The sequence below is a fragment of the Glycine soja genome, chromosome 8 (genome assembly GCF_004193775.1).
Source record: "Glycine soja cultivar W05 chromosome 8, ASM419377v2, whole genome shotgun sequence".
Lineage (NCBI taxonomy): Eukaryota > Viridiplantae > Streptophyta > Magnoliopsida > Fabales > Fabaceae > Glycine > Glycine soja.
The window spans coordinates 10,615,433-10,678,675 of NC_041009.1; the positions used below are offsets into that span (position 1 = coordinate 10,615,433).

A 63,243-nucleotide genomic window follows, 5' to 3' on the forward strand; every position below is an offset into this window, starting at 1 on the left:
TAATTTTCTTAAATTTTTTTTCCTATTTCTGATTGACTGTGTACGTGGGTGTTTATTTCACTGTATAATTTTATATTCCTAGGAATGTTAGTATCATTAATATGTTTGGTTGGTTTTAGTGATGGCAAAAAAAGTAAAATTTATTTGATTAAAAAAAATAAAAAAGAAATTTAGTAGAAGTATGCAGTTACTTACTGTAGTTAAAAAAAACTTCCTTGTTTCCATTGGAATATGACATACTCATCCCTACTCATGAGAATGACGAAATTGACATGAACCATAAGCATCTAACTTTTCTCGGAATACAATATACAAATACGAGTATCTGTATTCTCAGTCTCATGTTTTGGGAATAGGGCGAACATGAGGTGAAACAAACACCTCACTAAATTATAGTTTTACAATATTGATTAGTTATAGAAATTAAACTCAGCTATTAAAATAAAAGTTATTAGTTGAAGTGATATTTGATTTAATTTCTCAAGTTTGAATAAATAAAAAAATGTAATTAAAAAATACTAAAAATAATGAATCAGATTTTTCAATAGAAATTAATCATTTATAAAATCATTTCATAGTACACATCAATAATATAATAAAAAATTATAAAAAAAAAAAAAACCATTGAATTGTTTATTTATATAAACTAACAAATAATTTATCACAGTATGCATAATTTTATAGCAGAAGAGCGAAAACTCGCGAGAATAGTATTGGTCTGCATTATTCTCGATCACATCCAGCGGCCGTCTGCCATTGGTTACATTAGCACATGATCTGATCATGAATATATATATAAAATGAGTGTATGAAGAATAAATTAAAGAACTAGGAAAGGAACAACGCGTGCCGTGAATCAAGAAAGAAAGCGTTTCACTGTGGCCTTTCCACTTTGGCAACGTCCCAACGAGTATGTAGCAGCCTCCATGCATGCTTAAATTACTCACTGATATTGAAAGTGCATATCACTTGTGTCGTCTTATTTAATTTGGCCTCACTGAAATTAATTTTAGTTTTTATATGAGATCATGAATATCTTTTAAAGGAGTAATTATGTTTATGTTAGTTTTTTTTTAAAGAATGTTTATATTAGTTAAGATAGTTATATACTAGGTTTTATACTTAAGAACATTAATTAAGTTAAAATAATTCTATATATTTTCTTAGTTGATATATCAACTTGTTTGGTGATTAAAATTATTTTTAGTAGGTATAAATTTTAAGATTTTAATTGGTTTGCATTATATATCATTGTAAAGTTTTTATATTGTTAATCAATTATAATTATTTTTTTATATTACTTTTAAGGTATTTATTTATTATAAAACTCAATAAACATTTACACTGATTAATGCATATTTTATTTATTCAAAATATTTAAATGAATTTAAAATATATTTTCAGTATTAATTCAACCCTTTTCAAATTCTTGATAAAAAAAATTCAAGTCCTATTTTATATTGTCTAACCAGTTTTAGTATCTTATATTTTTAATAACAATTTATCGGAAATTATTCTATATTATACACTCATATACATTGATTCTCTTAAAATACGATAATATATAAATTAATTTACAATTTAGTTATTATATATAATGTTAAAATTAATATATTATAACAATAAATCAAATTAGTTTCATCTTATCTCATATATTATCTCGAGTCTTAAGCACATCGAGTTTGAATCCAAATTCTTTGCTCATTTATTAAAGAAAAAGATGAAACTGTTCCATGGCACTTCTTTCCTTTGTTAGTTTTATACTTTTATTCTTACACCCTTCGAAATTCGTAGTTTTGTTCTGTCATCACCATTGCGTATCATCAGTCAAAATCAAAATTGCGAGAAAGAGAGAGAATATGGTTAAATAATAGAAGACGATTCGTTCTCAAGTTGTTGGTTCCGTTCTCTTTACCTGGTCTTGAAATTACTTCCATGTAATGGGATGGTACAATTGCTATATATCAGATCGTCAAAGCAAATGAATATTACAATTTATTATTTAAATATTAAAAAATTTGCTACATGAAATATGGTATAAAAAATTCTTTATTATATACATATGCATCTTAAAAATATATTAAAAATTAAACGGGATAACTTTTATTGCCGTTTTTTTTTTCACAAAGCATTTTCTTTTTCAGTTTGCATATATATCTCTCTCCTTCCTTTGAGCTGGTGTCTGAAAAAGGAAATTTCAAAACGTTGAGGACACTACGCAGATCGCATGCATAGTTAAATTAAACAAAGTAGCTATATATAATTGACAGGAAGTAGCTATATATAGTTAATAATGAGAAAAGCAGAGGAATTGTTGACCAATGCTGGTTCCTTGCGTGTCAAGTTTCTGAACGCAAATGTTTCTTAATTAACTAAGACGCGTGCGTAGTTTATTAGTAGTTTAATTATACAACCTAGCTAGATAGCTATATACTAGTTATTACGAGAAATGTCAAGGAATTTGTTGACAAATGCTGTTTCCTTGCATGCCAAGATGCTGAGAGCAAATATTTCTAATTAATTAACTAAAATAAAAACTGATACGGAGTTCTTAGTATAATCAACTTTTAATTTTGAATGTCCGGTGCCTCTGTTAATTTATTTACGTGCTGAACGACCTAACTAAAAGCACGAGATTCGATCCATTTCTAGTTAATTACTAGATACATCATACATAGTCGTCCGGTTCATACTATTTCGCATGGGTGCGTAGGATTCTACTTTCTTAATTCTCTCTGGTCTTTCAAAACTTTATATCTTTGCATATGCTTTTTGCGGTATCTTTGAAAAACCTTTTTCTTAAAATTTACGTCCACGTGTAGGGGTCTCAAATTCCCCATCTCCATTTCTTATCCCTGTCACACTCTCTCTAATTGGAAAATAATTGTTCAGCAAAAAGAAAATTAAACTACTATGAGAAAAAGTGTTATTTTATTATACTTTTAAATCAAAGACACATATGAGGAGACAAGAAACGAAGACGAGAGAATTGAAGAAGTGTGGAGCTCTATTCCCTTAAAAACCAAAAATAAAAATAAAAAGTCTATTAGTCAAAACTGGGAAGTGAGCATACCACTAGATTCGTAAAAAAATGATATAGTAAAAGAATAAAATCATTGGTTTTCTTCCTTACCTTTTTTTATCCTGTTTCTATATATATGTGTGTGTAATAAAAAAGTATTAATTAAAGCGCGCTATTTAGATTTTTGTTCTATTTATTCAGGTTGGTGTTCTTCGATTAATGGCGAATTCCATCGGACAAGCTTGTTATATTAAAAATATAGGTTTATACACTAATATTGGTAGTTGGAGATTTAAAATACTAGCATTATCTTATCAAAATTAAATATCCATCGTTTAATGTTTTTTTAACTGCACGTTTATGTTTTTATAAGAACTTAAAAATTATTAAGCATTTTCAATTTTAAAAGATATAATTATATTTGACAAGATCATTTTATATATCACTAATATTTCGCCTCGTTTTACTTAATAGAAATAGAAATACAAAGAAACAAAAATAAGTTCTTAAAAAACAATTAATGTCTTCTTAATTTAAAAAATGACAGATAAAATAAAAATTATTTCCTCTTAAAAAATTGATATTTTGAATCAATCAGTTAATAAATGTACATTTTATGAATAATTTAGTCCTCTAACTTAATAATACATTAACTCAAGTAGAACTTGACACTCAGTCGAACTCAAGCCAAACTATATCATAATTCTAAAATAATACCATCCTTTCCCATCAAGTCTTTCTGTACTACATCTTGATCTCAAGTGGTAGAGGTTGGTTTCTGGAAATTAACATAGAATCACCCACATCCTCATTTTATGAATAATGCCTCCTTAATTTGTAAACAATGAAAATTATATTTTCTTTATCGATTAATATTAGTTTATTATTTTTTTAAAATATCAATAAAAAATTTGAATTCACAATCTTCCTCCTTCATCCCTCACCCTTAGGGACAGACCCAAAGTCATTTTAGAGTGGCCAGTTGCACTACCTCACTTTCATAAATTACAACTAATTAAATATATTAAGTTTTTACCTTTTGCATCCCTTGAATTTATATATTGAACCCACTGTCACGTGACAAACCCATATATATTTTATGATCTATGTCTTCACTGGCCAAGGATTTTGAATTCGTCATTATTCACTCTTAACTCCACTCATAACCACTAAATCACTAAATCAATCTTACTTGATCTTATTTTCTATATATATATATATATATATATATATATATATATATATATATCCCTTCATACATAATTTATATTATTAAGCTATTCAATTTCATACATGTATAGTTTTGATGTTGATGAGCTTCATTAAACTAACATCACTACTAAAAATTAATGAACTTCGGACCAAATTTGTAATGGAAAATTATTCTTCTCTAACTAATTTTGGGTCTCTAAATTTATATATATTTTTTAAATTACATATACGCTGAATGAATAAATAGGGAGACCTTGGGATTCCCTTGCCACAAATGACAAACCTATATATGTTTGAGAAAAACTATCAAGCTTTTCATTATCCCATTTAATAGTGTTGATTCATTTATGTAGTTCATAATCAAATTAATAAGCAACAAATGGGATCCAAACTCAATGAGAGTAAGATGTAGGAACCTCCAATCAATCTATTCATACTTAACCTTTTTCAAAATCAATTTTAAAAAGGAAAAAGCTTGTTTCCCTGTGTTCTTAATTATATGCATGTGATGTGCAGTTTCTTGCTAATAAGGGCATAGTTAGTCATGTCACAATTTGTAATGAAGTTGCTTTGTAAAGGCTCAATAAGAGAGAGCCCAAGTGGGGTCTTATGTGATCAATTAAAACTTTAGAAATGATCTTGCATTGTACATTGTACATATTGATAAATCTAAAATCTCATAGGCTAGTGAGATGATCCACCTTAGGATGGGAACAATGAGACTTTAAAAAGAGTAAGATTAAAGACTAATGTCATGAAATTAATAAAAAGAAACGAACTCACAAACATCCTTAGCCACAACATCTTAATATGTACAAGCAGAAAAAAAATGTTCAAAAAAACTATCAGGATTAGGAGACTTAAAAGGGTTCATAGTAAACACGACTTCATTAACTTCCTCCATGGGCACACGGTGAAGGAAAGAGTGATGTAGCACCCTATCATATTTGGGGAATTTTTTTAGAAAGGGTTAGATGACTAGAAGAGATCGACTTTTTAGAAAGGCTTAGGCTTTTATGAGCATGACTACCTTTTCTTTTACTATGAGTACATTTAATCGAGATGAAATTGTATGAGTACTTTTTCATCCTCTATTGTGATGCTTTTACTTGTCATTTTGTTTAAAAAGTATAAGTATTTTGTGTTTTTACTTTTCCCTTTTTTTCCCTCCTATAGAATAGAAGAACAAAAAACTACTTATTGTATTTTTAATTCTCATATTTTAACATATATGTGATTTTGGTCCTTTAGTTCAATTTTTTTAGTTCTAATTGTTTTCATCTGATGACCGTTATAGTTTTTAATTGTTATTTAAGTTTCTCACCCCCTAACTTCATCTAATAACTTTTAGGTAAGATGACATTAATTTGTTTAAAATGGTAAAGGAGAAAAAACATGAAATATTTCAATAAAAACAAAATGTTTAAAAAAGTTCACCGTTAATTTTTGAACGAAATTTGGGGTCAAAAACTTAGTTTTAACAAATGAAAAACTATGAAGTACAAATGTGAGCAATTGAAATAAGGGAAATCAAAATACATAAACTAATATAAAAGGACTATACATATAATTAAGCCAAAGCCGTACTTTCCCCATTTTTCTTCTTGCCTTTTTCGTCTTTTTTTTCTTCTTTTTATTCAAACAATGGGTAAGTGTTGGGAATTTTATTTTCCAAATTCAATGATAAGCGCTAGTTTAACATTTTCAAAAGTTTGATGTGACTTGAAAATCTAATTCCTAACTTATTTAATAGTAAGGCTTTCTTAAAGGCTTAAAAAAACTTATAAATAGACTAACAGAGCTAATTATCTGTAAGCCAGTGAATTATGTTTTTAAATTTCTAAATTGACTAGCAAACAAATAAGTTGAAAATATTTAATTATAAAGTTAATAAATTAATAATATTTATTATATTAATAAAATATAATTAGATTCTGCTGTCAACCATTATTGTAGTACTTTTACAGTCTTTTACTTTTAGCACCAAAATAATATTATTTTTTTCTGTGTTCCACCTTTTATTTAGACTTGAAAGCAAGTAACATATCCAATATAATGTCTAGATACAACTCGAATCTGATGAATTTTCTCTTTGTTCATTTCTTGTTACCGCTTCTGTGTACAGTATACGATATTTTAATTTCATTTAGGCAGTATAGGCACCTACAAAAGTAGAGCAAAGACTTTTGTGTCTTTTTCTGTGTGTTCTAATGTAGAAAGACAGTGAAGGGTTTTGAGGCTTAAACCCAACAACAACAACAAGAAACATCCACAGTTCGATCCCTAAGTCAATGTGAATTGAGAAACCAACGTTCCGTCAACGTGTCTCTTTGTCAAAGAGCCCTAGGCCTGACCAATTAGGGGTACTTAACTTGGCAAAGGACAAGACAAGACCCACTCACATTGCTATAATGAATCCCAGACCAGACACTACACGTGTGTTTTGTTAGGGCATGACTTTTGATTCGTTCTCCTTTCTTTCTTTTTTCCCCTCTCTGCGTAGGTAATTATCAAACACGTAGCCAAAGAAGAAAACAAATGTTGACAGGGCATATGAATGAATGAATGGTATTCAGAGGAGGAAGAGCCACTGCCCACAGCACATGTGCCAAGTTGATGAAATGATTGATCGTTCGTTTTTCAGAACAAAAACTATGTGGTGGTCGGTTGATTCTGATTCTGAGACTCATCAAGGTGAACATAAACCAAAAATCACATGATGTGTAACGTGTACTTTGAGTTCACTATAATTGGACACCATCAAATGCCGCGAGACAGAGATTAATTAGTCGTATCATGTTCCATTTGTATATGTCTAGTTTGGTACGTACGTAGCATTATAGCATTAGCATTAGTAGCGTACAAATGAACTATATTTCATGCAGTTCGAGGCCAATTGAGATGGATATCAGATTCGTATCTATACATTCAGTTTGATTAGAGTTTTTAATTAGCGGTTAGTATTATTATTTTGTTTTGTTGGCTGGGTTATTTGAATATCATATGATGATATGGCATTTGATTTGAACTTTTTTTAATTAATTATAATTAGCACATGGCTCCCGAATGGTCGAACTTGCATGACCTGAATTGTCAACACCAGAAAACAAAAGACATCGTCTTTTACTTTATATATGGGTCAACATACCAAACTGACTAGCTTTTCTCTTTTTTTTTTTATTACTTTCATGAATGAGTGGTAAACTAAAGCACGCAGCCAATAAATTAGGTTTTAATTGATTTGTTGACACAGATTCCAGTCACCTGCTTGTACCGACTTTCTCAGAGTGATGCGACATTTTTTCATCTAAGGAAACCAAAGCCTTTAACTATTCAATAAGGAAAAAAAAAAAAATCAACCTACAAGGTTACACCCCAAAATAGAACGTACGAAGGAAAAGAAGAGAGACGGCAATAAATAAAAGAAGATAGGCAAAATAATAAAGATGATAAATAATCTGATAAAAATAAAATAAAAAAAATAAGGAAATTAAAAACTTGAATAAAAGTGAGATAAAACAAAAATAAATGTATCAATATACCAATTAACAAGTCATTCAATCACTTCTGGAGCACATTCAATTAAGAAAAGCGTTCATTCGAGAACTACCTAGATCTGATGTGTTGGCTACCTAACTCATTTAATAGGAGGCATCATGTTCCATAGAACTATGGGGAAGCAGAACCTAAACATTAGAAAGAAAAAAAAACAACTAATAATTCATATGCCCATTTTAGGGTTATTTTCACATTTAATTGTTAAGCTGAATTCATTAACCATTAAAATGAAATTGAATTGTTTTAAACTTAAATTTCATATACTTCTGACACAATTTTTAAAACAAAGAAAAAGTCATTTCAAATTTTTCTTTTGAAGTTATAAAAATAAAGCACTTTGTGTGTTTGGGAATTTATTTAATGTAGCTTAATCCTAATGCAACCCATTTTCCTTTATATATTGAAATGTGTAAAACTTTCATTCAAAGCCAATTAAACGAGTTTTTATATTTGTATATCTTTGGTATTCTTTGAAAGAATCAATTAATCATTGTTGTTATCAACACTACAACCATAATCATCTTTAATATTGTCACCAATATATTGGTGATGCTATTTCTACTCCTCAGAAGTGAGTTCAATCTAATTAAGATTAGCCCATATTGACTCATATTGTGAAAAAAAATTGACTCTTCAACGACATTAATTGACTTTATTTTCTTATTTTATATTTGTCTCACATAAAATGTGGTTAAACTCATTGGTCTACAAATCACAAGAATTAATAAAAATATTATAAAGATATAAAATTAACTAAAAGGTAGAAAAACAACTAAAAGTATAAAAAAAAATCTGAATTGTGTTTTTTTTATTGCTATTTGTTTGAGAATTAATTAAATTTTATAATACAATAAACATACCACTAGTAAAACACATCAAATAACTAATATTAAGTCTCAACCAAATACTATATATTGTTATTGTACCTAATTATCATCATTGACAATATTATTATTGTTATCAGTTACTCTTCCACCACCAATAATTAATTATTGGAATTATCATATCATTAATCAATTTCTAATGTAACTATTTTCATCTCTTCCATTTACCAGTATCACTACTGATATCATATTCATCGTCACCATACCTACCATCCATTATAAATTGACACCATAAGCACTAGATGTTGCAAGTGTCGCTAGTGCCACAATGACAATCGTAAATCTCGGTCACCTTAGGCATGTTTGAATAAGTAAATAATAACAAATGATTTGTCTAGTTTAAATTTAAATTTAGTGTTAAGATGTAAATTAAAAAAAACATATTAAATTACAAATAAAGTTATAGAATTGAAAACTAATTGTTTAAAATTTTCAAAACTTTAAATTCACATGCACTTGATCTGCATGTATAGGCCTAAACTTTCTTATTTTCCTTTTTGAAAAGGAAAAGTGTAAGATTTCGGTATGAAAATTAGACGCAGGGATTGTACCCAACAAATTTGTTTATTACAGGTTGGAATAATATTTGCCAAGTACGTTCATATATGACGTAAAACTTGAAACGTAATGGACTTACTTTGCTTGTGTTACACATGGATTCCTGTTTGCCCGTGACCACTGAAGTCGATAATGTATATTTTTCGCGTGCTAATTAATTAACGTGAGATATTTGGTTGGAAATAGTATTATAGTTAGAAAGCGCTATATTTATTTATTTTACTTAGATTTGAATCTTTTAGCCCAGTTTCCCTTTTCATATTCTTATATATATATATATATATATATATATATATATATATATATATATATATATATATATATATATATCACAGGTATTCTTCGTTGAAAATCTCACGTTCAATTCGTTTATTAGTTTGAACATTTAATTTTTACATTCTCTTCTATGCCCAAGAATTACATTTCTGCTCATTTAAATACTCAAACCTTAGTTTACAAATTGATATATCTCTCTCTAAGTGTGGATTGTGATAGTGATTTCTTATACTTAATTAGTTTACATGATGTGTTAGATTGTTTAATTGTAGGGTGGATGATAGGGTGAAAAACAGAGATTGGTGATCTCCATTTAGACTACACCACACCAAGCAAAAAACAGTGCAAATTATATATGCCTTCCAAATGCTTAAAGTTGAATCAGCAATTTTTTACTGGAAATAATTGAATTTTTTAATAAAAAAATTAATATTAATAACATAAATTTTCTCTTCTGTCACCATTGAATCAATTGGCACAGAGTTATTTTAATTTAATCAGTAATATTGAATCAACAAGCGCAGAGATGAAGTCCCAAATAAAAAACCCTCTTCTACCAGTTTTGTACATTATTTTCTTTCTCTCTTTTTCATCATATTGGCCACTTTTTATTTCAATTTTTTCTAATACTGTATTCTCTTTACTTACAGTCTCAAATGTGATGCACATGTTTATCATAACTCTACAAATCGTAGAATTCAACAAAGATTGAGTGAAGTGTAGTAGTGGGTGGGGTCGGTGTATAAATTTGGTTCCAACTGGACTTGGAATATAAACTTGGTGTGGGAGCTAGCGACAGCACTTTGCAGCGTCGGCCCACTTGGAGGCTGAGATAGGAGAACAACTCGCCTTGATCATGACATGAACTCGACTCCAAAATTTTGTTTACCGGCCAAAGCAAAAGACAGAAACAAAATGCATACCTAAAGTATCAAAACTCACAATCAAAAGTTTTAAGAGAAACACCAAACTGATGACCCATCAAGAAGTATTGGCTGACAACCAATTGACATGACCAGCTTTATTATTCATCAAATTTATTTTACTAGCTAGTTTTTGTCCGTTTATAGTTGGGAATATATATATATATATATATATATATATATATATATATATATATATATATATATATATATATATATATATATCGTATTGGATTTGGTCGTAGACCACTCGTAAACAAGGAAGATTGATTATAACAACCCTGAAAATCTGTGACACTCTTCTCTTCCACCGGAGGTACCGTGTTGTAATCATCCAGCAAATATATGCTTTATGTTGTATTTGGAGAAGATTAATTAGAGATCTCATCAAGAGAAATGGAAGAATGAGTTTTATTGAAATACTAAAGGATTTAGATCAGAGAATAGTTTTTATATCATTTATATTAGAATGGTTATTTAATTTCATAATCTTTAGTCCATATGCACATGGTTTTTAATTTTTGATTTTGGTATATTAATGTGACAATTTGGGAATGGTGGCTGTATCACCAGGTTCGGGTTTATTCAAAATAATTGGATTTTAATTTTGAATTTAATTTAAAAATACTGATAGGGTACAAAAAAATATAGACATTTAATTATATATTTTACTTATGGTAGAATTGTCGAATTTTATATAATTAATTTAAAATTATACCCAAAGCGGTTGCTAATTGATTAAGAATATAAAAATTACACTAATAATACATAAAAATTAAATTCTGTAATAAACTTTTGTTCTAACTTGTGCGGAAAAAATAGTTTACCCTTGACAAAATTTATTTATGATTTTTTTATCACTCATGATAAATTATAATGTAGCAGTTATATATTTGTTCCTAAATTTTATGTGAAGCTTGTGTATCCATATATTATGATAAATAAACAGGCATTAGTTGATTTAACTAGAAATAAGGTAAAATGGCTGGCTATTAACTTTTAACATCAATTCCTAATTATTACAAAACGTAAAAAATGATAAATTTCTTCTACTAACAACCAGAATTACTACAACCTGTACGCATGCTTTACTGCTGTCTTAAAAATTGAATCAGTTATTAATCCGATCAAGGTTCTGAAACAATATGGAAATTAGTTTAACTAGTGAGTTAATAATTGAATGGCATGAATTGAACGGCAATGAACAAAGAGTATCTTTAGAAAAAGTTATTCATTTTCACTTTTTATTTTTTTAATCTCAAATTACTGAAAGAATAAAGTTAAAAAAATTGCTTTTCATCTTTACCTTATTTTTTTTATTTACTGGTTCTAATGAATAACTCATTTTTAATCGTTATATTGAAAAAAATGAAGGGAGAATAGTATATATATATTATACTCGTGGAATTAGCAATGGAGGAAATAAACACAATAGCTTTCGATTCCGGGGGACATCAATTGATATCCACAAATATTCTAATTTGATGCAGTGGAAATGGCATCAGAATTTTAAACCATAATAACGACCACAAACCAGATCAGGTATCAGTTGCACTTTCGGTTAAAGGCTAAAGGTACGTGGACCAACTGAATTATCCCATCTTTTGAATCCAATAATTTCTTATAAATTGCGATCCACATCAACGGTTCCATTTTTTACACTCATTGTATGTGGTTAAGTATTCACACGTGTAACACTAATATCTTTTAGAAAATGTTTGATACTCGCATATTTAAAGATCACATCTTCTGATATATAAAGTAAAAAATAAAAATAGAATTAAAATTGTAACTGTCCAGAAAATGAAGACGAGATTAATATAAAAATGTAATTTATACAAAATGATTAATGATTCTATATATTGCATGCATGGCAAAGAGCCACCGACTAAAGAAAATTGAGTCCCATTTTTAAGTTAATGAAAAGTATGAAATTTGACTTAACTGCATTAAAGCATGTTAAGTTTAGCTTTTAATAGTTCTCTAAATTAATTATTGTCAACTTAGAACTATGTATTATTACTTTTATAAGTTTTCTACTTTATTTTATGATGAATAGAAAAGACAGTGATATGCAGAGAAATAAATTTACTTTTATATTATAAATTAGAATATACAATTTACAGAGTCAGATTCTCACCCTCTTCATTCTCTTTATCCTTTTAAAGACATGTTGAATTTTTTTTCTCCTAGGTGCATTTCATTTATTATTCATATAACTTAGAAAAAATATCTCTCAAATTACCTTCTTTTATTTTTATCAATAGACTTATTTTCTTAACGACTATTTTTCTCAATCCACTCTATCTTTTATCTATATTTCCAATTTAATTTTAATTAATAACTTTTTCCCAATCAAGCTTTATAAACTCAACATTCGTGAATAGTTTGAATGTGTATATCATATCATGTCTTGTACACATATTTTTAATTACAAAATCTATTTACAAATTATAATTTAATATTTATTTGTTATTAAATTGATACAATTGAAAATACTTAAAGGAATTTTTTCATAAAATAAATAATTAAGTCATAAATTGACTCAATACTTAAAGGAATTTTTTCAACTAAACATGAAAAGTTTAAGCTTTCTTTTTTTATTAACAAGTCAAATTCAAGATTTTAATTGACTCAATATTAAATAAATGAGTCGAGCCCAAACAACTCAATTTTTTTCATAAGTTTAGACTTTAAGTATTATATTTGGCTCGACTGTTTTACAGCAGTGCTTACATCCTTTGTAACATATGTCCACAAGTTACTTAATTGAAACTTAATATATAATGTTAAAACTTAGGACTTTATATGAAAATTACTAATCCATCATTTTTGTGTGCAGTAAAAAAATAAGGTTAAAATTTAGGACTTTATATATGCAAATTACTCTAATCCTTCCGCTTGGCCAATCTTAATAAGTTATACTAATCTGTAATTAAATTACTAAGTTAGCAACCGAGATCAGCTGCTATGGTCGCGAGTGTCTAAAATTTTCTTAATAGCCTTTTTGTTCGTTTCTCGAGTAGCCACTGAATCCTCGCTTGTTTAAGAGTTGATTGATTTGATTTATAATTAACCTTTTTCTTCTCGTGATTGTAAGCCTACAATAATAGTATGTATGATACATTATACGTACATTAATATTTGATGCATTGATAACACATATCAATATTCTGTACTAACGAAATTGTTTCTCAGTATATATAATACTTAGTATATTATAAGCTTACAATTAATGCCTATATTTACAGCTAAATTTTCGTTAGATAAAAACTATATTAACAAGTACTAACCCAATGTATTTTTTTTAGAGAAGTACTAACCCAACGTTTTTTTTTTACTGGAAGCACTAACCCCATGTTAAACAGTCAGGAAATAATGGTATTTTTTTTTATACTGCGTGAATAGTGGTCAATAATCAATAGTGTGATTTAAAGTTAATTTATAATAATGCATATATGAAATATCCACCAAGCTTATGCATTGAAATAGATGTGCGTTGCATGTGAATTTTGTGGATTCTAAGTGCCACATTATGAATGGAAAAAATTGTTAAACCAACTATGTACACAACATGCATATTCTGCAGCTACAAAATATTACACACACACAATGATAAGAAAAAATTACATTAGAGTTTGGTGAAGTCTATTTTAATTTTTATATTTTAGTTGAATAATTAATAATGATGATATTTTGGAAAGTATCAAAAAATGAGAGAAGATGACTACTACTCTAGGTGGGAAAGAAAAGTATGCATATGATCTTATTTCGCGTGTGGGATCATCATATAGGTTGATAGTGTACTATGTAAATTATAGTCTAGGTTTGTTTGGATATTGCAAAATAAATGTATATAGCTAGCTTGTGCTGAAATTGAATGTAATCTTTTGTTGAATAACATAATTTTTTTACTTGCGGCCCCTCGATATCGGCATTAAAGACAAAGCATAAGCGATTAAAATGATTTGTTAATTAAGTTGGAAAAAAAGAAAGAAATAAAAGAAAAGAGAGTGACAAAGAGGATAAAGAAAAGGGGATATTTCCTTACCCCGAATCCTTTTCCTTTGAAAGGAATGGCATATAATTGAATCCCCAAGATATTACTAAAAAAGAGTGGTTTTGGTTTCGGTATCAAATGGATATGGCATTTCTTCTTCTTTTTTTTAACATTGTGACCCGTAGATTAGGAATCTTTATAAATAAATAATCAATAATGTCAAAACACAAGTTGAATGGATTGTGAATCCACCGTCGATGCATAGTTCGCACTTTCTAGCCAAAGGGATATATATCGTCTGCACTTCATTCCTTTAAGTGTAACATGAATTTATCCTCTCAATTCTTATCCCGATGCATGCATGCAGTGTTCAATTTGTTATCTTACAATTGATTCACAACCACCGGTAAGACCTAATTCATCCCGATCTAATTATAAATAAATTTATATGAATTAAAGAATTTAATTAATAATATTTAATATAATTTTTTTAAATACCCTTTAATAATGGTATTTATAAAATATGAATAAATAATTCACGAAAAATAAAATTTTATTAAATAAAAAATATATTAAAAATATTATCATTACATAAGATAGATCTAAAATTATTTTTATTGTTATTTATATTTAACTCCGGAGTAATCATAATTAATTTTGCCTTATCCCAAACCACCATTAAAGGTAAAGTCGGCAAATCCTCCAATTTTGTCGCACATTGAGCATCATCATTCAGTACTGTTGAGATTGAGGAACTTGGTTCTTATGCGCACATTGTTATCTCTAGATGTTTCGCCCCTTCCTTTTCATCTTCAACTGGGTTTGGAGTGATCAAGAGGATGTATTTGTGCTTAATAAAATATTGTTGCCGATTGATGATGGTGAATAAGAGATAATTAAAGACCACCTTATTTAATTTCCTTCGATCCCATTTATCTTAGTTTTGGCTTATATGGTTCTTTGCCCAAATTTTCAACCTTCTTTAATTTAACTGAAAACAGTTGGAGATGTGACAAAATGAGAGCTTTCCTACTAAGGTCCAGGTCGGAATGATGGACTTGTCAACATTAAAATATATAACCACGTGTTAAACTTTGTCTTAAGCGATCACTGTGCCTTGATGTAAATGGAATGAGGGAAACAACCTATATTACGAGGAAACAAGTTGTAATAAGAATATATAATATAGTCTTAAAAGGAATAAGTTTGACAAACAAGAAGAATAGGGAGAGTTACTATTAGAAAGTATTCATCATATAATTAAAATAATGACTTGAAATATTACCATAAGTATATATGTGAAGAACCTTCTTTTGTCGTGATTTTATTTCATACTTTGAATAGTCTATGTTAACAACAAAATAATTAGCAATATTTTGAAAGTAGTTATATTCCTTAAAACAGCTTTTGGAATAATAATGAGAAAAAATAACTTCGAAATTTTAGAAAGAAATATCTTAATTATTTTTTATTAATTGTATAGATTTGTCAAAGAGCAGTACTATATCCACTTAAAATTTATATTATTTATTATTACTATTACTGGTATTGCCTTTTATTATCTCCATACTAAATAAATTAAAGAGTATTAAAGAAATAAAAATACAGTTAGTATTTTAAAATAAAAAAGTAATAATAAGTTTCCATTAGATAAAAAAATATTCTTCTCAATTAAATACATGCTTCATATGTGAATAACAAAAAATAATGAATCAAATAGTACGTGCTTCATACCAAATTAATTTTTCGTAAATATCATTGAATCCCGTTAAATTTGTTCCAAAGTGATTGCATTTGTTTTATATTGATGTGTACTTGTATGGAATGGAAAGTTAGTATTTTTATACGACAATTGATTTCTTGTCTGAACTCGTCCTTGTTCATAAGAAAGAAAATCTATTTCTGTGGGCTAAAAGGCTATAAAAGCATATTTTCTTGAGTTTTTTTTTTTCCAGCGGGGATGGAATATTACGACCAATCGATCTAAGTCCCCAAAATTAGGCCCAATATGATTTACCCTTTCACACATTTTCAAAGAAAATTTATTTTCAAAATTAATAATGTTTAATAACACTATCGATAGAAATTTATGGATCAATGATGAAAAATTCCAATGCTATTCTAGTGTTTTTGTTTTTTCGTTTTGGACCTCTCAAACGAACGTTTAAGCCGAACCTAGCAATTCTTGCTACTCAAAATGGTGCTTTGAAACGTAAACTAATTGAGTCAACATGTATACAAACATGTTCATTATCGCTGACTCTTGTTGCTAAGTTTTTTAGGAAAAAACCTATTAAGGACGCAACAAGTGTGTATCGGTCTAATAAATATGAGTAGGGTATGTATATTTAATTGTTTGAAGAAGTAGAAAGAGGGAGAAAAAGGTGGACAACTATTATATATATCCAGATGTATGTGAACACTAGAACACATTGATATATCTGCCTGACATTTGAATGAGCTTCCATTATAGCGTGAACTACAACTAATGCAAAAAAGTTATATTTTATGTAACATCAATGAAAGTTAATTCAAAAATCAGATACATAAATTGTAAGTTAGCGACAACTTGATTAAAATATGATCATACTCTTTGCATTGACCATAGTCGAATGTTACAATGCAAGCTAATTTAAACATTGGGTGCATTTTTTTCTGAAAGCAAAAGTTATTTTTGTAACTAGAAGTTATGAGACTAACATTCTCTCTATCAGTAAAGGTCACAAAAATAAATTTTATTCATTCAAATAAAATATTTTTCATACATGTATCCAAGTAAAAATTATAAAATGTAAACCTTTGTCTCTATATAATGTCATTTTAGTGGACACAAAATGAATAGTACTATTTCAATTATTTGTTGTGATGATAGTTTTAAAATCTTAACAAATATTCTTTTAGAACGTTTTCTTTAAGTCAAACTAGCTAGGAATATATGATCTATAGAAATATTGCTTAGTTAACAGTCTAGGTAATGTTGAAATGTAACCAAACAAGGGTCGGGTAATTTCTTAAGAACAAGAACTCTTAGATCGAATACCATCTCTAAGAGCGTGATTCTCATGAATGAAAAAAACAACTCTTGAACCAATACCCCTTATGTAACCAACATGAAATAACTAATAAGTGATCCTCTTTTTAACGTGAGTTTCAACTTTTTAAAAAGTAGAATCATACCCGTTCATGAAATATAATGGTGGTCGTTTGGTCATAACTTGATGTTCTTTAAGTGTGAATTTTACTAACCAAAATAAAATGTAGGAGTTATATTCAAGGTGCCAAACTGCCATTCCACTGCAAAAGACTAATACAAATGACAATTTGATATCTCAATATTTTCAAATTACGTCTGCTTTAGGCTTCAACAACGTCTACTATAATGTGGAACTGTCTTAGTCAAGAATCTGCATAAAGAAGGTTTAGGGTTGACAAGAAGACTTCCCTTTCGCTCTCACTATTTCGTCTTGCCCTCGAATAGAACTTCACCATATTAATTGCACACAATGTTTTGAAAGCTATGTGTGATTCTTTTGGAAGGTTATGATTTCCTTCTTCACCCGTATCACTAGTACTACTCGATGTTTTAGTTCAATGTTCAATGTTCAAAACGAGACCATTTCATTGACTAAATGTATGAAAAGAGCTTTCTCGTGCATTAATTGAATCCTATTTGAACAAGTTGGCATGCTTCATCAAATAGAGAGGCATTATGACATGAGACTGAAAGAACTAAGTAGAGACCCCCACGTGCGTGTTGAGTAGCCTAAGCAAATTCATGGTGGCAACATATGCGCGCGCATGCATCTTGGGCACCTTATTAACTTTTTGGTCAACACATCTTATACCGAGCTTGTATTTTTTGGGTCAACGCATCTTGGACACTCAAGCTTGTGCTTCTTTTTTTCCTCTCTTCCGAATCTCTTTCTATTCCACCACACGAAACATATACTTCCACTATCTGCTGCTACGAGAAAGTTTTATAAATAACGCAACTTTGTTAAATATCTTATACCAATAATTTCCAATAGGCGTGGCAAAAAAAATTGACTAAGATTCATTATTCCCACGCTTTGATAATGTAAAATTGATTAAATATTTAAGGAGTATATAGTTAATATGATACACAATATGCAATCTAATAGCTTAGTTTAATCCACGTCGAGTTCTAATGGACATTATTAATAAATTTGTTATGTCAATGTAGACATGAAAGCAAACGATATGCGGCACCAAAATCAATTTGAATCGTTATATATTATTCTGCTTGATAAGATGTTCTTTTTATTTTATAATTAGAGGAAATCTTAATACTTGAGGGCAAAAAATCCAATGGATGTAACAGGTCGAAGTGCATTGTGCGCATCCTACAGATTCTACTCTGGGTGTGTAATGAATGATACTTATAAGTTTTGATGATAATTATTGTAACAATTGGTTGATAGTGATATTGTTTATTTGTTTTAATGTATTGTTCAACAGGAAGGAACACATGTTGTCGATTTCACGAGTAGACGTCGGGTTGGGATTTGTAGTTTTGTTTTCGCTTAGAAGGTCACTGGAATAAAACTAGCAGCCGCGGTGATAGTCACCTGCGAAAGAGTTCATCAGTTTGCCAGTTTCAATGCATGGGTGATTGGCTAATTTCCTTAGTGACTTATTGGTATGATACATGTGTATATCAACCCATGGTTTCTAGATTCCTTACAAGAAAGTAATAATTAATGTAATTATTTAAATGACAAGATAAAGTAGTATTTATTATTTAATCATATGAGAAGAATGTAGTTTTTAACTCTTTTCTCCCGTATCTTTTCAACTCTTTTCATTCAAGCTCAGTGATCACGTCCTTTTTTTCTTTCTTTTTTTTCTTTCTTCTTCAAGTCATGTCTACCCGTTCTTTTATATGCAACCAAAAACATTGGAAGTAAGCTTAAGTTTGGAGGAACACGCACTTATCATCACTCTATTAACAACTTTAATTAATTGGTAATATATTGAGAGAGAAAGAGGGATCATGAGCTACTGCTAGGTTAAAACCAGGAAAGAGTCAGAAGAAACATTAAAATAAACTTTCAGAATTTTCCTTAACTTCAACGTCAAAAGAAACGGCCCTTTTTTCTTAGTTCAAAAACAAGCAACACTTAAATAGCTAAAGATGTCTAAAGCAAATAAAATGTCAGACCCAAGAGGTCCAAATAACAATTTAACTAAGCCCAACATTTTAGATAAAGTCCTTCAGCCACATAGGGGTTTGGGTCCTCCTATAGGGTCTGTTGGAACTCAACATTTCCCGTTGGGCTTTTGTTATATCTACAATTCGTTTTTGCTAAGTATACCCCCGTTTGTTTTTTCTTCTAATTTTTATTATTATTATATATACCCTATATACTCATAATGTTAATACGTAACCATTATTCTGGAATCTATTTTTTAGAACAGTGTTTTGTTTTTTCATAATACTATTTATGTTTTGAAAAGTAATTTCCAAAATATGAATAAAAAGACATTTGAAAACATTCAAACTAGGGATATTAAAATTCATATGTAAATTGCTTTAAAAAGGTCATACGTAAATAAAAAATTGCACAATAGTGAAGAATTGAAGTGGAGAAAGCATATAATTAATATTGGTTCTTCAATTTGGACGACTCTAAGAATCGCTCTATTGCAGCGACTTTAACAAATTTAAAATCTAATCATATGTTTCCGCATATATAAAATGAGTGACATTAATTGTGTTGTGTGAATGGACAGAAATAAAATGAGGAAAAAAGGTAGTTGGAAGAGTAAACATACTACATGGGAGTTTGGAAGATAAAGAAAAAAGGTGTGTGATACTAAAACATAAGATTGAAGAAGGGATGAAGGAAATGAAAGAGATAAGGGTGTGTGATACAAGAGAGGAAGAATATGTTGCTGCTATGAAAGAAGGGTGCAAGAGAGAAAAGAATATTTGAAAAAGGAAAGACCATTTTTAAGTAAATAATTTTAAAAATCAGGAAGATAAGTGTACTTTGAAAATTTAGAACGAATATAGCAATAGCATTTCCGTTAGCATTATATTTATCCATAGTGATTTATTACCCCACTAATCTACCTCAAAATCAATGTAATATATAATTTTAAAATATGTGGCAATTAAAAAAAGAATTATTTTATTATTATCTTATTGGTCAATTTTACATTAACATTAAATTCATAAAATATTTATTTTCTCTATTTTAAAAGACGGAATAAAAAAACTGTTTCAAAATTTAATTTCGATTTCAATTATGTCTTGTTGAAAATTCATTCAAGATCGTAATTAAATTTTTACCATAGATTAGGAGTAGAATGAGAATTCTAATATCAATTCTTATTCTCATAGAGCCTACAGTGGTTTTGCATATAGATGATTGATCCATAATTCAATTATTCCTATAGGCTCTGGCAACGAGAAGAGACAGTGTTTTCCTCCCAAAAGAGCGAAGTGTCATTTCCACCACCAATAATGCAAAGAAGAGTCTCGTCGGAGAAACCACTTAGCTTGTTGTCGACAGCAATCGAAGGTCACCGGAGGTAGTGACATTAAAAGGTTTATTCGGTTGTGGTTGGGTACCAATAACATCATTAAAGTATAGTAACAATTCATGGTCCCGGTTCCTCGACAAACTTCATTACTGTGTCGAAGTGAGAAGCCAAACATGTAAGTTGCAAGGCTAGACAGAATGTCTTTGAAGAATTACAACACAATTTGTACTTAGCGGTAATTAATGACCAGTAAAATCCATCCTAACTTATAACGTTTGTGACAAATGAACATTAGTCAGTTAAATATTACCAGTAATTTATACTGTACTTGCTAAAACTGTTGATATAGTTCATTAAAAGTACTGAATAATAACACCAAAGTAATTTAAACTCCTGATCACCCGTTCCCATTAGCTGAATCCCAACCTCCCTAACTGTCAGAAAATTGCAAATGGAAGTAGATGGTTGATAATGTTTTAATTATTGTCGTATATCACACACACACACACACATTGCATCCCTTTGATAAAAAAAAAGTATACAAATCATATTTGTTTTTTTCTTCTTTCTAATATTTATATGTGCAGATGCTCGTTTCTTTTGGGGGATGCCACGTAGGAGGAGAATCTCTGAAACGTTTATTATAAGTTTATTACTAATCTGCTGCTAGTGCTAGGGTGAGAGCGTGGAAAGAGAGAAGATTCTTAACTTGAGCATGCTAAGCCACATCATTAAAAGGCCTGTAAAGAGTAAAATAAGCTGATATAAACAAACTTTATCCCCTCATCACGGAATCCTTTTACCAACTTGAAGATGCAATGCTAAGTTCCGATCTCGTTCACATTCCTTTTGAACGCTATTAAAAAAGAGGGAATTTGAGATTAAAGTGAGGGAATTCAATTCAATAAAATTGAAAGGTTAAGCGGTGGCCGATTAGGGTCTGGAAGGATTCCCAATGCTGATGGTGTGGTCATGGCCCCCAATCCCAATCAGGGATATTTATTTATTATTATTGTGGGCCTTTTCTTTTCAACTTATTACGTCCGTTTTTTTTTTTTTGGCAGCGTTAACTTTGTCTTCGCGTGCTGAGAATCAAGAATAAGAATATAGATTTGATTTTGATGCATCTTCCTTTCTATAAGGCTATAACTATTCTTTCTTTATTGATTGCACCTTTTGGATGGAGAAGGGACGGCCTCCCAAATTCCTTATCTCAACCCCACGCCATATCATAGACCTCCTTCCATTCTGTTCTTACGCATTCGGTTTCTCCCTTAATTTGTCATTTTTTCTGCAGATGAAAATGACCTTACTACTCTCACATTATTTACTCAATTATAATAGTTTTACATTATTAATCAATCAAAAATTATTATTGACATCAGCTACCATTTCTACAAGTGATAACGACTTATTATTTTTAACCATCAAGTTATTTAAGATTTAAATCCTGATTTAAAATATAAAATAAATTATATTAAGAAAAATATCTACCTTATAGTTTTCAATAAAAATTAATTATTAATTTTTTATTAGCTTATGGATCCAAATCAATGTCATCATTGATATGATTTTTAATATATAAAAATATGTTGTTTTATCAATGTAGTTGAGATATATGTTAAACTTATGGGTCCTGTTAACAATCATTTTTAAAATATTAGCTAAAGTATATACATTTTATTATATTTTTTCAATAAAAATTAACCAAAGTTTTTGAAAACTTGTTAATATTACTATTCTATTTTTCTCATCAACAAAACTGATAAGTATTTCACATTTATAATATAATTAAAAAATATTTTTCATCTAAATTTATTTACTATAAACAATTTGTTTGGAACTCTAAACTACGTGCATTACAATCATAAAGAAATACGTTTTTATTTAAGACTTCTAATTATTTTGGAATAGAATACACACAAAATATTAAATTTACCATTATTACATACATACACATAATATAACATGAATATGTTACAATATCAATATTCATTAAATTTCCCATTACCAATTTTCTTTTTCTACTTTACCATTACTCGTGTATAAGTTATAAGAGGCAAATCCAATTAGCTTTGAGCACAAACAAAACATGCAAGAACTTAAGGTTGAGTTTCTTGCATCGTACATAACAAACAGATAATTTTTTATGCAAAATTTGAATCTTTTTTTGCTCAAAATCCTAACTTTTTTAATGTAGTAATATTTGCTGTAAAATTTTGATAATTTATACGTACAGTTTTTAAAGTGTGTAATAAGTAGTTTTTTTTTGCTTAAATCAAGATATTTTCTATTCGAGACAATTTTGTTCGGAACGGGTAAGATATACAATAAAATTCTCTTTTTAATTACATACCCAAAACATTTAATTAAGCTCAAAATGACCTTATGGCAATTGATTCACAAAATTAGTGGTGTAATAAGTAATAATGGTATGAATAGTCCGAAAATAAATTATAAGTTAATTAAGTTTTTTAAAAAATGTTTTTTTAAAATGTATAATTATATTAAAAAAAGTATTTTTTTATTTAATATTAATTACTGGGATCTAAAGTAGTTCATTGAATTCGGTAATTCACCACTAGTAAAAAAAAACCCGTGGTTAACCTCTTAATGTTCTATATATTCCTTTAATTGTATATGATCATCATGAAGATTGTTATATATCCTATTCTAGATCTATTTATATTATATTCTGAATTTTTTTAATGTCGGAACATGTATGCTGGGAATCCCAACTCTTGAATGGAATAGTTTTACTTTGAAATAAAACCGTTGACACCAATAATTTTAATTAATAAGTGAGATTTATTTTTGCTTTTCCTTTCGCAGCATGAGTTAAATGAATCTGAACTTTTCATTTGACTGCTTGAATGTGGTAGTTTTAGGAGGTTCGTAACTTGATACACAAGAAAACATCACATCAGGCATGAAAAACGCCCCTTTTTTCATTTAAAATGACGTCTTAATTAAAAAGAACAATAAAATTGGTGTTACTATTTAAATGAAAACATTTATGAGATGTTGCTTTGTTAATTGAGAGGAGAGAAAAACATAGATTAAAGGGTAAGTTATTCAAATCTATTTGAACCACCCACTTAAGTCTTCCCTTTAAAAGGAAAAGGATAATAAATTTCTTTAAAACACTGATAAAAATAAAAAGAAATTATAAACGAAAAAGCATTTATTTTATTAAAAGTATTTTATAAAATATTAAATAAATAAATACTAGCAAACGTCTTGTATGGATGAGAAACAAAGCTTGTACTAACAATTTGACACCACTCACAATGGCCAACAGATCAAACACCGTTTGCTTATATATATCAGTAAAAGTTGGCTCCCGGTAACGAATTTTCATACTACAGTTACTTAGCATAAAACAAAATTCGGTAACACCATTTAGTTCTTCTCCATGGTCCATACTTTACAAGAACATGTAAATTTTTCATATATTGGAAGGGCACTTTAATTACAGTTGAACAAGAAGTAGCTAGCCAAGACACAAGTAGAAGCCCCCAAGGTCATGCAAGTAACAAAAAACACGAGCAGACCACAAAAAGATCACTACGACCCTCTGATTTCACTGCCTAAAATTTGCAACCCTCGTGTCTCAGCAAAACATCCGCAAATGTCAAAAAATCCATTGCAGAAGCAGCCAAAGACACTAGCGAAACATAAACCTAAAAAATTACAAAACATAATAAGTACATACTAAAACCCAAAAGCAGAGCAAAACCAAACCAACCATTTGACATAACGAAAATTCACCGAGTCATCATATAGCTTCCCAATCAATCTCCACAGAAGGGAACTTCTCCAACCCAAAATTCTCCATTTCATCCCACTGATTATTAGAATCCGAGAAGTCCGAGAAATCCAAGAAAGTAACACTGGATTCAGGCGAAGAAGATTCACCAGAAAACATTGGGTTCTCGTGCTCGACCTTAAAATCCTCGAACTCGGGATAAACATATTCAGCGTTCGATTTTGCCACGTCAGACTCGACCTCTGCCAGCTCAGCAGCGTGTATCACGGGCTTCACGTCTTCGACGGAGCAACACGGCTTTTCCTCTTGTTTCGCTAAGCTTTCGCAAATAGCTTGCAGTTTGGAATCCACGGAAGAAGGTAGAGGCTTGTAATCTCCGAACTCGCCGAAAACGAAGGCTCCGTGGTGTCTTAGATGAGGAAAATTGAGACGCGCGAACTCGCCTCTGAGCTTAAACGCTGCGTTGTCGTACGCTAATGCTGCTTCCTCTGCGGTGTCGAATGTTCCTAGCCAGAGGCGCGTGCGGTTCTTTGGGAGTCTGATTTCAGCGACCCACTTGCCCCAATGCCGTTGCCGCACCCCGCGGTAGAGCTTCGTGGGTTTCGCGGCCGTGCCAGCGTGCTTCATGGGGACGCGTTTTGGGCCCAGGTGGGTTTGGGTTTGGGCCACGTGCTGCTGCTGCTGCTGAATGTGGATTTGGGCCTGAATCTGAACAATTTGGTCTGGGGTGAGTTGGTTGAGCTTGATTTGGTTGGAAGAGGGATACGAAGTGGGGAGAGAATTAGATGAAAAAGAACAAGGCTGTGATTCGAGTGAAGAAGAAGAAGAGGCAGAGAAATAATCACTTTTCATAAAAGGCTTAAGTGCTTTCATCAGCTCTTCACTATACGGATCTAGGAAATCCGCTACGATGTTGCTGCTGTTGTACATGTCTATAGCAGTTCCCATGTTTTACAAGATGACAAGAACAAGTTGAGAAAACCCAAAAATAAGGGAGGGAGGGAAACAAGTTTTTAAAATTATAAATAAAGCCTGTCTCAATTCCAAAACCAGAGAACAGGGAGGAGAAAACTCAAGACTTGCAAGTAATTGTTGAGAAGGAGAGAGAGAGAGAGGGATGAAGCTAAGAAGTGGGGGTGGGGTATAAGAGAATAAGAGGAAGGAGAAGGGGATTTTGATGTCACTTTTGTTTGTTTTTTGAGAGGCCTCACTTTGTGAGCTTGGCTCTTGCATTGCCATGGTGAGCCATGCTTGGTTTATATACTCATGTTGATGAGGTGGAAGTTGCTTGCAATAGTCTCTTTGATGATTCACTTGCCGCGTCAACTTCAATAATGCCTTTATTCCGTGATGGTTATCCTATAGGAAAAGGCCACCTAGGTAATACCTCATTCGTGACTGCCAAATGTCCACCCAAACAGTTACCTTACACGTGTCAATCATGTGCTGGCCATACTTGTCTATTAATATATATATATATATATATATATTTATTATTCAAAAGTAGCATTGTTCCTCTACCTCACTTTCTTGAGAGAAAAAACAAAATGAAATAACAACATTAATATTAATATCATCCTTATCTTATCTAGCATTTTTTAAATAGTTTAAATATGTATTTTTTTTAAAAAAAATTAATACACATAATTGTAGTTGATAATATGATAGAAAATGTCCGTCTCTTAAATAAATATTAGTACCTTCAAATGAAAACATCCTCAATTAACCTAAAAAGGTAAAATTTATGGTTTCATCCTAATTCTTAATGGCATAAAAAATCATACTCCCTTAATACCAAAAAAAAAAAATACTCCCTCTATTTCAAATTTATTGATGTTTTTCCCTTAAAAAATTCATATTGATTGCTGTCTTTAGTTTTTAATAAAATATTAGAAAAATTTCTTACAATCTTACTCCCTAATAATAGTTTTTATTTTGGAATAGTTAATAATACATTCATAAAAATCAACACTTACAACTATATAAAGTTGGATATATGGATCACACTGTGTCATTGGACTAAGTTAAAGAATAAAATTTTAACATATTATTTAGCATGTGATTCTTTTCGACAAATAATTTTAATGTCTTTGAACTCTTTCTCAACGAGAAAGTTACATCCCCATATAAATGTGAAGTTTTACTTTCTAAACCCAACTATAACTTATACTTTTACACTTTTATTCTTTTATTTCAATTATTTTAAATTTTAAAAATAATTTTAAGAATATTTAAATATAACGAAATGTATTATGAAATATACTAATGAATAATATTTGTAATTGTTGTATTCTTACTTAGGAATGTGATTTTCAAAATGTAATATAATACATTGAAACAAATGCTCACTGAAAACAAACATTTATATATTTCCATGAATTAACATTGTTTAATTTTTTTAACTTTACATATGAAAATAAATAGTGTTATATTCTCCTACCAGTCTTTCTATAAAATTTTCAAATACTATATGAATAAAGTATTAAACTAGAAAGTAAAATACTTTAAACTTAAAAGTATAAAACACATTTAATACTTATTATATTTATGAAATAAAAATAATATTAAAAACGTGAAAAGGTATTAACGGGATTAGATTTAGTGGAAAGAATTATTCTTTCATAATAGCGTGATGAATCAATGCTTTAATTTTTGCTAAAAAAATATTTATATTTAGAATTGGATTATATTTAAAAAAAAAAAAAAAAACTTGAGATTCTCATGGTTATCTGAACAATAAGACAGTGGAGTAGTGTAGAGATTGGGTCATGAATTGCGGCGGCAGAATGTTGATTGTTGACGACGAATGGTATGGTAAGGTAAGATCCCCATCGCATACAATTTGCAAACGTACGTCTCTGTAGAGGGCAAGTGACTTTTGGTTCTATTCCCTTGGCCTTCGCCAAAGGTCACCATGGACTCTTTTCCATCACTCTAATTTCTAAACGCAACACTGTTTCACATTTTCTTTCTTCTTTTTTTCTTTTTACCACCCATATCTAAATAATTCTTCCCATTATTTTGGATGCAGCCAGATAGGATTACTGTTGCTTACTAATTTGTGAAATTGATCATTTAATATAAATATTATATACACACATATATTAATCTCAGGTTATTTTTGTTGCTTCGAACTTAAATTATTTTTGTTGGAAATTCCTATAAATATCATACATATTTATAATTAAATAGCATAAAAATGTTTAATAACTTAATAACCCATTATCATGAGAATTTTGTATTATTACTTGCAAAGATGAAAATACATTATTTCTATTTATTTACAAATTAATGTTCTAAAATATATTTATGGTTAAAAATATTTTTCTTTTGCCTGATCATAATAAACTTTTATACGCATGATTAAAATATTTACGGCGGAAAGCACTATCAAAAAAATATTGTTCTTGGTAAGGACGTGAAGCATAAATGTCCAATTTCAATTCAGTATTATTTTAGTCAAAACGTTGACAAATGCATGTGGGGCACCAAGCATCACCCAATTTTCTTCATTTAAGTACATAATGCCATTAATTATCTCTTATTTTATAAATCCAACTATTTTGATTTTTCTTATGAATAAGAGAATTAGGTACGATAATTAAATTTAAACTTGTAAATATTCATCTAACTTGACTTGATTTTGATACATGTGTGCATATTTTTTGTTATACAATGAGTTGACGACAACAAAGTTAAAACTTAAGATTTTGTACATGTAAACTATTTATAATATGTTTATAAGAGATAAATATATTATAAAATCACATTCTCCTATTTCATTTAACAGTTCATTCTTTGACTTTCACGACCCCTTTTATTTTTTTAATGTTTGAGTTTTTAAAAATATGAAAGATTAAATATACATGTTTTAAATTTATTCAAAAGTGACATTTCCTAATCATAATATTCTACGACGACAATCTTAAAAACATTGCATATTGTCTTATATTATTATAAAAAATCAGCGAGCTTTGGACAAACAATCTACATTTTAATTTTCTTAAAGGGTTAAATTAGATGAAGGAGAGAAAGAGAATATTTAGTTGAAAGTATAAGGTGTAGATATAACTTTACTGTAGTGACTAAATAGCTAAAAAATGATCATCTAATACTAGTAATTCACAGAAGAAAAGATATGAATATTTCAACTTAGGAATAATTATGAATTGAATTTACAAAAAATCAGAGTATAGACATTCTATAGCAATGGTTATGTGGGGCCTTGTTTGACGCGCTCACACGTCGATTCCTACGTGGATATCACTTTCAAGGAACGCAAAACAACTCTCTCGAATCGCACCAACTACTGCGACGTGCTTGTTCTGTTCTGTTGCGTTTGCGTAGTTATAGTTCATTCTCTTTCAAAACCATTTCAATTTCATAATCATGTGCTTCGTCTACCACAATTTTGAGAGCTGACTACGACATTTTTTTTAAAAATAAGCCAGAGAAAGCGACTTTGACATGTGTGCCAGATAATATATCAGCCCAATGAATGAGCTTTTTCCTATAGAAAATGCCAAAAATTCCCAACTCTTTATCAACTAATCAAAACTACAACTACGTATTTTAATTAGAAAACAAATGCAAAGTGATTTAGTGCATCCAGGACAAAAAATGTTTTTATTATGGAAAAAATAATATGTATTGGGTAGCCCCCACTATTTTTTAGTCTTGATAAGCATGCTTTATAAACACGAGTTATAAAAAATTAGAAATCATTCACATGAAAAAGATAATTTTAATTATGATAACATGCCATCATAAAAAAATTATATTACTATTTAATAGTAGTAATATATATTTTATTATAAGACAAAAATTATTTTATCCTATCATTCAATCATAACTCATCATATATGATGAAATTATTAAATTTTATGATAATTATTTTAAAAATTATATCAATAAGAATTTAAGATTAAATGAAAGTTTAAAACTATTTTATATGATTATTAAACTCAATTATTATTGTTTTTAATATATCTAATCATACATAAATTGACAAATTTATCAAATAATAATATGTATTAGAAGAGAATTGTATAATCTGTTTATACTAATAATACATTCAAATTAATGTTTTTTAATCTAAATGCTAACCAATACCTCGAGATGCTAGTAAAGAAATACAGATACATAAAGTTTTATGAAAAAGTACTACTAACACAGCTTCTCATGACTTTGAACATAATTTGACTGTGATTTTTAATTAAAAAAAACATTTTCTTTATTGAATCCATAACCTCAAGGTATTGGTAAGTATTTTTTTTTAAAGAAAAAATACTTTAGGTGGAGAGTTAAAATTTGAGATAAATACATATATAATTTTAATAATACTAAATCATATTAAATAACTTCAAAATAAGTATTATATTTTTTAGAATAATAAGATTGGTTCAAGTTTTAAAAAAATCAAAGTAAGAATATTGTTAAAAATAAATTCTTATGAATGATACTCTTGAAAATTTTAACTGGCTTGCCTAAATCAATTTGAAGTTAAACACATCTTTTTTTTTGCTATGATAATCGAAGTGACAAGGAGATCAGGTAATGATTATTCATGACCAGCAATGGTGATCAAACTGCCAAAGTAGCCAGCCACCATTAATGGTCGACAAGGTAAGACTATATTTCAACATTGAAGTCGTGAGCCACCCTTAACTGCAGTTAATAGAGGTGAAAGAATTTCATTATTAATTGGCTGTAATGGTTGGTGGCTGAATTTCGGAATCTAGTAAAAGTAAAAAATAATACAACAGTGTTTGATTAATTGCCTAACAATAAGAGCAAGTGCTTTAGACATTTCATATGTCAAAAATACTTTCATGTCATGAGACCAGAACAAACTCGACCCTTTAGAAAGAAAGTTTAGAAAGTTATGGTAAATATTATTTAAGAATCAATTTTGAATGAGTATCGTTTTTTTTACATATTATAACAAGAAAATATTCCCACTTACAAATTCACACGAAAACAATATTCTTAGTGTTTTATGAAATGTTCAAGTCTAACCGATTTTACCTATTTTGAAATTAGAGTATATGCTCTCTTGGTCAACATCATACCATTTCGATACATATTTCAGTTTTAATTTGGTTTATAATTATTTTCTTCTGCTACTACGATAAACACTGAATTGCTAAAAAAGGTTACAACTTTTCCTATTTTTTCTTTTAAAATGGAAAAACGTAAACTATACATGTCAACCTGAATCATATTCGGACCACACTAATGAGTAATGATGTTAATGAATTGTCAAGTTCGTAGTTGTAGATCTTCTAAATTGTTTTTTTTTTATAAAAAAAAAAAAAGAAATCTTCTAACTGGTCAAGAATGGAATCAATGATTGTCATAATCCATCTCCATTAAGTGCTAATACTGGCATTTTAAAAAAATATTTATCCAGGTCTATACCAATTATCATAAGCTCCATTTTGTTGGAAAATTTATGAATTTTCAAGGAAGTTGGAGTAAAATGGCTCATAATGAAATGGGATAAAAACTCAACAAATGAAATAAAATTGAAGGGGTCACTCTATCATTTAGTTGTTCATGTAGTTTGGTGAAGAAGGGGCAATGGAATTGAAGCCATTTCTTTCTAAACATACTTACAAGTTGTAACCAGTCAATTTTTCCTTGACAGTTCCTCCTTTGGCATGCTTCCAAACATGGGAGGAGTCGTTCACAGGGGGCATGGGCCGGGATTAGGGGATGTTTCTATTTTGGTTTCATGTATAGACCCAATAAATAAATGGGAAGTAGTTGCCTAGGAAGGGAAAGAGTTAACAGGTAGTGGTAGAGTCTCTCGCACACAAGACAAAGTCATCTCTACCTAAACTAATCCAAAATAAACAAACGTTGGATGTGCATTATTTTTATATTTCCTTGACATTGTGCTAGCTCAATTATGAGGCATGTGGGGTTTAGATAATATTGTCTAATCATTTGAATAAATTGTTCTTTATCAATTCATAACACCCATTAAACAATAGCAATGCAAGTTTTAGAAAATTATAACTTAAAATTATTTTAAAAATGGAAATGCTAGAATAGGAATATATTTAAATGATAACCACTACAAAAACTATTATATGAATTTGAACGAATCTTACACGTTATAATGTTTTTAGATAATGATCTTTATTCTGTCTGATTTTGTTATAATATTATTCTTTTTTTTTCAATTTGTTTGTTTTCTTCGTAATACTGATTTTTAAGACAACTCCATCCAAACAAATTTTGTGTAGTTAAACATACAATGTTGCATAGTGGAAAAATAGAATTAAATGCCAATTTCATCCTCAAACTATTACGCTTTCTGCTAAATAGTCCCTAAAATTATAAAACTATTTAAGTAATTCCTAAAATATTGAAATATATTATCAGTCCTCTCTCTCTCTCTCTCTCTCTCTCTCTCTCTCTCTCTCTATATATATATATATATATATATATATATATACACACACACAGATATATATCATCAGTTTAGCTTCTAATTTGATGATCATTTAAGAGAGAGAACAATCCCTAAAGGATGTTTACTGTGGAAAAATGCCTAGGTGAATATAGCTTTTCTAGAGTTTAATTGAGATTTATGGAGCAAAAAAAAGTGGGTCACGCTGATATTTGATTATTGGATCAATTAAAATTAAAATTTGGTCCACTTTAATAGAGATACGGACTTGCCAAATAGCGGGCATCAAAAAGGAAAGCTAAGGCGCGTTTGTTAAAGAGATGAGGAGAGATAGATAAGAAATAATACAAATGAATCTCACCATTTTTAAATTCATTTTCACCTTATTTTTCCTCCATCAATCCCCTGAATTTATTTCCATCCTTAATTAATTCTGTATGGTAAATCGAACAGAGCCTAACTACTTATCAGGCCTAAAAGTTCAAGCTAAAAAGGGTTTGCGACTGAGAATTACTAGTCATTTTTATATAGATATATTTTGATAAGTTGTAAAATATTTGCCAATTGTTTTATATTTTCACGAACTTGATACAATTTAATTTCAAACAAATACTCTTCATCCTTACAATTAATGACTCACAATATAGGACATTCACACAAATATATTCATTGTGTGTACTGCAACAATAAATGTGTATACTTAGAGCATTTTGAATGCAGGTTTCTTTTCCGGTGCTTAATGAAAAGAAATTTTTAAAAATTTGATTTCTTATATAAGAAACCATACCTAACAATTAAAAAAAATGATTTTCTCAGATATAACAAATATCTAATCATTAAAAAAATAATTTTCTCACACAAAACAAGTTTAACACGAGGGAAAATAATTGTCCAAGAGAAGAACGAGGAACATAAACTCGTTGAAGAACCACAATAAATAAAAAAATCATCAAATTTGAAAAAAAAAAGTGATTTAAATTCATATTCAAGCAAAACAGTAAAGGGGAAAATCAAACGCAGTGAAGATGACGATAGACACACCATGACGAAGGTGTTGATGCTAGACATGACCATGGCCAAAGGTGTTGATGCCAGAGAAGGTGATGCGAGACGCTACCATGACCGAAGGTGGTGACGCGAAGTGAAGGTGAGGCCAGACGAAGGTGTTGCGGTGGTGGCTAGAGGTGTTGACAATGGCGAAGGTGACGTGAGACGAAGGGACAATGGCAGAGAGGAAGAAGATGGATAGGGGCAAAGGGGGAAGCTTCTAGAATTGAGGAAGAGAGAAAATATTCTCTCGAGAAGATAGAAAGGCACGAAGTGGGTAGGTGGTGAAGTGAGGAAAACCTTCTAGACCCTTTGTGAATGTGGGAAGACTTTGGACGATTTGGAACATCCATTTTATTAATGAGGATAAATCTGGACCATTGAGTAACTTAGGTAATTAATGGGAAAGGATTTTGAACATTGATGAAAATGTTACCATTGTGTATTACCGTTGATATGAAAATGATACTTCACTGTGCTACACTATTCACTATAAATTTGTGTATTGTTGAGCATATTTTGCACAATTCTTGTCCTGCTTATTTTTTTTGTTGCTATCAAATGTTAATTTTTTTATTCTCTCTGAAATGGATTTCAATTAGTATAATTATCAATGTTACTATAGTTATTTTCAAAACCAATTACTCCCTACTAGTGAAAATTCTCAAAATCCACCGCAATATGTTATGTATCGACCAACCCATACCAATGAAAATTCTCAAAATTCATCACAATATGTTATGTGTCCACCACCATTCCCTACTAGTGAAAATTCTCAAAATTCACCACAATATGTTATGTATCCACCACCCCCACACATGTGGTCTATACATCCTTCATCCAATGTAAAATCACCTACTAATGGTAGTTCTCAAAATCCACAAATTTATAGTCAACCATCAACTCCCACCAACTCAAACACATGTTATAGGCATTCTTTATCTAATATTACGTTCCCTAACAATGAAATTGAATCACCCATCCGTGCAGACAATATTCAACTAAACGAAGGAGATCAAAATTCAGGTGGAAAAAAAAGTCGTACCGCATTCTCGATCACTAAGACACCAACCCATAGTTGACCATTTCTTAACTAAACCAAAAAAAGCGAGCATCAGACTGACTTACTTTTACATTGACATATCCTACAATAAAGCAAAATCAACTGCATGATCTTAAAAAAATCCAGGTTTCCTCAAGAAATTCCCGTGACATTGACAAACAGGCCTTCATCCCATGAAATGGGAAGTCCACAAGGCTGACTATTTTAATGGCGGAGCGCTCCACTAGGCGCTATCTTACGATAGAAACTGTTTAACAAACCATGAATTCCATCCTTTTTGCAGCTTAAGACTGTCTAAAGACAATTTCACATACCCAGCACCCTTCCTATTCAAGCTAAAGAGTTGCACATCATTGAAGAGAGTTTTAAAATCGTTGTTGCCAAACATTCATTGAAACCAATCTTAGGATCGAAAAAACTATGGACCAAATAACTTTGAGCAGCATGTAGCATAAAATCATCTTTCAGTCCCCTCAGGGACATCCCAAAACACGCAGAATAGTTATCCTCCAAAGCAAGTACATTCAAATCATACAAGAGGCGGTGGAAACAGATGATGTGGCAAATGTACACATATACTTGCAGGTATTCTATAGACACCAAGTTCAAAAAATATACAGATGAAGTTAAAGGTGGGCGAGCATATGCATGTTAATTGAAATTTAGAGACAAAAAACTGATGTGCAAAGCAATCTTACAGGGAAAAAACAGATTGAAACAACTATTGATTTTGATGATGGCTATTGTCATTCAACTCAAGATCGGTTTTGCAGTTCTCTCTCAAATTTTTAAGTGTCTCAAAGCTTGTTTCCTGAAAGCAAAATCAAATGATTAAAAGCATTAGGGGGGGAAATGGAAACAATAAACTGGGATACAGATCAGAGAAATTAACCTTCATGACATAGCATAGCAATTACTAAATAAATATATGCCTACAATATTTTTTAAAAAATGGCTTTTACAGAAGCTATCTTTGACTAAAATTGGTTGAGCCCAAAAAGAAAATAGAGAATGAGAAAATCAATAAATTGGAATTGATAAAAAATGAGAAAGATATAAGAAACTGTGTGATACATGTTCTATATATAGAACTTACAAGTAACTAACAATTAACAAATTAACCAATCAAGCTAACTAGTCAATTAAACCTCAAACACTGCTCCCCATATGCAACAAAAAGTTAACATTTATTTATATAATCAAAAGATCCAGAGGAGTATGCACTCAACATAAAAGAAAATGGACACTGCAAAAAACACAGAATTCAATTCAGAAACATGGCAATGGAATTTAACATTTCAAGTAGGATTGAAACACTAAGCCCATGTATGTAAGTGATAGCATTGAAAACTCACAAGTTGGCTACTTTCTTGAGTATACATATTCTGCATTTGAAGAAAGAGAGACTTCCACTGATGCACAAGGGACAATTCTAACTTCAATGATTCCTCACTTCGGTGCTGGTCATGCATGACTGTATTCTCTAATCCAGAAAACTTCTGAATGATCATTTTTGCTTCTTTCTGACTCTTCTTTATAGCTAGCAAAAAGGAAGAGCTTAGGGAAAAAAAAAAAGAATCTGATGGAAGCAGAAAAATATAACAATACTTGAATATAGCAGAACAAAAAAATCTAAAATGATTTGTAGAACTTACCACTTAATCTACCTTTGGCATCCTGGTAATGGAGATCCGACCAGATATAACCAGCTAGTGATCAACATAAGCAAAACACATTCATTACATACTAAGACAAAACATAAATTTCCCATAACAAAAGGACAAAACATAAACATACTTCCTTAGGTGTTTTAGGAGTTGCTCTCCAATAGTAATCTATGTTGACCTTAAATGCAAATCTTTATTACACATATTATCAAGGTAAAACTCTAATTTTGATTAGAGAACAGTACCAAAAATACTTAAAGAACTGCATCTATAAGGAAAATGAAATACTTAAACGTATACATGGAAATTGTTACTACCTTTGGAGCAAAAGGAACAAGTGCAAGATTTGAGGTCCGCAGCTTCAGTAACAGAACTTGAGCACGGTTTCAATCCCAGAAAATTAGAATCATTAGAAACAGAAATTGTTGGCATTTGCTCTGCCCCACACTTGGGAGATCCCAAATTCTCAACGTCACAAATATCTTTGCCACCACTTTCAACCGCACGATCAGTGGCAACAATTCCGTCCCCTTCCTTCCCAAATTTAAAATTCTCCAAATCCAACGGATTCTGCTCCTCCATTCCCTCCACGGTCAAACTGGGATTTTGAAACGAGTGCAAAGTATCATCCGAAAACGGTAACAAAATGGTGTGTTTTTCTTTTGGTTGCAACAGGACCTCGTTGTTAAGGTAGGCATGTGCTCCGAATTGCATTTGGCTTTTCCCTTTTGCTAAATTTTCAACCCCTAAGCGAATTTTCTTGGTGAACTGCAAGTCCCCACCGTCGCCGGAAACTAAAGAAAACGACCTTTTGGCCGGGAGATTCGTGACGTCCGCTAGATGGGGACGGGTTTTGAAAATCCCGTCGCCGAAATTATCGTTGCTTCCCATGAAATTTTGGATTTTGAAAATCTTTAACCGAATCGGCGAATTGCTTTAAAAAGGAGGGAGAAAAGAAAAAAACGAATTGGCAAGATTTGTCAAATTTGAAACCCTAACGTTAAGCGGCGTGAAATGTTGTACCTACGCGCGGAATTAAGGAACAGAAATAACAAGAGACTACATAGAAAAAGAACAAAAAGAAAGAGAAGAATTGGGTTAAGATGAATTGACCTTGTGAAATGGAAGGAGACACGACGGAAGCGAAATTCGAATTAGTTGGGATTAGGGTTAGTGAGAGAGAAAAGGTTAGAGAGTAGGGACACTCAGTGTTTCTGAAATGAGCGCGAGAAGAATGTGAGTGACGCATAGCATGCCATAAATAAAAGATTTAGGGGCGGGTAAAAGCGGGTTTTCAACTTTGAATTTTTCTTTTTCGAAAAATACGGCGCGGCAACTAAATTTAGGGCCGGATCATCGGCCCAATGGGCCAGGCCTACTATCGACCCTGTAAAGTGACAACGTGGCCCCGTTGTTTGACCAGGGCTGCAAGTAGAGAGAGATTAGTCCGCAAGTCTGATTTTTGCCGAATTTCTATAACCATAAAGTTAGTTTAATCATGATCTCAACTCACTTAACCAATGAAGAAATTTTATTCAGTACTCCTCCCGGTTTCTATTATAATAAAAATAAATTAATTTCACACATTAGAAAATTAATTAAGTTCATTAAATTGTGTTAATTCTAAAATAAAAATGTTTTTTTTTAATTATTCTTTATTGATACTTGATATTAAATATATAAAAAATGATCCTCTTAAATAAAGAATATTTTAAAGATAACCTTATTAGATAAAGCAAAGTTAGTTACTTTTATTTATATTTGAGATAAAAAGAATTGTTTGATTATATTTGAGATTAGATGGAATAATATAGATGAAAACATGTATTTTTTTTTTCTGACACGAGGTGGTGTGGACTGATCGTGCAAGCACAAAATTAGTTATTTAATGTCAATAAGCTACATAGATAAAAGATGCCGTATGGGCCATAACTATCAAAGTCATCATTCAAAGGATAAAAGAATAAATGGTTTTATATCTTGTTGTTTCTGTCTTAAAGTGAAATGGTTTTATATAGCTTTAAATTTCGTAAAATATAAAATCTGCGCATATAATCATATAAACAAAAAATCGTGTTAAATCCCGAATTACTTAAACATTTATTAATACATAAATTTAGAATAAATATTCATATATTTTTAAAAATATATTACTATTATATAGGAAAACCAAAGTAAACTAATTAACACAGTACGTACTACTGTAACATTCATAATACTACTAACTTAAAAAATAATTATGACGACAAATTCTGGGGAAGATTTGATTTTGTTCCGTTATTATCAGTCACGAGTGATCATCGCTTGAAAGCCACGTTATCGATTATGACCATTACCGATTCCGCATCGCCAACACCAAACAAACACCCCTTATGAATATGATCGCAAATGATTGATTGAACAATATTTTTATCAACACCGACTTCCTTCTCCGATTCCCACCAAACTCCGAACCAGAAAGGCGAATCCAGAGACTAACCCTACACCTAAACCCCGTTGCATTCGTCGTCACGAAGCTGAGCGTGGACATTCAGGAGAAGGTGTTCGATTACTTCAACGCCCGTTAAGATCTCGAAAGACGAGCATCGTGACCTCTGCATGAAGCAGTTAACTGGACTCGTCCGAGAAGCCGGGATTCGACCCCGCCAAGTACTTCGCCATTTTGGAAGCCGTTGGGAGCGTTGACATGTCGCTCGGGATCAAAATGGGGGTCCAGTATAGGTACGCCGCAACTTAATTTACTACTTTTCTTAATGTTGAACATAAATTTATTTTTTTCTTAATTAGTGTAAAAAAAATTGTTAACTATTTTTTTTAATGGGCAAATGTTAGTTTTTTGTTTGCAGAGGGTCTTCCCTTCCCTTTTTTTTTTTTTTTAAGATCTAATGACACCAAAAAGTAATGAGAATTTAGTTTTATCATGTAGCCTTTGCTGCTGTTATGCCAACGGATACTGTTTCAATGGCCCACGTACAAAAACAGTGTCTACCACAAACCACCAGTGAAGTAAGTATCTCAGATTCTACTAACAAAGCAAAGCAACATAGTCTTTGCTAGTCATCATAACATGTACTGAAAGCTCATTTACAGACACCTACACCCCATTTTTCATCTCACAATTTTCTTTCTCCAACAAGGACCATGAACATTCATGTGTTTAAAGTTTTTTTTTTTTGGTGTTTTTTCATATATAAAAATTAATGTCAAGCTAGCACAGCAGAAAAAAAATTTATATACTTGAAGAATTAAAAATTTTCGGCCCTGATAGTTCTGCAATTATGATATGCATTTCGAGCTGATTCACTTTTTTGCCGGATATCTTCATACATCTTCAATGATGCCTCAGAAAATTTGGTCAGCCGATCAAGAACCTTTGTTAATCTTGCATGTATGCAGCTCAAATTTGTGGACTCGTCTTCATTCTCTTCGTTAGGTTTGCTCTCGGTTTCAGTAGTACTTGCATTGACAGAATTCTGTTTCTTGAGAAGTTGGTCATTATGCTGCTCCGTCCGCAAGTGAAGATCAGACAAAAAGTTTCTGATTGTCTGACTTAGTTCCTCAGAGGGTAAAGCCTTGATCCCAGCAGACCAGTCACGGCAAAGAACAAAAATAGGTGGGGCCAGAACTCGGCGAGGAGAGAACGGTCTTCTGCTCTTGGTACGCTCCCTTGGTTGCAGTATACAGTTTTGCAGCCACGCATTGACAGCTTCCACATATGAGGTGAGGCTGTTAATCCAGTTAGCAAAACTCAGACCAAAGAACTCAACTTCTTCTAGCAGCTGAGTCATTATGTCTCTGCGTGCATCTCCTTGCAAGGTTCCTGGTGTGCTCCTTGAATGATATGCCAAAGAGATGGTGATGTATTGTGCATGATGACATTCAAGCATAGCCTTCCACATCCTGATCAATCTGCACAACCAGTAGTTTCCTAAGTAATTAGTAGTTAAAGCTTTAACACTCAACTGGCAAGGAATAGTCGTTTAAAGATAACAGAGAAAGTAAAGCTTCAAGGTAATAATAAGATAAAGATAAAATCCAGAACCCCTCACTTGCCCTTCTGTTAACTCCAAAAGTTGTGGCAACAACTCTTCATCCCTCATTCTCTCAATTCGTTTCGATATTGAATCAACAGAATATATAGCCACTGTTAAGCGTGAATGCAGATCCTTCACAACTGACCGGGTCTTGTCAATCACATGAGTGCCTTGATCTTTAGCAAATTGATGCCTAAGCTGGTGACATTTTCGGTCATAGTCCTTCCTTATGGATTCACTAGCCTACAGATAGCCGAACAGGAGGTCAAAATGATCGAGGATTGAAAACACAAAATTTGGAGGTGCAACACATTTAACAACCACGAACATAATAATAAAAGAATTTGGAGGAGAGAAAGGAATAATTGAATAAATGCATATTATAGATAGAGATTTTCAACTTTTAACGTTTTTCTTTTCCTTTTAAGTAACAGTTATTTATATGGTGCAAGTAACTTATGAGGTATCACTTTGATTATTGTTGACAAATTGCATGAACCCGTCCGAGAATTGTAGTGGGATGGGTATTGAAGGTAAATTCCACTAAGATTTTGAAAAATGGAGTGTGCAGTAAAATACTGTTAGAAAAGTTTAACTCCCTTTATTTTCTACATCATATTACCTATGGATAATGAATGGAAAAAATTATTGATACTACTTCTCTAGTGAATTATCTACAACACCATTAGATAACAACTAGCCCTGAAGTACGAATTAGCACTAAAGATGAACACAATGTTGGCTATGTATTTTCAAAGACGATGAGGAGGCTTTAGTTCACCCAAGAATTCTCCAAGGACAAAGGAATCATGAATTTGCATACGTCTTATACCCATTCATTTTATAGCCAGCATCCCAAGATAACCACAATTTATGATTTCAATGTGGCAAGGCAAACTACTATTGGCATAAATGTCCAAGGAACTCAAATTGTTATTGATTTGATGTTCTAAAGATATTATATGTAAATTAGTATCTCAGATATTAGGTAATTCATGTTCATGCAATTAAATCATGCTTTATTTAAATACTTCAGTGTAATACCTTTACTTCATCATATAGTTTTCGCTCCCAGGCATATAGTCTGTCAAGAGTGGATGAATGGCTTCCAGCAATCATACAGAATTCTTCAACAAAGTCACTTCCACTATCATCAATATCTTCCTTTGTTTTTGTAGCCAAAGCATTCCTGGATGAGGATGATCGAGAAGATGCTGTCCTTTTCCAACTAATAATTTTTTGGGCAGGCTCTGCACACAAGGGAATAAATATTAGTCCATCCTAAATATTCATCTTTCAAGAATCAAACATCAACATGCTAACAAAACAGTGACCTCGTAGTTAAATGTTAGAGTAAAAACTAACCAGGAAAAAAAATTGAAAAATATTGACACCCCTGTAGCTCTAGCTAAGGAACTTACAGGTAGACTGGATTGCATCAAATACAAAACAACACTGCATACCTTCTTATTTCCAAACTCATTACACAGCAAAACCTTATGTCAGCATAGCTTACCTTTACAACAAACCATTATTTATCCATTAACCAAATGAAAATTCAAACCTCATGAATTGAAGGATACCACCTAGATTACTGCATGTTATTCCAGAAAACAATTACCTTAATCCAAATGGTAAGAATCATATTTATCACCAAACTTAAAACATTCAGCAAACCATACACAAAATAGAAATTAGTTATATAAATTACTAACGACAGCTTAAATTTTAAGCTTGTGTCATGTCCAGAACAGTTTCATTTCATTTGACAAGAAATGGAGGAACTGAATAAGAGCTGATGACGTATCTAGAAATCTTCTATAGAGTAACAAGCCAAATTCAAAGAATAAATGGCAAGCCCAAATCATCAAGTAGTATTTAAGGCTAATCAGTGTCTATTTACAGAATTGATGCAACTTACCCTGGAAAACAGGTGAAGCCTTTCTACCGCAACAAACAGGCTGGACGGCAGACAACAACGCCGTGGTAGATGACTTCCCTATGAGAAGAAGTCAGAAGCAGATTAGTACTTCACTATTGCATACAAAATTCACATGAAGTTTAGCATCTGGAAGAAGAAGAAAAAAATCTAATTTCAAGCAATTACCTTTTGCCTCCGAATATCCAACCTTGATTTTGTTTGCCTCTAACAACCTCAAGGCCTCCCTACCAGACTCAGAAGCTCGAACGAACCTATGCTCTATATCCTTTATGCTGGAGAGAAAATCTTTAGCTCTGTGTGTTATGAACTCTGAAGGATCCTCTCTTTCTGTGCACACATTTTTTCCTGCCATATTCTTCTCCCTCTTTGCACTGGACCTTCCACCAGCATCTTTGTCTGCGACAGCCCGGCTCAAACCACCTGCAGCACTTGGCAACTCCAGCTCTCGCAATTCTCCATCAACAATTCCATTTCCACCTTCAACTCCTCTTGAAACAGTAGAATGATCATTGCAGTGTGCATAAGAGTTGCCACACTCATTTCCCATTCCAGCATTGCTCAAGTTTCCACCAAACTTGTCATCCAGGAGTGGTTGCACCATGCAATGCCCATCAGAACCAACATGTAACCATTGATCACCCTTTTCTTCATCCCTGAAGTCTCTGGACTCACTACAATGCACTGCAAACCTAAAGCTCTCACTGTCCTCCCCAGGGTCAAAGAAATCCCAAGATGCACCTGACTCAGGAGGAGGTGGAGGCATTGGAACCACAGTGGACTCATCATCCAAATAGTTGTTACCAAAGGCATTGATCCTAACAGTGACAGCAGCACTACCACCTGACCTCATGTAACTAAGAGTGGTGGCCACAGGTGGCGAAAGAGGACTCTCATTGTACAAAGGTGACTCCAAAACCTCAACCTCAGCAACATGAGAAGGTGATGATGGAGAAGGGTAACTAGTTTGAGAAGGAGTTTTGTCAGATATAGACAGAGATGACTCTACCTCTACCTCAGACTCAGCATACCTCCGGAGAGCAATGCCAACGTTTCGAAGAGATTGAATGTAGGAAACATGTGCAGCTGCTAAAGCATATCTTGAGTTAATAGCCACCTTGACGAACCTCTTTCTTTCCTTGCACAAACTTAGAGCTTCATTCTTTTCCGCTCTTGAGTTCGTAGCACCCATTTCTGCCCTTTTTATCAGTTCACCAAGCATTCATAGAAAAGACTCTATTTTGATCAACCCCCACACCACCCCATTACTTTTTCTTCAGAGCTTCACACATTCACATTCACGATCACACACAACATTCCAAGAGGCCCACTTGGAAAAGAAAAAAAAAAAAAGCAAAACAAACCCAATGAAGATGAAAACTAAAATATCACAACCCTTAAAGTTGACAGCTGGAAAAGCAAGACCTCCTTGGTCAAAATGGAACCTTAATTATGTTTCAGACAGTGGCGAACAGAGTAATAGTGAGCACCCCAAGTTGCATGGTGATGCAGCAAATGAGAAAAATGAGAGACCTTAGGACTTAGGTTAGTAGGAAAGGGACAGGACCCTTTGTAAGGAAAAGGAAGACAATTGGTGGTTGAAAAGTTATTGAGTGGGTTTCAATCAGAACAAAAGAAAGAAAGAAGGAAAGGAGAAGCAATGAGGGTAGGTGAAGGTCATCAAAACAAAGCCATCAAGGGAAGCCTGAAGCGTATCAGTGTTGTTCTGGTTTTTTTGAGTGTGAATGGAATAACCTTGTTGCAGAGATTCTGCAAAGAGCAATGAGCGTTGTGCAGAGATGTCAAAAAGGTGCAGAAAGAGAAACAAACAAAAAACGTGAACGACTTACTTACTTCACTGGTGAACCTCGTTTTGTGTGTTGGCTTCGGTTTTTTTACTTTTTCAGTCGTTGCATTGAAAAACAATTGTAAGTACATTAAATTATAATTAATTTCTAAAATTAAAGTACTGCGAATGAATCAAAATTGTGAAAACATCATTTTATTTTAAAATAATTAAATATTAGTCATTATATTTTTTTATTACGTATATATTCTCATGTTGTACAATAAAAAACATACTCTCATATTACAAATTAAAATCAAAATATACACTTTGGTAGTTTCAATTTTCTTATTTCTTTTAATTAAATCTTTTTAATGATTTTTCTCTTCTCATTAAAAATAATTTTATATCACATATAAATTAAGACATTTATATAAATTTAAAATGTGAGTTATATATTTAAAATTATTTACTTGTTATGAAATTTAATTATATAAAAATAATATTTATCGTGCATGTTAGAATTAATTAAAGAATAAATTACACTTAACAATAGTGATTGTTCTAATAACTTTAAAAAATTGATACTCATAAATTATCTATCATTTATCTTTCTTTATTACTTAATTAAACGAAGTAAAGTTATACACGTTAGCATGAAATTTTCCCAATAAAACTTTGAGGGTCAATTAGAAATATTTTTAATTAAATACGAATAACTTTTACTCCCTCTTTTCTTTATATGGTGAATTATCTAATTCATTAGAATTAAAAAAATATTAATTTAATTGATAGAAATAAATTTATCTTAAATTTATAAGTTTTTTTAAAATTATTAATATTTCTTTCTCTGATTTGTCAATATTTTTTTTTCATTTAATGTTTTAATGAGAATATTTTTAATCTAAAAATAATTAGTATAAGAAATATTATAAATTAAATCTTGTAAAAAAACAAACATTATTTTAAACTTGTGTTTTATAAATAAAAATAAAGATAATATTACGTAAATAATATGTGATTAGAAAGAGAATATTATGTACATTTATGATTTTCAAAAAAAAAAATTCAAATCAGAAATTTCAACTTTCAAAAGTTTCAGGGTTAATTTTAAAATTTTCAATTCATGTAAACTAATCAAACTATTTATAATTTCCAATTCATGTAAACTAATCAAAATAATAATAACGTTTCCAAATAATTGCGAATATTTGAAAGTAACGAAGAATTATTCTAAAAAATGCTATGAAGATATAATTAGTTAAAAATAAACTTTTAAATATATCAAGATAATTAATTTCGAAAATCCTATTAATATATAATTTTAGAATTGATATTGGTATAATTGAAAACATTCAAATACACGCAAAGAAATTGGAATGGCTCTAAACTCTAAAGATAACTCGAATTGGTCATAAAAATAAATAAAAAAGGTTAAATCAGAACTTAATTAGAACATGTATAAAAATCAGAAATTGTTATAAAAATAAAAGGGTTTTATTAATAGTAGTATTAAAAAAGAAAATGACAAAGGTAAAGCTACCAAAGTACCAATGTGGAATGTAACGTGTGAGTGTGAGTGAGAAAGTCAAAAGAAGCTAGGCAGCAACTAGTAAGCATCACTCTCCATCCCGCGATGCATAAGGAACGAAGAGGAGAAACAACAAATATTATTATTATATTATTGTTAGTGGAAAAAAAAAGGTTTGTTGTCAGAAGGCAAAAGTGCCCTTGAAACCCGCTTCTCTTCTCTTTCTCGTAACGCCGCTGCCTAGCCTATTATTTGATTAAGGATGCATAAATATAGTAATTGTTATTTTTTATTAAAATATTTTCAATTAATAAATAGAAAATATATATCTAAAAGAAACAGGTAATTCCATTCTGTGGGCTGCCCAATCTTTTTCATCATATCTAACCAAGATGCTGATGAAATCAAACTTGACAGTAACAACAATTACCAAGTTTCAGTAAGAAAAAAAAAAAGACAGTTACGGAGTTGATTTGCATGGTCGAGAATACAATTACTTATGAGGTTTATGTGGTGTGCTAAACTAGTGTAGTACTACTATCAACTTACACATTCCTACGAGTTTAGTATAAAATATTTTATATTATTAATTTATTAAAAATTATTGTTGATATAATTTTTAACGTGTAAAAATTGATAAATTTATAATTAAATAATATAAAATTATCTTACACGTTGTTTTCTCGATTATTTTACTAAAATTTGTTTTCCCTTTTTAACATAAAGATATTTTTCATTATATTCTTAAGTTGGCACAACTTGATCATTAATTAAACTTATTTTTAAGAATTAAAACTATTAAACATTTTTCACATTATTATTTTTATTCTTTATTTTTAAATGTTATTAAACATTTATCACTTTGTCTGGTAGGAGGAAAATGATAAAAAAAATGGAAAAGACACAAGGAATAGGTAAGTAAGAAATGAGAATATTGTGTTGTTTGATTGAATATAAATAAGAAAGGAGGGAAATAAAATGGGCTTGGATCGACACCTTTTTATTCCAATGCAAAAATGTGTAGAGATCAACAATGACATGAGGTTGTTCACATATTTTTGGCTTTTGTGTGTGTGTGTGTGGGTTTAGAAATCGCCCAATTTTGTGCATTTAATGGCGGTTTTTCAAGTTTTAAATGCAACTAATTGGATAGATCTTATGATGCTCAATTGGTTGTACTATTGTAGGACCATCCTACCACTTTTACATATTTCTTATCAAATAGTTTTCTATATCATATAATGCTATTGCCGAACAGAAAAGGAGGATCAATCCAATCGCTCATGAATCATCTACCCTATTAGTAGGACTTTAGGTTTTTATCATCTACCCTATACAAGACTTTAGGTTTTTCTTCCATGATAAAAAGGAAATAATACTATAAAACAAAGGTATCTTGTTATTTGGTTTGAGACGATTTTAAATGAAGCTAATTATCTAACGTAGTCGTAAAAAAATTGAGTCAGTGTTAGTTTTTTTTTCTTGATCACACATATTTTCTATAAAAAATAATAATATTTTAGTCAAATAAATTATTATAAACGATAAAATTTATTTACAATCTTACATCAGTTAATTCTTGCATTCGATGATAATTTTGGATTCATCTTAATATAATATCAATATAATTTAAAAGTAGTTTGAACTATCCGGAGTAATTTGGTTTTTATATCTCAATTCCAAACATATAATTTGGTTGCTAAAATAATTACTGACTGAATTAGAGAACAATTTTAGTAACTTCTAAGTGTATGTTTGAAGTGATAGTGCATTAATGATACTTTAGTTACTCAAACAATATACTTTAGTTTCATGATGACACCAGTCACACCACGAATTTTGTTTGCTCACCGCCAAACCAAACTCTACAAAATCGTTAGTTTCTAATTTTACTTACAAATTTAGACACTGATTTAGATATCAATTTTAGAAATTGGTTTAGAGACCATTTTTATTGACAAATTTAGGGACCAATTTACATACTAATTTTAATAGATGTGAAGCCTTTTTCTTGGGCTGCTAGTTGTCGATTCACAAGCTTTCTCATCAAATTGAGCTGAAAGGCCTATCAGAATCTTACCACATAAGGAAGACCGAACTTTCATCTGATGACCGTGCATACTAATTCGTGTTTTCCCCCAATAGTTGGCATGACAAAATTTGTGACCAAACATATCAGAAGAGGAAAGAAAATTATATTTTGCCTTTTGATGTTACATCATCTTTCTCACTCGACTATCTTTTCTCCCTCACCAGTTATATATTATATTATGTCCCCTCACAAAATATAAGAGCCATACTCTATTAATTTATTGCCATAAGTGATAACTATACGTTGGTGATTACATCATTCACAACACACATGCAGGTCTCACGAGGGATACCTTAGTAAAAAAAAAAACAGCTAATACCATATTGCACACGAATCAGACCTCTAGTGTACCCAGCTCACGGTTTCTTCATCATGATCTATTTGATGATCATCATTAATTCCGTGACCACCACCATCAACAGCATGCAAATTTTCCATGCAGTTACGCATATGCTCTCATGACGTCACTTAATTATAATATACATTACTTAATTGGATACCTATATGAAAAGTTGCATTCAAAATGTGCATTAATACTGCCCACCAAAACAGCCTCGCATGCCCAACACGCGGCACCCACAATTCCAATCCTCTGGTAATTGTCCACACTGCAACACTTACTACATTGTCTCATCCCCTTAACGCATTTATGGGGTGAACTTCCTAAGCTTAATTTGCCGATTAGATCATAGTCATACCCTTCTACCACCGCCATTCTAGTAGCTTCATGCACGTTATATAAATAAGGACACATATTTTATCAACATTCATGCATATCTTGTATTCCTTATTATAAAAGTATTTCCAAGCACGACTAAAAACACCGTTTTTTTTCTCACACCGACAGTTTCAAGAAGCAAAGGAAGAGTTCACATAAATCATGGTGGAGATTCACGAAGAAATCAACCCCTTTGATCAAGAAGAAAATGAAGACATTGGAGAGGAAGAAATCGACTATGACCAGCTTAAGAAGCGGATGTGGAAGGATCGGATACTGCTGCAGAAGATGAAGGAGAAACGGCCCAAAGAAGAGCCAGTCCAAGAAGCAAAACAAGAAGCATCTAGGCGGAAGAAGATGTCAAGAGCGCAAGACTCGGTCCTCAAGTACATGATGAAGATTATGGAAGTTTGCAATGCTCAAGGTTTTGTGTATGGGATTGTCCCTGAGAAGGGAAAGCCAGTGACTGGTTCTTCTGACAGCTTGCGTGAGTGGTGGAAAGAAAAGGTAAAGTTTGATCAAAACGCACCAAGTTCCATTGCAGAATACTTGCCACTCCTTGAAAGAGATGAGTTGGATCCAAGTTCCTACATACATCTCCTTAACGACTTGCAAGACACTACTTTGAGTTCACTACTTTCTGCTCTGATGCAACATTGCATACCTCCCCAAAGAAGATTCCCTCTTGAGAGAGGCTTGGCTCCACCTTGGTGGCCCACAGGGGCAGAGAATTGGTGGGGTGAACAAGGCCTTCTGGCCCATGAACATGGCCCACCTCCTTATAAGAAGCCCCATGACCTCAAAAAGGCTTGGAAAGTGTCTCTCTTGGCTGCAGTCATCAAACACATGTCTCCTGATTTGTATAAACTTAGAAGGTCGGTGACTCAGTCCAAGACTTTGCAAGATAAGATGACAACCAGGGACACGGCAACTTGGTCCAAGGTCATGAACCAGGAAGAAACTCTGCTGCAACTGGCCAACAAGTGCCTCAAAATATCTTCATCAGAGGAAGATGATAAAAACGAGTGTGAAAGCTCTACTAGTAGCAGTACTATCATCCATGAAGGGAGTCATTTAGGTGGCAGCATTGAGAAAAGGAAGAGTGATTTGGTGTTTGACTTAGATGCTGTTATTGATAAGCTATATGCTTGCCAATACTATCAGTGTCCACAAAGTGAAATGGGTATGGGATTTCTTGACAAAAACACAAGAATGAACCATGAGTCCCTCTGTGCTTACCGGACTAATGAAGGCCAACGCGTTCTCCTTCAGGATTCTCTATCCAATGACACACAAAATGAGAATAATAACCTTGTTGGCCATCTGATTAATGATGAGTTTAGAGACATTGCAGGAAAGACATCAGAAGAAGATTATGGAGGCTTATGGCCAAATTCCCTTGAAGATCTTGATTTGCAAGCTGCACTGAATCAGATGGACATGGACTTGAATCCAAATCCAGAGCAAGATACACCACATGGCCAAGACGTAACCTCAATTTGGGACTTAGCCTACAAATATTAAGTTCCTCGCCCCATGCTTGGATCAATTGTGCACTGCTATGTTTATACTAATTAATTATAGATTAATTATTTAAATATTAATTAATAAAGTACTGTCTCCTGATGTAATACAAGATAGCCTTTAGCTCCGTACAAATACTATAAGTATTTCTTCTTAATTTCATGTTTGGCTCACAATTAATAGTTCAACTCTGTTTACATTGATTTCTGTGTGTAATAACAAAGATTGGGGTCACTTCTTAGCCACTCGTATAAATTGATCTTTTTCTCTTACATTGTTAGGATTCTAATAACTAGCTATGGTCACCTTGATGAGTCCAGGGACAAAATAAGAAGGAAATAAAGAGAGGTGACAAATCATTCTTCTATAGACCCTAAGGAAATATACAAGTTTGATTTGATTTGAGGCTTGAATTAATAATCATAGAAACTATGCCTTTGAGGTATAAAGTCTTCGTATTCAGGTCTTGGGCTTGTGTAGGAATAGCCCTTCCTGAACCTGTTGTTTCTGCTTCTTACTTCCACATCCACAGAGAAGACAGCACAAACAGGTCTATGATCAGAAAATCTTGATTCTCCACGTATGTATGATAATTGTTCAATGCCATTGCCACGCCACAATATCCTATCACACCTGACAATTATGGAATTGAAGAAAGTGTTGTCAACAATTTTTTATTTACCTATCTTTATTAGTCATTTAATTGAGTGACTTATATAATAAGAGTCAAGTGACCTGCATACCATGCTGGCGTTCGGCGTTTTTTCTTTGACTTGACAGTCTCACCAGCATAAGAGTCTGAATTATGTGAATACTTGTAAGTGGGAGCAAAAACAACCCTCCCCTCTTTGAAACCGTTAAAAACCCTTCCTGCGTCTCTTTCCATGTTTAACTGTACAAAATGAAATACAAGTCAATAAATTTACCTATGTGACAATGAAAAGTACACAGTACTAAAAATTGTATATACCAACAAATGAAAAGTAAAACTAGTTGTTAAGCTTGTCTTTGTAAACGTATGCTTTGTTTGATAAAAATTAAATTATTAGTATAAACATTGTAGAATTGTACTAATAATATGATGTATCATAACGTACCAATGACATGTATTAATTTCCTATACCAACAATAGATGTCATGGGTAGTATAACATGTAATAATGTTAGGATAACCGTTTAATTTTTAATATATAAAGTCTAAACTAAGCATAATAAGCCCAAAGATTAACATTTTTTTCCTTAGTATATGAATGTGTGAAATGGAATTGAACTATTGTATTGATAGTATATGAGTGGTGGGACACACCTGATCTTTCGCTAACAAAGTGTCCCAGTCGTTATCCTCCAACAGAACCCTTGTTTCTTCATAACTTAAAGCCACCCGATAATTCAAATCTCCAAGCCATATTATTCGACTGCAGAACAGGCTAGAAAGTGATTAGAATTCATAATGCAAGTGCAAATTATGTGCTGTATAAAAGAAGATTCTATTAACTCATAAGTCAAATATCTGATAATAACTCTCACTCATGGTCAACTATCTTTTCTGGCGCTCGACGGCAAGGGTTCTTGCAAATCCTAGGAAATTGTGTGCCTTTGAGTATTTCAGCTACATCAGAGTTTCTTTTCAGCTCATCGCCTTCTTTCTCCCCAGAAGCCAAGTGACTACAGACGAAACAAAAACTTGTTTGATGCAATGACATGCTTATTGATATGCACCCCTGCAATCAATTGTTGATTTCATATGCACTGTTAGCCTTTTTAATTCGTGACCAAAATAACAAATCATAGTTTTATAGTTAGTGGCTATGTAATTCTATGTTGAGTGACATGTTTTACATATTAGGAGGGCTAGCAACACACTTCTAATACAGTTCCATGTGTTAAAATTTTTTGAAGACTACAAAATCACAAGGTTCGTTAAATAAGAAATAAAATCCTATAATATTGTGATTTTTAATAAATTTCAGCTAATAATTAGAAGTATATTGAAAAAAATTGTGTTAAAGAGTACTACAATATTGTGATTTATGGTATCCTTGTTGTGCTTACCTTGTTACCTAAGCAACCCATGATTCCTCTCCCAACAGAATCTGCTCTAAGATGTCCAATGTGTGGAACTAACTCCTTCTTAGTCCAAATGGTGAGAAAAATCCCAACCATCTGCTTAGTTGATATAAGGGAGTATCTACTTTGGCTAGCAGAAGAGGGTATTTCTGCAATTGAAAGCAACTCTTCTACAGTGTCATCACCACGAAGCTCAGGATCTAACTTACTCAAAGGGTCACTAAATTTTCTCATCCTCCGTCTCTCCCTAGATGGAGATTCCACAGGACAATTGCAAGCCTTAAGGAGGCTGCTACCCTCTGCCCTGAAGTTTTTACTAATAACTTTAAGAGAAGGCTTCTGAAAGAAATTCAAACTTGCTGGGGACTTTGACTCCTTCGAACTACTCTGGGTTTTGGAGCCAGTTCCCGAGTCAGAAGAATCACTATATTCATTTCTTGGTTTGTTTAGTGCTTGACTTATCAATGCCAGCCACTTTGCAGCAGGTTCATTGTCTTCAATTACTAAAACATTCCCAGCGCTCAGAGGAACGATTTCCTGAAAACTGAACATACAAAGTATTTCAGGTAACATGAATTTGTAAATAATTTGAAATGAAAACAATGGAAAGAAACGAAAGCACTCAAACAGCCATAACATTATGATTTATGAATTTTCAAGCACAAGTTTCTTCCTTTATTTTGTTTTATCCCCTTTTGCTGTTAGTAGGATAACATCTTTGTATCACTTCTTGGTCTGGTCTGGATTTATTTCTTAATAGCTTCTTGATCATAAATTCATAACTGAAAAAATTCTGACTATATCTTGATTGTACCTTAATCTCAGAAATTACAAGTCATATCAATAGTGATTTCTTTTAATGTTTTGTTAAATTTGTTGTAATCATTTACTTTCCTAATGTCCTAATTTCAGCAACCAGAAAAACTAATGATTACAACAAATCATGGAAACTACTGACATGAGTAGCAATCCAGAAAATAAAGGTACCATTAACATACAATTTGCACTTTCTTCATCAATAACCACATATTTAAACTCCAAAGCTTAGTTAATTAATATGATCCTTATTGCATGGATGTTCGTACCCCAATACATATATATCTGCGGAGCCCTCCACTAGCAAGAAATCTTGGAGGTTGAGGTCATAACTTGGTGACTTTCCTCCCACATTCCACGTTGCAACAAAGATCCTGCAATCCACGTTACCAAATGGCATGCCATGAAAAAGAAGATTGCATGTGAGTCTGACTATACTATGCAACAAGAATAATGTGCTTGAAGCCTTGAACTGAAAATGAAATCCCACATACCTGAAACTTTGAAGTTCAGTTTCCATAGTCATCATAGGCCGTTCAAAATTGGACAAATTCAGGCCTTCGATCCCAGGACTACTCTCCCTTTCTGTGAGTAAGATAAGAAATTAAAATTATGGTTTACTTTATCATGTTATCACGTCCTGACAAAACTATAATTGCAATGGGTGTACAATATGTTAGAAGAGACAAAGAGTTTGAGTTTAAGGTCCACATCAAACAACAAAATTTGATTTTCTTCGTTACGCTCTTCCCCTGATTAGAAAACATCTTACCAATTACCAAAATTTCATTGTTGTTAGGTAAGCTACCAAAATAATACATGATAGCATGAAGAAGATTTCGTCTTGTTTGATAGGTACGCGGAACTGTACAAGTTGGATCCAAAATCTAGAGTTGACCCACCATATTTTCAATGTAAACTAAAGCCGTAATTTTGGATATATGTATTGTTATTAATAATATTATATTGTAAAAAAATTGTAATTAAAGCAATTAAGTGTGTTGATTCAATTTCAGAGAATGTAAAAATTGTGTTTGTGTCACAACTAAATGTATGCATCTGTGTACCTGAGAAACTTTTTCTCATGATGGGGGCCGCTTCCAAAAATGCTTTTCTTCTCGTCTCAATCTTATTCTCCAAATCTTTCCACACAAAACATTTGTAAAATAAAATTAAAGGGAACCTCACAACATGGAAATTTAGATTCTCTATGTAGACAAAAAAAAATGTCATGAATTGAATACCCAGAGTAACTCCATCTTCTTCTGCACTTGATGTTTTGAGTGTCTCTTCGTCTGAACCTCTCCCATTTCGCTTTGATCCGAAAATCTTTGGAAGGATAGACTTGATCACAAACCAAAAAAAAAAAAAAAAAGAGTAAAAAACATGAGAAAAATGCAACGCATGAAAGAAATTAACAATTAATAATAACAATAAATAAAAAATACCTTCTTTTTCTTCTCATTCTTGGCACTTGTATCTGGCGAGGTTGATGTAATGGTACTTGTGTTGACGGGGCAGAGGTTAATCTCGTTAGCTTTGGTCATTTCAGAGTTAGCATTTGCTTTGGAACGTGCACCCGTAAACGAAGACATTCATTCACTCGTATTTGCAACATGCCCTTAATATGATCTTTAGTTCATCACATCCACAAGTCCGACAACATTGAGAAAACAATAAAGTGAGCACAATTTATGTTTTTTTCCTCGTAACAACGTTTGTTTTTTGTCACTCTCTATTGAATTTTTTGTTTGATAATTAGGTGCGATTAATCAATCATGTTTCTCTATGATGTCTTTTTTTTTTTTTTCCGTTTTGAAAGGATAATAAGATTTTGGCGGCAGGGGTTTCGGGGCACTTAAGGTTGAGGGCGATAGGGAGCCAAAAAGAGGCATGAAACCGTTGAGTAACAGTTCAAAAAAGAAGAAGCCAAAATTGCACATGTTGGATATAGTAGCAGCACGGGGTATCATATCATCATCCCTATGTTGTAGACATCTGTTGGGCAGTTTGGCAACACTGAAGGAGGGAAAAACAGAAAATAGATGGAATACGATGCATTAGACTTTAGCCTTCGGCCCACCTCCCTCGTAGGTTATTCTTTATCGTATAAATAACATGTTTCTAAAGAATTATTATTTTTGATAATAATAATCTTAAAATTTGTTGAATTATAATGTTGATATTAATCATAGAACATATATAATAGCTTGGTATAATTTGGATAAAATTATATTCCTTCTCTTGAGAGATGTTCATTGCATTTTCTTCAATAGTGCTACAATTTAGTACATATTGATATAAATAAATCTTCAATAGTGTACACTATAAATGAACGTTAATTCAGCAACAAAAAACTATATATGAACATGTCTCCTAATGTTAATTTTCCTTTCTCAGCTACTTTTTGGTGTTTCTCACAATTAATTTTAATATTACTTACTTATTTTAAGATTTTAGTAGACAAAGCAATGTTTTAATTATGCGACTAGTTTTAATGGTTATCTGTATAAAAAAAATTGCATTGTTAATTAATTTAAAATTATTTAAAATATAACTTTTAGTGTTACAATGAATTAGGAGATGTGTTTCTTTTTTATAAAAAAACACACGAAGGCATTACAATACTTTACCCATACTCACATCACTGCCATTATGACTAGATGCATGTCACTTCATCTATACTGAGTTACTAACAGAAAAAAATTATTAAAGAATCAAAAACAAATTTTATACAGTCATGGAGACTACAAACATATTCAAAACTAAAAATAATTTTTAAAAAAACTACTCAAATAAGTTCTCTATCACCAACTATGGACTTTTGACTGGTTTAACTTAAAAAAAAAAAAAAAACTTACCGTAAACACAAGGGTCCGCAAAATACTTCAATTCATTTATAGTGTTTTCATTCATTTACCGTAAATTCAATTCCCTATAAGAGTTCTAAACATGGAAGCTATACCTATAAGTTCACTTCCATTCAGGCACAAACAAGTTCTAAACTTACATTGTCATTTACTAATCCCGTTTTTCACTCTCTTTAACCAAAATTGTTTTGGTGCTACTCTGGTTGCTACAGTACAGAAATTTTTCAGGGCTTCTACGTCTCGCTATGCAGGTTGCAGATTTAAAAGTGTCATGGATTGGTCAATTCCTTCCAGTAATTTTCAAATTGATGTTTAGCATATGAACATTCAGAGAGTCACCCACCAAAAATGAATATCGATATTTATACCTGCAGATAAATATTTACCAATCAATCTTATTAGAAGGATTCCATATATTGACTAATGCGAACATAAAATATAAATCATCACGGAGTACTGCAGCGTACCATTTTGATCTTTGAAATGCAGGATCAATAACAACTAGACATGTCATCCAACTGTTGTCTGTAAACAGCTAAACTCTGTAGACACAAATGGCAGCATACAACATGGATATTATGAGGTAGGTTCAACAAATACTATCAAATAAGAAGAGATAAGAAATTCAGAAAAAAGATAATACTATCTTCCTTATATCCTCTGAACTCCAAAGCAAACTATAATTATACGCTTTTACTTGGACAAGAACCCAAACCAAAAAAAAAAAAAAAATCTCACAGAACCCCGAAGGAAATGGATTATATGGTTTTCTATTAGGCTATAATCTCTGTTAGACTCAACAACTAGGTTCATGGTTATATATCTCATCTCAAGAGGCATCCGGGGAAAATCTGACATGCAATTGGAAATAATCTAAATAAATTTAACACAAATAGAACTTACGGCAGAAAAATTTAAGAGGAACTGTAGTACATTACATTGCCTACAGTTGGCATCTAACTAATTTAGGATCACTGGTATCAAGACATCACAATAAGCACTAGACTACTCTAGGTTGAGCTAGGTTGGCCAATGGCAACTAAGCTATAAGCTCATTGGCAGATGTTTGCTTTAGCACATAACTACAAAATCTGAGCCATTTTGAAGATCATAAATACAGGTGATGATTAGCCAACAACAGGAAAAAGAAAAAAGACCAAAAACTGCAAAAAAAAACTAAGCCACGTGACCCAATCGCTAGCATAGAGGCAGGTAGTCATTTCATGTTTCCTAAATATCCCCAACCCTCACATAGCATTGCTCCTTCATTAATTTGAGAAGCATTCAGTGTTTATTTCAGCTCACCAATAATAACACCGATAAATATCATGCAAAGGGATTATACCTGAGTGTATGCATAAACACCAGCTTCTGTAGGCCCCACAGGACTTCCTCTACTGTTAAACTTCCCCTCTTTGTATATGTAAAGCAATGGTATCCCAGTTGATATCTCTAAACTAGTGACCTGTTTGTCGACAGAGAAGTAAAGTTCAATCCCAGTCTTATGTTATTTACTACCAAAAGAAAAAATCACACAAATGAGATGGTTGCACTCGTAAGAACTGCAGAATGCTACCTCTTGAGAAGTTAATCCGTCCAGATACATTATAATAGACCTCAATGAGTTTCCATGAGCAGCAACCATCACGTGCTTTCCTGATTTTAGTTGGGGTTCAATCTACAACACATGCTTTTCAGTATCAACTCCCGTAGAAATTTCAAATGTTTCAATCCCCAGCAAGATATCAATGCCATAGAAAATCCAATATAAAACTGACATTAAGGAATAAGAAAATTAACACCCTTACAAAATCTTTAAAATACGGAACAGCTCTCTGAAAACACATTTCCAGGCTCTCACCCTTGGGAGGAGGAATGTCAAAACTCCGACGCCATTCATGCACCTTCTCCTTTCCGTATCTTTCTGCAGTCTCCTGCTTATTAAGACCCTGTAACTCCCCATACCTGAAGAAATAGAATAAACAAGGATAATTCTATCGTTCTAAAATTCATTGAACATATCCTATAAACAGGAAACAGAGAAATTAATAGTTGCATACATTCTTTCATTCAACTGCCATGCTGTAATAACTGGAATAGATTGCTTGGTGGTTTTTTCACTGTAAACTTGAGTCCAAGTTGTTGCCTGTTCACTCTCATCATGGATGATAATAGGAACCTATAGAGTAAAGATTTTGTTAAAAACTCCAGGTTCTAAAAACAATTGACAGGCATACAAAACACCAGTTTTTATTGTTTTTTTTTCATGGATAGCATACATTCTGAATAGTTCGGGAAAAGAAGTATTTTTAAAGATTGAATAAATTGATTAAACCTATACCAACTATTCAGGTCGAAGAAAACAAGTTTGTTTCCCCCCATTACTTAAAACAGAGGGAAAATGAACAAAATACAAATGGAAGCACCAAATGACTAAATCCGCCACTACTTGTACAAACATAATCATTTTCAATCAAGTAACTAGAAAACACAATTATAAGTGGCAGGACTACCTTCTTCTGGGAGTGCTGAGTCATTGCAAGCATAGCGGTCATCTGTGCACGAATGAGTGCGGACGTAAAGATCATATCAATGGGTATATAGCTAATCCTCTGACCAGCTTCAATAGCTTCCTCTACACCTCTATTGGTCAAAGGTACATCGCAACATCCCGTGAACAAGTTCTTCTCATTCCACAAAGACTCCCCATGACGAATCAATATCAAAGCACTCTCAGCCTCGGCTATAAAAACAAACAAGGCAACAAGACTCACGTTTATTCAGTGATCAAGACTCATAGTTTACAATCTTGAATAACAAGAATCCAATCTTGAATAACAAGAATCACATGTTAGTTGAATTAGTTTGTCAATAATATGTAGATAAAAGAAAGAAAAAGAATTGCATACTTGATGAGTGGTGAGAAACGGAAGCACGAATGTGAAAGTGGCGAGTGCTGCAGGCGAAACGCATTGAGAAGAAGCTTGGGAGATTTCTAGAAGATCTCCGAGCGCCCCAACCGTGAAGTCCCGTAGGATGGTGTTTAAAAGTAGCGGCCATCGTCCTGAAGAAAGAAAGATCATCGAATTCAAAGCATTATCACTTACTACTATGCACAAGAAAAGCAATGCAGAAGGAAACGGAAGCACGAATGTGAAGGTGGCGAGTGCTGCAGGCGAAACGCATTGAGAAGAAGCTTGGGAGATTTCTAGAAGATCTCCGAGCGCCCCAACCGTGAAGTCCCTTAGGATGGTGTTTAAAAGTAGCGGCCATCGTCCTGAAGAAAGAAAGATCATCGAATTCAAAGCATTATCACTTACTACTATGCACAAGAAAAGCAATGCAGAAGAAAGGAAAGATACTGACAAGTGAGCGCAAAGATTTAGAAAGGTAATTGGAGCAGAATATTAACAGAGAAATATCAGTAATAGCTGAATTCTCAAATTCTTATCTATTAATGGGTAATGAGGAGATAGAAGGTTATATAAAAGGTATTTTAACCAGCTTAACTGATAACCATAACTAACTTTATGCCAGCTATTCTAACGGCTATTCTAACTAATTGCCAACCCTTTATACAACTGTAATAGAGAAGTGAATCAGATTTCAGAATGACCCCAAAACAGAATAAATATAGCCAGGGTTAGAGTACGAGGCCGTTTCCTGCTAAGATTCATTCTTCTTTTATTTTAGTAGAAGGATGAGATTCTTTATTTTATTCAGGGTGAAATTATTATATTATTCATATTTCATTATTTAATTAAATAGAATAAAATTTTTATTTTATTTTATTTTTTTAGTATAAATAATTTCAAATTACATTATTATTTTTAGGCTAAATAATTCAATTTTCTTATTACTACTTATTATTTCTCTATATAAAATATTTTTATAACAATTGAATTGAATAATGTATAGAATTGAATAATGTATGTGGATCAATAATTCAATTGCAAATAATTTTGGTGACAAATATCAATGTCAGTATTATGTGTAGTCTTAATTTTGTTAAGTAATATCATCTCAAAAAACTAAAACTCAAGTCACTATTATATTCCCGTTGTAAATTAAAAATATTTTAAAAATTAAAATTCATTTCTTAAAAATCAAATAATCAATCAATTCAAACCAATTTCTATAAGACCAGTTTGCTTTAACTTATATTTGACATTACATTTAAATCAAAACAGATCAGATCACAAATTATTTTTATATTCGATTTAAACGGGTTTTTGTATAAAAAAATATAATGGAAAACATTCTTAAAAATTTATTGAGAAATATTAATAACATGGTTTTTAATGACTTTTTTAAAGTACATTATCAGCTAAAATTTATTATAAATCATAAAATTTTATTGATTTTTTATTTGTTTGATAAGTTATATTTATAATTCTATAGTTTTCAATAAATTGTAATTGATCATCGAAAAAATTATCTATAGCTATTAATAATAAGAATTGTCATATATATTTGACGTGCATATTTTATTAGATAATTTTATCTTTAAATTATTTCTTAAATTTTAAAATTTTCTTTTAACTTATATTAACTTCTCATTACATTTATGTTATTATTATTTTTTTATTCTATCATTTTTTATATTAACTGATTTAACTTCTACTTTTTTATTATTTAAGAAATTTGGAGATGCATGGAGTCTCGGTAATTGATAATAAAAAAATATAGAAAAATGTGATTAAATCAAATCTATAATTTTATAATTTTTAATAAAATTTATTCAATAGTAAAATATGATAGAAAAAATATATTAGAAAATGTGTTAATTTTTTTTTACAGAGAAGTACTAGAATCTTTCTTTTTTTTTTCCTTCGTGAACATAAAAGTGAAACATAGTCGACACTCGACATAGACGATTCATGAATCATGACTTAAAGTCAAAAAGGATTTTTGGGCTCACGATTATACGTAGATATTTTTGAGTTGTGAAAAGACAATTTAGCTCAAAGGTTGAATTATTATTTCCTTCTTTTGTTTTAAAATCTATTGTTATAAAAAATTATATGGAATTTATTACATATATTTATTAAAAATAAATGAAATATATATATATATATATATATATATATATATATTTAATTCTTATACTTTCATTTTTTAATTTTAGTATCTAAAGTTTTATATCCTCCAATTTAATCTCTATACTTTATTAAAAACATATTTGTAATCTTTTCCCTCATTTTTCACAGGTGAAGTTAATTTTGTCCATTAGAACTGCCTATTAGAATTTTTTAAAATTAATTATAATAACATTAATTTTTTTCTTAAAAAAAGTTATTAAAATATTATCCTCAAATACATTAAATCCTAATTGTCAACTACTTCATTCTTGTATTCATTTTTACCTTTTACCTTCTTTCTTTAACAATTTGTGTTGCATATCTATGAATTTACACTATTCTTCATCGATATCTATATATAGGAGTTGTGATTCGAAATTCATATATTGTTTTTCACAACCACGATGAAAAAAATGTGAATGTGAGAAAAAATTGTTGTTGTTGAAAGCGAGAACCAATAATAACCAATTTCCCAAGAATTAACATCACTTGTGAAAAATATGTGCCAAGGGATTAAAAACATATTTTAGCAAAGTAATAAATTAAACAGTATAAAACTCTAGGGATTAAAAACAAGAAACCAAAGTATAGGACTAAAAATATATCTATCCTGAAATAAATTATTTAGCCCCCTCTATAGTTTTAACTTAGTTCCGTCCTCTTCGCAGTTAATTTTTTTAAAAGTTTAATTACTCATTTAATTTTTATAATTATATAAACTTTAACTTTTTATTTATATACTTATAAATCATTCATTTTTGTCCTTATACATACTATTTTAACCCTTTTAGTTCCTATGAGTTTATAGAGCAAGGACTATAAAGGATAAAAAAAAAATGCATAAAATAAAATGAATTAAAAATTATAACTGTATAGACTAAAATAAATGTTTTAAGTATAAAGATTAAAAGGTAAGATTTATATAGATACAACTTCACATAGCAAATTATTATTATATAAATAGTTTATATATGTACAAAATTGTCTTTTAAATTGAGTTTAGGGGTGATGTACTAACAATGTAAACTAGATTTGCATGTAATGTAATCATAAATCATGTGACTTTTAAAATAATTTTGTAAAAATCAATAAATTTATCATCTAATTGAATGTTAGTATAGAATTATTTTATATTATCAGTCCGTAAGTTTTTTTTCTCAATTAATTGTAGCATTAATCTATATAAATTAAGAGAAAAAGAATATCAATTACCAAGTATAAAAAAATTATATATTATAATTCAATGACAAATCATCATATATAATAAATTTATTAATTTTTACAAAATTATTTTAAAAGTCAGCTAACCATCATTAAATTAATAATATATAATAATTTTATATTATCAGTAAATCCATTAAACTTTAATTATTTTAGTTCATTTATACATATATAGACTAAAATGCCTAATCAAACTTTGTTAACCTACTTTTAAGATTACTCGCTATACTCTTTACTCAATTTACAGGTATAAGTTCCTTGCTGTAAGTGTTTGAATATATATAGTGGATGAGGAATAATTGTGATACATTGTACATGATATTTAACATAAAAGTATTATTTTTATTCATGGAATAATTGTGATACATTGCACGAAATAATTCTTGAAATGAATTATTATTTTTATTAATGGAAAAGAAAGAATGGGACCCAAGTGTGAAAGGAAGGGGCTGGAAGGTTAATTTAGAGCAAGAGTTGAAGACAAAACACTGAGCGAGACCTTGGGTGGACTCAGTAAGATACTACTAACATGTGTTTTGGACTACTCTACTCCACGCTCCAGTAGAGTTGGCGTGCCTACACGCTCTCAAATTGTTGTTGGTCACGGCCTTACAAGTGTCCGTTCAAAGTTAATAGGGGTGTGAGTGAAAGGGACTTGTAGGACCTCCACTTTGTGACACTTTCTTAACTGTTCCTTGTTTTCTTTCATGCCTGTCTTTCCCAGAAATAACCGTTTTCTTCCCCCTTTCCATGTAGGACCACTACAGTTTTTTAAAGTAGAATTTCATTAAAATACAATACAGTATATAAGTGGTGTGTCGTCTGAGCTGACACATTCATTATTCAAAAATTAATGATTAATTCCTTCATATATTTAAATCTATTTAGGCTTAATCTTTCTTAACAAATATTATTTGTATAAGTCATGAATCAAATTCATAATTATATATTTAAATAATTAAATTACCTTTATCAACCAATCACACCATATTGGTTATTATAGGTGGTATGAATGACTTTTAAATAACAAATGTGATTGGATGATAATATGATGAAAATGCATTATGATTATAATTTTTTTTCTAAAATAAGATTTAATCATTATTTGTAAGATATGGTGAGTTTAATGGAAATATATTATCCATGTAAAAAAATATTACATTATCAACAATTTAAAAACCTATCATTTATATAGTTTTAAGATATATTATAAATTTAACAAATTTATCTTACGTAACAATTTAAATATTTTTATATTTAAATGATAGTATAATACACTTTTCTTATCATATCAGCACATATATAGTGTTAGTTTGTACCAACAGAAATACAAACGTCGTTGTCATGTTTGTTTGCTGGCATTTTTTTTCTACTAGGTTTGGGTACATTCTTTTACTAGCTAAACAAGTTCAACAAATCATCATAGACATTAAGCAGGTCCAACCTTTTATACAAATAAATTCATTAGTCCCTTGTTATAACGAATGTCATTTTTCACTGGGAAACGTACAAAATAAAAATTATGAAGTTGAAAATTAGTTTTGATTTTAAAAAACATCAATATTTAAAACTAACAATAATTCTAAACAAGGCTTTCAATGTTCCATTTATATTTAATATATATATATATTATCTTTTTATTCAATTCTACTTATA

General features: G+C 31.1%; 6 protein-coding genes across 7 annotated transcripts; 1 reads left to right on the forward strand and 5 right to left on the reverse strand.

The window, feature by feature from the left end:
* Positions 1-24,349: 24,349 nt before the first annotated feature.
* On the reverse strand, positions 24,350-25,938 carry LOC114421881 (ethylene-responsive transcription factor ERF060-like). Its single transcript, XM_028387988.1, has one exon. The coding sequence runs from the start codon at positions 25,658-25,660 to the stop codon at positions 24,722-24,724; it is 939 nt and encodes a 312-aa protein (XP_028243789.1). The 5' UTR covers positions 25,661-25,938; the 3' UTR covers positions 24,350-24,721.
* Positions 25,939-34,744: 8,806 nt separating this feature from the next.
* Positions 34,745-36,852, reverse strand: LOC114421882. Its single transcript, XM_028387990.1, has 4 exons — positions 36,227-36,852; positions 35,898-35,951; positions 35,598-35,782; positions 34,745-35,053 (listed from the first exon to the last, which is right to left on the reverse strand). Exons 1-4 carry the CDS (start codon positions 36,798-36,800, stop codon positions 34,964-34,966), a joined length of 903 nt encoding a protein of 300 aa, XP_028243791.1. The 5' UTR covers positions 36,801-36,852; the 3' UTR covers positions 34,745-34,963.
* Positions 36,853-38,935: 2,083 nt separating this feature from the next.
* Positions 38,936-43,751, reverse strand: LOC114421883 (nitrate regulatory gene2 protein-like). The gene is made up of 5 exons (XM_028387991.1): positions 42,051-43,751; positions 41,865-41,942; positions 40,988-41,193; positions 39,963-40,186; positions 38,936-39,818 (listed from the first exon to the last, which is right to left on the reverse strand). Exons 1-5 carry the CDS (start codon positions 43,102-43,104, stop codon positions 39,155-39,157), a joined length of 2,226 nt encoding a protein of 741 aa, XP_028243792.1. The 5' UTR covers positions 43,105-43,751; the 3' UTR covers positions 38,936-39,154.
* Positions 43,752-47,866: 4,115 nt separating this feature from the next.
* Positions 47,867-49,690, forward strand: LOC114424418 (putative ETHYLENE INSENSITIVE 3-like 4 protein). Its single transcript, XM_028391259.1, has one exon. The coding sequence runs from the start codon at positions 48,172-48,174 to the stop codon at positions 49,531-49,533; it is 1,362 nt and encodes a 453-aa protein (XP_028247060.1). The 5' UTR covers positions 47,867-48,171; the 3' UTR covers positions 49,534-49,690.
* Positions 49,691-49,713: 23 nt separating this feature from the next.
* On the reverse strand, positions 49,714-54,412 carry LOC114424417 (type I inositol polyphosphate 5-phosphatase 5-like). The gene is made up of 10 exons (XM_028391258.1): positions 53,864-54,412; positions 53,660-53,759; positions 53,483-53,557; positions 52,910-53,000; positions 52,685-52,789; positions 51,585-52,143; positions 51,060-51,253; positions 50,839-50,947; positions 50,277-50,425; positions 49,714-50,166 (listed from the first exon to the last, which is right to left on the reverse strand). Exons 1-10 carry the CDS (start codon positions 54,008-54,010, stop codon positions 49,947-49,949), a joined length of 1,749 nt encoding a protein of 582 aa, XP_028247059.1. The 5' UTR covers positions 54,011-54,412; the 3' UTR covers positions 49,714-49,946.
* Positions 54,413-55,299: 887 nt separating this feature from the next.
* On the reverse strand, positions 55,300-58,854 carry LOC114424414 (2,3-bisphosphoglycerate-dependent phosphoglycerate mutase-like). 2 transcript variants are annotated; one of them, XM_028391254.1, is made up of 9 exons: positions 58,652-58,854; positions 58,195-58,562; positions 57,799-58,028; positions 57,346-57,464; positions 57,094-57,250; positions 56,862-56,963; positions 56,631-56,750; positions 55,753-55,827; positions 55,300-55,653 (listed from the first exon to the last, which is right to left on the reverse strand). In XM_028391254.1, the coding sequence occupies exons 2-8, from the start codon at positions 58,343-58,345 to the stop codon at positions 55,777-55,779; spliced, it is 930 nt and encodes a 309-aa protein (XP_028247055.1). In that variant the 5' UTR covers positions 58,346-58,562; positions 58,652-58,854; the 3' UTR covers positions 55,300-55,653; positions 55,753-55,776. The 2 variants fall into 2 exon arrangements, with proteins under 2 accessions (XP_028247055.1, XP_028247056.1); XM_028391255.1 differs by lacking the exon at positions 56,631-56,750.
* Positions 58,855-63,243: the final 4,389 nt, after the last annotated feature.

What these genes read in the sequence shown, in the direction of transcription:
- LOC114421883 (XM_028387991.1), bottom strand. Translation starts at nt 43,104, where the DNA reads ATGCTTGGTGAACTGATAAAAAGGGCAGAAATGGGTGCTACGAACTCA. An exon ending in GGCTTCACCTGTTTTCCAGG is followed by an intron (nt 41,194 to 41,864) that starts GTAAGTTGCATC and finishes CCTTGTGTGCAG; the next exon opens with AGCCTGCCCAAAAAATTATT. An exon ending in CTTTTGGAGTTAACAGAAGG is followed by an intron (nt 39,819 to 39,962) that starts GCAAGTGAGGGG and finishes CTGGTTGTGCAG; the next exon opens with ATTGATCAGGATGTGGAAGG.
- LOC114424417 (XM_028391258.1), bottom strand. Translation starts at nt 54,010, where the DNA reads ATGTCTTCGTTTACGGGTGCACGTTCCAAAGCAAATGCTAACTCTGAA. An exon ending in GAAAAGATAGTTGACCATGA is followed by an intron (nt 50,948 to 51,059) that starts GTGAGAGTTATT and finishes CCTGTTCTGCAG; the next exon opens with TCGAATAATATGGCTTGGAG. An exon ending in CTTTGTTAGCGAAAGATCAG is followed by an intron (nt 50,426 to 50,838) that starts GTGTGTCCCACC and finishes CATTTTGTACAG; the next exon opens with TTAAACATGGAAAGAGACGC.
- LOC114421881 (XM_028387988.1), bottom strand. Translation starts at nt 25,660, where the DNA reads ATGGGAACTGCTATAGACATGTACAACAGCAGCAACATCGTAGCGGAT.
- LOC114424414 (XM_028391254.1), bottom strand. Translation starts at nt 58,345, where the DNA reads ATGGCCGCTACTTTTAAACACCATCCTACGGGACTTCACGGTTGGGGC. An exon ending in TGGCAGTTGAATGAAAGAAT is followed by an intron (nt 57,251 to 57,345) that starts GTATGCAACTAT and finishes CTATTTCTTCAG; the next exon opens with GTATGGGGAGTTACAGGGTC. An exon ending in TTCCGTATTTTAAAGATTTT is followed by an intron (nt 56,964 to 57,093) that starts GTAAGGGTGTTA and finishes CATGTGTTGTAG; the next exon opens with ATTGAACCCCAACTAAAATC.
- LOC114424418 (XM_028391259.1), top strand. Translation starts at nt 48,172, where the DNA reads ATGGTGGAGATTCACGAAGAAATCAACCCCTTTGATCAAGAAGAAAAT.
- LOC114421882 (XM_028387990.1), bottom strand. Translation starts at nt 36,800, where the DNA reads ATGGGAAGCAACGATAATTTCGGCGACGGGATTTTCAAAACCCGTCCC. An exon ending in TTGTTCCTTTTGCTCCAAAG is followed by an intron (nt 35,952 to 36,226) that starts GTAGTAACAATT and finishes GTTGATCACTAG; the next exon opens with CTGGTTATATCTGGTCGGAT. An exon ending in CTCAAGAAAGTAGCCAACTT is followed by an intron (nt 35,054 to 35,597) that starts GTGAGTTTTCAA and finishes TTTTGCTTTCAG; the next exon opens with GAAACAAGCTTTGAGACACT.